The 72,089-nt window shown below is 43.7% G+C and overlaps 1 long non-coding RNA gene across 1 annotated transcript; it reads right to left on the reverse strand.

Annotated features, from left to right (window-relative positions):
• Positions 1 to 14,217: 14,217 nt before the first annotated feature.
• LOC138783112 (uncharacterized) lies at positions 14,218 to 50,623 on the reverse strand. Its single transcript, XR_011361634.1, has 3 exons — positions 50,562 to 50,623; positions 48,927 to 49,101; positions 14,218 to 14,278 (listed from the first exon to the last, which is right to left on the reverse strand). It is a non-coding gene; the product is annotated as an uncharacterized lncRNA (long non-coding RNA).
• Between the last annotated feature and the right edge of the window lie 21,466 nt (positions 50,624 to 72,089).

Raw genomic sequence — 72,089 nt, forward strand, 5'->3', positions numbered from 1 at the left:
TAACCCCCTCACTGCCACCAATGATTAACCCCCTCACTGCCACCAATGATAATCCCCCTCACTGCCACCAATGAAAATCCCCCTCACTGCCACCAATGATAACCCCCTCACTGCCACCAACGATTAACCCCCCCCCCCACTGCCACCAATGATAACCCCCTCACTGCCACCAATGATAATCCCCCTCACTGCCACCAATGATAACCCCCTCACTGCCACCAACGATTAACCCCCCCCCCACTGCCACCAATGATAATCCCCCTCACTGCCACCAATGATAACCCCCTCACTGCCACCAATGAAAATCCCCCTCACTGCCACCAATGATAACCCCCCCACTGCCACCAACGATTCATCCCCTCACTGCCACCAATGATTAACCCCCTCACTGCCACCAATGATAACCCCCCACTGCCACCAACGATTAACCCCCTCACTGCCACCAATGATTAACCCCCTCACTGCCACCAATGATAACCCCCCACTGCCACCAATGATTAACCCCCTCACTGCCACCAATGATTAACCCCCTAACTGCCACCAATGATAACCCCCACTGCCACCAACGATTAACCCCCTCACTGCCACCAATGATAACCCCTCACTGCCACCAATGATTAACCCCCTTACTGCCACCAATGATTAACCCCCTCACTGCCACCAATGATTAACCCCCTCACTGCCACCAATGATAATCCCCCTCACTGCCACCAATGATAATCCCCCTCACTGCCACCAATGATAACCCCCCTCACTGCCACCAACGATTAACCCCCCCCACTGCCACCAATGATTAACCCCCTCACTGCCACCAATGATAATCCCCCTCACTGCCACCAATGATAATCCCCCTCACTGCCACCAATGATAATCCCCCTCACTGCCACCAATGATAATCCCCCTCACTGCCACCAATGATAACCCCCTCACTGCCACCAATGAAAATCCCCCTCACTGCCACCAATCATAACCCCCTCACTGCCACCAATCATAACCCCCCCACACCTCACTGCCAACAATAATTGCATTAGCACCTCACTGCTAGCAGTGTTTAACCGCCTCACTTCCAACATTGATTATCCCATGTTATGGTGCGTTTACACAGAGAGATTTATCTGCCAGATTTTTTAAGCCAAAGCCAGGAATGGATCTGAGAAAAGAAGTCTCATCCCTTCATTTATGACCTGTTCTCTGTTTATAGTCAGTTCCTTCTTTTGGGTTCAAAAATCTGTAAGATAAATCTCTTTGTGTAAACGCACCATAACTTCCAACACTCAGTACAGTGGGGGGGTTATCATTGGTGGCAGTGAGGGGGTTAATCGTTGGTGGCAGTGGGGGGTTATCATTGGTGGCAGTGAGGGGGTTAATCATTGGTGGCAGTGAGGGGGTTAATCGTTGGTGGCAGTGGGGGGTTATCATTGGTGGCAGTGAGGGGGTTATCATTGGTGGCGGTGAGGGGGATTATCATTGGTGGCAGTGAGGGGGTTATCATTGGTGGCAGTGGGGGGGTTAATTGTTGGTGGCAGTGAGGGGGGTTATCATTGGTGGCAGTGAGGGGGATTTTCATTGGTGGCAGTGAGGGGGATTATCATTGGTGGCAGTGAGGGGGTTAATCATTGGTGGCAGTGAGGGGGTTAATCATTGGTGGCAGTGGGGGGTTATCATTGGTGGCAGTGAGGGGGTTAATCATTGGTGGCAGTGGGGGGTTATCATTGGTGGCAGTGAGGGGGTTATCATTGGTGGCAGTGAGGGGGTTAGGAGGTCTTGAAACACTATGGGGGAGATTTATCAAACATGGTGTAAAGTGAAACTGGCTCAGTTGCCCCTAGCAACCAATCAGATTCCACCTTTCATTCCTCACAGACTCTTTGGAAAATGAAAGGTGGAATCTGATTGGTTGCTAGGGGCAACTGAGCCAGTTTCACGTTACACCATGTTTGATAAATCTCCCCCATTATGTCCTAATGAGATCAGTAACGTCGGGTGAGATTTATGTTCTGTGTATAGCCAGATTAAAGCAAAGCAAATCACTCTATACTTAGCTTTAGTACATTTATGGCATTCTTGTATTGCCAATCCTAAGTCTTTCCAGTCTTTCTTTTTCACCAGCTACAGAATCCAAGCCCACCACCAAGATGACCACCCCCATCACTTTGCACTATATACTCCTCCTATCATCTCTGTACTTTGCACTATTCAGCTTTTTTTTTCTAATCTAACCAGTCTCCCTGTCCCAGCCGCTGAAAAACACCCCCATAGCCTGATGCTGCCCCCACCACGCTTCACCATAGTGATGGGAAGGTGATGGGTTTTCTGGTTTTCTACAGACGTGATGCTTAGAATTGTCAAAAAGTTCAATACTAGCTTTATCAGACGACAATATATTGTTTCTTTTTTGGCAAACTCCAGGCCGGCTTTACTGAGCAGAGGCTTCTGTGATAAAGCCCAGATCGGTGGAGACTGCAGTTTCTCCCATCTGCACATAGGGTCTTTAGAGCCCAGTCGGAGTGATCATTGGGTTCTTGGTCACCTTACTTACCAAGTCCTTTCTCCTATGATTACTTAGTTTCCTGGAACGGCCAAGAGTCCTGGTTCTTCCAAACTTCTACCATTTGAGAGTTATGGAGGTCACTGTAGTCTTAAAAACTCTCGGTGCTGCAGAGATTGTTTGTCCCCTTCTCCTGATCTCTGCCTCCATACCGTCCTGTCTCTGAGGTCTACATACAGTTCTCTCCACCTCATGGCTTCGTTCGTACTCTGATATTCACTGGTGACCCTCATATAGACAGGGCGGTGTCTTTCCTATAAACTGAATTTACTACAGGTCAGTCAATCTACAATTCCAGTCAATCTTTGTGCGGGATATTGAGTACAGAATGATGTTAGAAATACATTTTTTAACTAGCAAAAGGCTTCAACGTAACAAAATATGAATAAGTGAAAAAATGTCGATTTTGTAAATGCACTGCATAAACCATGACTGAAGGAGCGGCACAAATGTGCACTAAGACTGGGTTCACACCCCGTAAAATGAGAACAAAAAACCCACTACAATACAGGTATCAGCTTTCTTTTTATTTATCAAACTGGTGTAAAGTACAATTGTCTCAGTTGCCCCTAGCAACCAATCAGATTCCACTTTTCAATTCTTACAGGTTCTTTGAAAAATGAAAAGTGGAATCTGATTGGTTGCTAGGGGCAACTATGACAATTCTACTTTACTCCAGTTTGATAAATCTCCCCCATTGTCTTTTTGGACGGAGGTCATTTTGGCGCCAAAACACAAAATGCTTTGTCACGGCTGCAGCAGTATCCTGTGCTCCGGGCCGTAACCCACTCCCGCCACAGTCACTGTCAGGTGGATGCTGGAGCCCACATGCAGGAGCCTGATGCTGCAATCTCTTCGCCCACCAGGCGCCTTATCTTTTCCTGGTCCTGTCAACTGCCTGGTGCACGCATCCCCGCCTCCTAGGGCGTGCACCTAAAGGGCCAGTGCACCTTTAATTGGTTGTGCCCTACCCTAGTTCCAGCTGTGAGCCCTGCTGAGGTCCTGTCTGCCTTCCTGCCTACGTTTCTCCAGCTGCACCTCATCCACCTCCGCTAGAAAGCCAAACCAGGGGAAATGACCTGGGGGTTGCCTGCCACAGCAAATCTGACCCGCCTTGTGGCGTGCTCTGGTGAAAACCAACCACCCCTTAGACTATGCTCCCTGGTACGGCTTATGCCATCACTGACGGCAGCTCAGCAGATCCACGACTCCTGCCGACACACACTTTTGTGCAAATTATGGCCATAATTTGCATAGACCAGCTTCATTTTGCACCATAGTGATAGCTGTCCCAAAAAATTGGACAAAAAAAAGACGCTGTGTGAACATTGCCATAATGGGATCTTATTAAGGTTATGTAAAAATGGCCATCAGGACACACATTGTATAAAAAAAAAAAAAAAAAAAACAGCCAGAGGCCATATTCACACAATGATTTTCAACAGCCGTTATTTGATACTCAAAATAACAGGTTAACAGTGGCCGTTATTCTATGCATTGTGCAAACCGATGACTTTGCTTCTATAGACTTCAATGAAAATCTTTGAAGACTGAAAATAATGGCCGGATTTTACTAAAAAAGTCTGAGTGTGAACATGGCCCAAATTAAATTTTTAATAGGCTATGTTCACACTGTGTATGAGTCCGTCCGTAGTGCGAACCGCAAATATACGCACGTAGTTTTAAAGGTTGATGCGTTCGCTTGAAAGTATACGATATACGCCCGCACTGTGCACACTACGTATGAGCTTACGGCCGGATCGTATACGGCGCCGTGAAAAATGAACAAGACCATTGTTTGAGGACCGAAATGTTGGCCGTGGATTTCCTCGTGGTCCTGTACGAAGTACTTATTTCAGCCAAACTGAACTTGATTTTTCGATCCAAAAGGTTCTGTGTGGTTTATGAGGCTGGGCGAAGATTTCCAAGTAAATGACCTGCTTCAGATCGCTTCGAAACAAGCTAGGGAAGCATAACTGTACTACGGGCGTATGTTCGCTGTTCGTACGCATCCGGCCGCATGTCGATTTTTCCCACGCCCGTAGTTTCAGCCGCACATGTACGGCGGCGTACAATCTACGGACGGACTCATACGCAGTGTGAACATAGCCATAAAATGTATGCAATGACAAATGCTTTTCCCATAGACATTAATAGAACACATTTTATACTTATTTTATTTTTTTGTTTTATTTTACAGTGTGTACACATAGCCTATAGGTACTACTTGCATGGAAGTTTACATATGCAGTGCACCCATATACATTGACTGTATGTGTGATTTAACAAATGTAGCCACTGTCTAAGTACCTACATTCCCATGAAGTATACATAGGTTTAGTACATTTTAAACAACAGTGATATACGAGTCCAGCAAAGGGTTAGATACAGCAGGCAACTTTGCCAGCTCGTTCCTGGACCTCAGTCTGATGTACACCACGGACAGAACACTATTGTGAATTGTGAAGTTACCCTAAAAAATTATATACATTGTACAAACATAAGTTTCTAGACAGATTAACTTATATACAGTATACTGATGGACATAAGGATAAACTGATCTGTCATATGACACCTAACCAATAAATAATGCTATAATAACTGCGGAAATCAATGCTCGAGTTTGAATGGGAACAAACACAAGGGTTTGTATGTTCTTTATGTTCTGCATGGTTGTCTTTCCTGTACTCAGACTTTTTTTTTCACAAAACCCTATATATTCATCTGCTATAGTGTATAATGGGGAAATTAAACAGTGACTCCTATTAAGGATAGGGACTAATAATATTGGTACGGTCTGTGGTTGGTTCTGTGTAACTAATGGGTGATAGAGAGAAAAAGAGAGATAGTCAATTAGATATAAGGACAGATAGAATATAGATAGAGATGAGCGAACCTGGAGCATGCTCGAGACGATCCGAACCCGAACTTTGGGCATTTGGTTAGCGGTGGCTGCTGAACTTTGATAAAGCCCTAAGGCTATGTGGAAAACATGGATATAGTCATTGGCTGTATCCATGTTTCCCAGACAACCTTAGAGCTTTATCCAAGTTCAGCAGCCGCCACTAATCAAATGCCGAACGTTCGGGTTCGGATCAACTCGAACCCGAACCCGGTTCACTCATCTCTAAATATAGATAGTTAGATATGAGAGAGAGAGAGAGAGAGAGAGAGAGAGAGAGAGAGACTGAAATAAAATAAATACAGTACATTATTTATATACAGTGGATGGATACATAGACAATAATATAGAAAAAATAAATAGATAAAACAATATAGATATTTATAAAATAGATCAATAGACAATAAAATAGGCAATGAGATAAATAGATACAATTAGATAGATAGATAGATAGATAGATAGATAGATAGATAGATAGATATCATATAGGCTATGCTCCCTGGATCATGGCATGGAAATGTGTCCGTCTCTCAATATTGACAGCCGCAAATAATTATCCCGATCATTATTTGCAGCTGTCAATAATATGACAAAACAGCCGCCTTTTCCCACTACGATCCCATAGTGGAACCATCACCTTAGAGCGATATGCGTTCTCATGTACTGTAAATGTAAGAGCACCAAATAATTTAGCAGTCATCCCAATTTCTTACAAATTTACCAGCATATTAGGAAACAAACACATGATGGACATTTAAAAAATAACTTTAGTAAAATAATTGTATATTACACAGTCTAAAAAAGAATTACGTATGGACTATAGAGACTATAAGAGTGGCCAGCGAGAAGCATGGAAGCGCTTCCCATACTCCCTGGCACTGAACGGGTTAAACATCCCTGTACCAATCTGCAATGTTCCTATAGAGTCTGGATGCAGAAAAATGATCCGCGTTCTTGTAAATTAACACAGTGAATGAACCACAACAGCCATGGGTTTAATAAACTATTTAGTCAATTAGTGAGTGTGGCAAAGCCTGTAATTAATTTTCATAGGAATCAATGTATCCGAGGGAAGCTTGTTAGACAAAAGGGAGAAGCAGAATTGTGTTCCTTGGTTTGTGTTCATTTTTCAGACAGAATCGGAGGCCAATCCACCCTAATCAACTTTGCATAAGCCTGGCTCAACTTCCAGTGCTGTCTCTCATCAGTGCAAATGTCAGTCACCGGACACTGCGTTGCCCAAAGCCCTCTGTCCTCATTTCTCCATGGCGGGATGCATGTTGTTCTTTCATGATAATTTGCTCTCGCCTGCCTTCCCAGCTTGCCTGGCCATGACAGGTCTGCCCCGTTTATGGCATACACCATATGGTCAGGCCCAACTCCTCCCATGAATTTTTTCTACAGTTCCATCTCACTGACCCTCAATGCTACATTTCTATCACTGAAGGCATTTTCTCATCTAGCCCTGAACTATCCATTTTGACTGGCTTATCCATGTGGACTCATTGGGTATTAATGTCCTATTTCCACTCACTGATGTGACCTTGATGATTATTTGGAGCTGATGTCGCTGTATTTCAGATAAACCCCAGTAATAGTCCTGGAACATGCAAATCAGAGGAAAAGAAGACACGGTTTATTTAACCCTGTGACTGCTGGACTGCAGGAAGTGAACGGAGCTGATTTAGGATTATTATTATGAATTATTTGCCCGATTTCTTAGATTTTTGCATTTTTTTTAAATTCAGTCATCAGATTAAATATAAGACCGTGAAACAAATGTAATTGTCCCTACCAGTATATGATAAGAATAAATAATAAATGAATAGATAAATAAATTTTTTGGGGTTTACAACATTGATGGCAATCAGCTGTTTGGGCTAGCCATTCCACCAGCACCTATACACATAGGTACTGGTGCACTGGAAGGGATGCTGACTGTTGATCAATCAATTATGGAGATTAATGTAAGAAACCCACAAAACATATTTAGGTATATGGACCCCATACAAGTGTTCCCTTACTTAACACCCTACCATATAAGCCAAGGTGGCTTATCACATCCTTAGCACATCCATGTCTTACATGTCTGACCATTCTGCAGCTACAGAGGAGATACTTCTCTTACGTGTCCTGTTAGAGAATCCTTGTTTTGTTTGCAGAATTTCTTTGATCCAATCACATTGGAGGTTTAAAAGTCAGGACTAACACCAAAACCTTAAAGGGGAACTATCAGCGGACGAATCGAACCTGCTGATATGCCCCTACTGCACAGGAGACACAGAGGAGGAAGGTATGTGTCTTACCTCCCTCTTCAGCACCATTCCAGTTCAGTTAGTTTTTTCCTCCAAGGTCTGGTGAATCAGAGCACTGTCCGCCCCCCTTAGCACCAATTCCCCCCCCCCACAGGGCCACCCCTTTCTAATGAATGGAGTTGGCAGGCCAGATCAGCACTATGGGAGCGGGCAGTGCTCATAATGGGTACCCCAGTGCTCCTAACTGTTTCACCGGAACATGGAGCAAAAGACTAACTCCACCGGCACAACGCTAAGGAGGAAGGTAAGACAAATACCTTCCTCCTCAGCGTCTCCTGTGCAGTAGGGACATATCAGCAGGTTGGATTCATCTAGGGGACTGAGATAACAGCATTCATAATTTCAATGTATTGATTAGCTGGAAATTGTATCTATGGAATAGTTGTAAGGCAACTGTCAGTGTGGAACATAGAATACATGGTCACTCATGTACACTTACTTCCTATCCTGATTCTTCAAAATCTAACCTTAATGTCAGGACAGGGGAGGCAGGGACAAGACGCTACAGTGGGCCCTGATACTGAACCCACCCACTGTCCGTACCTACTTCCCTCAATCGGCCCTAGGCAGCCGCGGACAACCACAAAGACGTGCCCTATACTGAATAAGTGCAACACAGAACAAGACAGACAGACAAACACAATAAAGGGAAGTCAACAAGCCAAGTCAGAACCAAACAGGCAACGCAGTACAAAATAAGGAAACAATCGGATAGTCAAAGGTCAGGAGGGAGGTCAGGTAACAAGTCGAGCAAGCAGAGGAATTAGGAACGGGGATCGCAGGAATAGACAGGGGGAGCTGGGATCAGGGTATGAACATTAATAGCCAGCAAAGAAGGACTGGTTTCGCTTTCTTTTATGAGGATCAAGAGCCCGGTCCGGATCCCCATTGGAACGGCGCTCTGATCCTCAAGGTTCCGGACAAGCAAAGGAATATGTCAATCAAAAGACTTGCTGAGCTGCAGCAATCAAGTCTAGCAGAGCTCAGTGTAACTCCTGCATTGCCGGAAGCTGAGAAGTAAGCGGGTGTGTCACACAAAAGTAAAAACAGGCTCAGTTTACACCAGGCTACTGCACATTCCTGACACTTAAACATTTAAGCCCCCCCTAGAGGGGTGTTCCTCCTTTTTCCATCTGCATCACATGTGGCAACATAAAAGCCTGCTACTAATGTTTTAACTTTGCCATGATTAAGAGGGAGAACCTCGCAACGCGTCGGCGTTTTTAGCCCACCATTCACTTTTTGTTTGTTGTTTTTATGTTTTGATGCGCTAAATAAAGAAATATTTATACTTCAGAAGCTGTGGACACTGAACTTTTTTAGGATGCCTTACGGGTTGCAGCCTGCAATATGCTCTTCCACGTGCTAGGAGATATCACTTGCCAACTGAGTCAACCATTACAGCAATCATAGGTGAGCGGACCCTTCTTTTTGTTTGTTTCATCTTAAACATTTAAACCTGCTTCACCCATTTCTTGCCAGAGCATTTTCCTGTATTGGCTATTCTGTGTATCCTGACTAATGATAAGCAAACTTTTTGGAAGCATTTGGCTGTTTTAGTGCAGTTCAAAATATTCACTCATCAACACTTACCTGCGCTTCCTCGGTGTCCTTCTTTTCCAGTGACTGGAGTCTCCTGCAGCCGCCAAAATCCTATTCAGCCAATCACTAACTGAGATGGGACAGTGCCGGAGCTGGTGATTGGCTGGGCTATCACTCTTGTCTCGAGAGTGGTGGCCTGCTCAGCCAATCACTGACTGACTGAGATGGCACAGAACCGCGGCTAGTGATTGGCTGAGCAGACTATCTCTCTTGAGACTGTCCCATCAAAGTCAGTAATTGACTGAACTGGCTGGAGACACTGGAGACGCAGAGGAGGACACCAGGGAGGCAAGGACAGGCGTAGCCCAAAGCCAAATCAGTTCGGAAGCACAGCAGTCCACATCTGCTGCCCGTTACATTTACACCATAGAACATCATACCAACAGTCAAGAGTGGTGGTAATGTGATGGTAAGGAGATATGCTTCCCCGTTGAGGCCTTGGAAACATGCCCTAATTGTCAGAACGGTGAATTTAATTCTGTGATAGAAAATCCTGAGCCATTGTTCAGACGTAAAAGTTATGAAGCAAAAAGGATATTACTGATTGATGGCCTGTGCACAAGGAATAAGTGTATAATCATGGGGAGTCCAACTGCTGGGACACTCTTCGATCTTGAAAATCAGGTCCAGAGTCTTGCATCACAATGAAGCAGTGGTTGTACATGCTCATTGCTGCTCCATTAATTGTTAATGGAAGCAGCTGTAGATAGCTGAGTATATTCTGACTGCAGAGACACCACCAGTTTACTTCCTTGCTGTTGTATATCCAGGTGCCATCTGGTCTGCAGGTACGTAACACATATGTACCATCCACATACTATGAAAGAAAATGTCATTAAACCTTCCAAGGCCACGTTTTTCTCAATAGTCCAGTTCTGATGCACACATGACCATTGTATGTACTTAAGATGAAGAACACGGGTCAGCAAGGGTAATCTGACCAATTTACAACTACATAGCCCCATATGCAGCAAGATGCACTGCCCAGTTAGTGTTCACAAACCACTTGATGGTGCAGGGAGGCCATACCTCACCAGTTGTGAGGGTAGATTTGCTTGAAACTATGTCAAAGGGGTTTCTTGTCTATAAAACCTAATTTCAAGTAATAATTGAGCATGACTTGGTAAATAAAGTTATTGTATTACCTTTCTGTGATATTTCATGCTTTCCTTCTGCTTCTGATGCAAACCATTTGTCTTCCTTCACCCACTTCCAGTGTAAAGTACATCCTGTAATTTCCTGTATTCTTCCTGTTCCTGCTACACATTATAGTTGGGAGTTCAACCATCTTGGCTCCCTATCACTATGTGGGAGGCTCCTCTATGTATAGTCCAGATAGTATAGTGAGAAAATGTGGTTGGCTGAATTCTCAGATAGAGGTATACAGGAGGAACAGGAAGTCTGTCACAAGATGGACACTACACAAGAAGGGGGGCAATGAGGACCGCATGAAAGACCACAGACAGGAGGTAAAATAACTTTATCAATAGAATTAAAATTTTTGGATGATTGAAAATAGGATTAAAATAATTGTGTTAGGAATGTGACTTTGCGCCCCTCGGTCCGTGCCGAGGCTGAGGCTGCGCTGAATTTCTGTCTGTGTTTGCACTGAATGAATTGTGTCTGAACTGTGTTTTACTTTTCAGCCACACCTGCCTTGCATGTCAGACTTCTGGCAGTGCAAGGCTTACTGCACTGCACTGTCTGTTCAGCTGAACTTGGTGCTGGGATCAGGGCTGATCCAATCAGCTGCTGGACCTAGTCTCTTATCCTGGATAAAAGGCAGCCAGCTCCTCATTTCCCTGCTGGCTATTAGAGTAATCTAGTCCCAGCTCCCCTTATCCCTGTCCTGCGTGCCCTGTCCTATCTACCCGCTGTTGTTACTCTGTTACCTGACCTCCTGCCTGTTACTGACTATCCGCTATCTTCCTGATTTTGTACTTCGCTGCCCGTGTTTTGCTGACTTGGCTCGTATGACTCCGCTCTATTGTGTTTGTTCGTCTGTCTGCTTTTTGTGTTTCACTTACATCAGTATAGGGACCGTCACCGTGGTTGTCCATGACCGCTTAGGGACGTTTGCGGCAAGTAGAGAGGGTCAGAGGGTGGGTCTAGCTTCAGGGCTCACTGTCTCATACTGTTTCTGCCTACCGAGTCTGACAAATTGGTGTCAAAAATTGTCTTCTAAGAGGCAATTAACAGCCGAATTGTGTAGTTATCTAGAGATGAGATAGTGAATAAATAACTTCCAATGTGTGGGATTGCATGGCCCTATAACATTGCTAGCCGAGCGTCTCCCTGTGTAACCATGACTGTCAAACTGCAGCCCTCCAGATGAGAATTGTACTTTTGCAACATCTAAAGGACCACAAGTTTGACACCCTTGATGCAAGTAAAAGAGAACGCCAAGTAAACAAGCGCCAATCTACTAGATCGCCACTCATTTTCAGCGGCTGCATTGGGCATGGCTCTGTCCATCTAAAAAGACCCTTAACCCAATAAAGGACCACCGCATAGTACAGGATTTGCTGTTTTGAAGGCATCACATCTTCTTCAAGAACTGACTGGTCACCTGCTACCTATAGTATCCCACCGCTTGACCCATTGTTATGTGATAATCAGTCTGTGGTTTTAATGTCATAGCTAATGGGAATGGTGTCTTTAGGAATTCCTATTTCCCGACTAACCCACAGGGAACACAAAGGGTCCATCTATATTCTATTAAACACAATATTTACATATATTCCTAATTATGTATTTCACAGCCAGAAAATAACTGTTTAACTAGATATTAGCGTCCCTCGCAATTATGATTTTTAAGTGCCATTTTACCTTTAAAAGCCATAGCCGAGTCCCGGCAACAAATAGTAGCTTGTTGAATAAACTTTCTAGTAATCACAAGCTGCTGTATTTTACTTCCCATTCTCGACTAAATTACATCCTTACACTTCACTCAGGGAGGCGTCTCCATTAGAGCAATTGGTCAGTATCCAACCAGCTCAAATTACAGAATTTTGTGCACTAAAAATCAACAGGACATTATCACCGGGGGTATTCAAAACAGGGCTTATTGTAAGGGAAAAAGCGAAAGACGGAGAAAGCGAGAGAGAAACAGAAGGAAGTCCTATTCTACAGCCCGAAGGGTGGCAAATGTATTTTCTGAATAACTCTAAAGTTACGGAAAATGCAAAAATGTTTCAGGTTCGGAAGCATGTTTTTTCAGTGGAATAAGATACGGGGAGATAGAAAAATACAAGTTCTAATTAAACATTAATAACAATAATCTTTATTCCTCAGTGCTTAACAACCGGGAATGTAAGAGGTAAGTAAAATAAGAGTAAGAGTAGGAGTATGTAAAATGGAACAGTCACCAGCCAGTATCTTAAGGCCCTATTACACAAAGCGGTTATCGGCCGTATTTGGCTGATTATGGGCCATTTCCGCCGATAATCGATTTGTGTAATAAAAGGCAATGATCAGCCGTCATGAATCTTTTTAGCTGATCATTGTCTTTCACTTTCCTTCAACATGTCGAAAGATATACAATGTGGAGTGCAATGTTCTGCTGCCATCTCCCCGTGCAATAGGAGCGTAACGCCATCTCCTATGGTCTTCCTGGACGATATAAAGATCATCCGGAGAGACCTTCCTGCAGCTCCTTGCCTCCTCTCTTCATGTAGCTTTTAGAGTTATATAAACAGCATAGCTTGCAGGAACCCAAACGTCTGGTGTCGGTTTCAACTGCAAACAGAAGTTTCAATATTGTTACTGTGACATATACTCTTTAATGTGTTCATAACAAGAAGTGGTGGTAATCCAGTGGCAGACTCATCTAGTGACAGTAGAGAAAGAAGAAACACATTTCCACTGATGCCCAATCCACAATCTACCCACTCCACGACATCCAGTATTTTGCACAGTGCCCTTTGATGGGTGATTCTCAATTAAACCACACAGTCCGTGTTAACACGCTCCAATAAGATAGAAATAAGACTGCGGCACTCACTCTTTGGCCTTTCAAGCCCAATCATGCCCTGAGTCATGAGCATGTTGCACTTTTATTTCTTTCTTTTATTGGAGCTCCTCTGGTGGCAGCTCATCCTCCGTGGAACAAATGGATTGTGTAGTTGAAATCCAACATTTTATCCGTTTCTGCTCCAATATTATCCATCAGGAGGTCTCCATATACATTTGTTGGTCGGTAACGCTAAAATTGTCAGGTTTGACTGATGCATGTCCAATGTGTATTGCAAGCTGTAGTGTGAAGAATACACACTGAAGAGAAATAATGTATATGGAAAAATATAATGCAATCATTATCATATGCAGGATCAGATCTTGCACTGGATCTCTAGATGCTACAGGAGGGGTCTCTGAATTAACGTCAATCTAACATCTAGTCAGTCATCTTAGTCAGTGTTGAACAATGTGCAATAGAAAGAAGAGATGAGATGGCACTCACCAGCGTTAAGTAGATTTTGCTTAACTTTATTCTTCATATTCCATAAAAACTTCCAGTGTGACGCCAACACCCTTCTTATCAACGTGACAGCTGTTTTGTGCGTAACCCACACTTCTCCAGACCAGCCAGTGTTGAGCAAGCATGCTTGGTTGAGCATAGTGCTTGATCAAGCATCAAGCCGCCGGCCTTTCAGTGCTACTCCGCACCCTGCCGCTCCACCCTGGGTGGCAGGTAAAAGCTGGATCCAATCCTGTGAAACTGAGAAAAGTTTTCCAGGATTGGATCCAGCTTTTCCCAGCATCCTGGGAGGAGTGGCAGGGAGCGGAGCAGCACTAAAAGGCCAGCGGCTTGATGAGCAGAGCGCAGATCAAACAAATCACTTTTCTTCTCTCTCATCTCTAGCTGTATCCATGTTTTTCAGGACTCCCTAGGGCGGCATCCAACTTCTGCATCTGCAGGGAATCAAATACAGAGCATTCAGGTTGGGAGAACGTTGCCGAACCCGAACAGTTTTACAGATGCGCTCAACACTAGTCATCAAAAGTAATGTAATAGTTACGTCTCTTTATTTTTCAGAGATAAGAGCAGAATTTTATCTCTTGGAAGTAAACAGTAAAGGTAGTGATCAATGGAGGTCTTAAAAACCATTTAGAACTCATGCAGAAAGTATTCAATACTGTTAGAGCTTTCCATTAGATAAAGAATAACCTTTATTTCCCGAAACCATAATCCTACTTTAATTGTGGTGCAGGCAGGGCCGGCGTTAGGGGGGGGGCAAACAGGGCACTTGCCTTGGGCCCCCATCCCCCGGGGGCCCCCTACGGCAGTTACATAATGTGTCAGGGGCAGGAGCCCACTGGGAGTGTCCTGCAGCGTCTGTGAATGATCCCTGGCTACAGATATCAGGGGTCACACGGAGGCTACAGGACGCTCTGCTCCGGTGTGCTGCTACCCCCTCCCCCTCCTTCCAGCTTCACTACACCATGTGACCTCCCCTGTGTCACATGGTGTGATATTACAGCAGTCGGGACATGGAGGAGAGGGCTGCAGGCTGCAGTGTGAGGATCCCAGCCTGCTGCTGCTGCATGGACATGTGTGGATGCACCACTACTCCCAGCATGCTGCTAGTGGTAGTAAGTATACTGTGTATGTAGTGTGTAATGTGTATGGATGTAGGTGTATGAGGGATGAATGTAGTGTGTGTTACATGTCATGTGTGTAGTGTATGGGCTGGATGGGTTGGATCTGTATAATGTGTTTTCATGGTTGTGTGTGTGATGGTGTGTGTGTGTGTGTATGTATATATATATATGTGTGTGTGTGTGTGTGTGTGTGTATATATATATATATATATATATATATGTGTGTGTGTGTGTGTGTGTGTGTCTGTGTGTGTATGTATCAGCACTGCTGACTCCCCTGCCCAGCAGAAGTGTAGCAGTGAATGTACTGTATATAGGAGCTGCAGCCATTCTCCGGCCTCATCAGTCCTATGTAATTGCTGCCGGTGACCACTGAGGCCGCTGATTGACTGCAGCTCCTATGTATAGTGTAACTGAGGCCGGTGATTGGCTGTAGCTCCTATGTATAGTGTATGATGATGTCACTAAGGTAATACTGTGTATTTTACTGAGAAAAAAATAAGGTGGTATTCAGTCCTTAGGTGGTGGTCACTGTATGGGGGTAATATTAGTCTGTATATAGTGTCATTAATGCCATAAAGTTACCACCACATAATACTATATACACTATACAGACCAATATTACTGTCATAGACTGACCACCACATAATATTGGTCAGTATATAGTACATATATAGAGTCATTATGTGGTGGTCACTCTATAGCAGTAATATTGGTCTGTATATAGTGTATATAGAGTCATTATGTGGCGGTCAGTCTATGGCAGTAATATTGGTCTGTTTATAGAGTGTATAGTGCCATTATGTGGCGGTTATGGTGTGGTGCTATTATTGATCTGTATATAGTGTCATTATGCGGTGGTCAGTCTATGGTGCTAATATTGGTCTGTATATAGTGTGTATATAGTCATTATGTGGCGGTCACTGTATGGGGGTAATATTAGTCTGTATATAGAGTCATTATGTGGCGGTCACTGTATGGGGGTAATATTAGTCTGTATATAGAGTCATTAATGCCATAGAGTGACCACCACATAATGACTCTATATACACACTATACAGACCAATATTACCGCCATAGAGTGACCACCACATAATGACTCTATATACACACTGTACAGACCAATATTACTGCCATAGAGTGACCACCACATAATATTGGTCTGTATATAGTGTATATAGAGTCATTATGTGGCGGTCACTCTATGGCGGTAATATTGGTCTGTATATAGAGTGTATAGTGTCATTATGTGGCGGTTATGGTGTGGTGCTAATATTGGTCTGTATATAGTGTATATAGTGTCATTATGCGGTGGTCTCTCTATGGCGGTAATCTTGGCCTATACATAGTGTGTTTTCTTCAGTAACAGTATGGAGGTAATATTTGGTCCTGATATAGTTTTTTAAAAACATTTTTAAAACAAAGCATATGAATAGTTTTTGTGTTTACAACACTAGCTGCAGTCCTGGCATGTATCGGCAGTCCCGGCATGTACAGTAGCAGCAGTCCTGGCATGTACAATAGCGGCAGTCCTGGCATGTACAATAGCAGCAGTCCCGCCATGTAGAGTAGCGGCAGTCCCAGCATGTATCGGCAGTCCTGGCATGTATAGTAGCTGCAGTCCTGGCATGTAGCGGCAGTCCTGGCATGTACAATAGCAGCAGTCCCGCCATGTACAGTAGCGGCAGTCCCGGCATGTATCGGCAGTCCTGGCATGTACAGTAGCGGCAGTCCTGGCATGTATAGTAGCTGCAGTCCCGGCATGTAGCGGCAGTCCTGGCATGTACAATAGCAGCAGTCCCGCCATGTACAGTAGCGGCAGTCCCGGCATGTAGCGGCAGTCTTGGCATGTACAGTAGCGGCAGTCCTGGCATGTAGCGGCAGTCCTGGCATGTAGTGGCAGTCCCGGCATGTAGCGGCAGTCCTGGCATGTACAGTAGCTGCAATCCCGGCATGTACAGTAGCTGCAGTCCCGGCATGTAGCGGCAGTCCCGGCATGTAGCGTCAGTCCTGGCATGTAACCTTCTGAACTGACTCAATGTGAGTAAGGGCCATAATACACGGAGCGACAATTCTCCAAATCGGGACGATATCGCTCTGTGTAATAAAGACTACAGTCATCAACTGATCATTGTCTTTTGGCAGGTGTAAAAATCATTGGCTGCTGATTGTGCGTATGACATAATAAAGCTGTTACTTACCTTATCACGTCCCCCGGTGTCCTCAGGCTTTGTCTGTTTGTTACGGCCAGTGACTGGCTGAATGGCCGATCACTTCAGAGAGGGGACCAGAAGTGAATGCTGCAGCTGCGGTGACTGGGAGATCCCAGAGACACGGCCTGAGGACACGGGGGAACGTGATCAGGTAGTATATATCTTTATTGTTCACAATATACAGCAAGGGCTGCACAGACATCACTAATGATATATATATATATATATATATATACAGCCTTTGCTGCACAATAATTGAGCCATGTAGTAGGCTCTGTAAGCGAGCTCCATTCTACTAGATTGGCGCTCACTTCTCCGGAATATCAGGCCGTGTAACACGGCCCTTAAAGTGGCCGTACACTTCCAATAACTGCTGGCTGAACAGTCCTTCAGAAGACAATTATCTCTCCCATCTGGCCCCATTCTCCCCATACACAGGAATGTTCTGCACAGATGAGTGTTCCTGTGTAGGCCCTATTCCACCAACAGATCTGACGACAGATTATCTGCCAAAGATTTGAAGCCAAACCCAGGAACAGACTATAAACAGGGAACAGGTCATAAAGGAAAGACTGAGATTTCTCCTCTTTTCAAATCCTTTCCTGGGTTTGGCTTCAAATCTTTGGCAGATAATCTGTCGTCAGATCTGTTGGATCTGGTGGAATAGGGCCTTAAGAGGGATAAGCTATAGCCAGACAGATCTGATGGCGGCTTATCTCTCTGAGAACAAAGAGGTTGGATGTTGATTTTCCATCACGCCCAACCCCTTATGTCCACTGATGTCATCTGTCAGACTGTCCACAGAGCCCTATACACCTTACACTGATGGCCGAACCCACCACGAGCAGCAGGTACCACCAACAAAAGTGTAAAATGTATGGGGACCTTAAATTGTTGCTACAATATTTCAGCATATGGGGCCCCACCTTCAACTTTGCCCAGGGCCACATTTAGTCTAAAACCGGCCCTGGGTGCAGGTAATACCAATCCCTAATCCATTAGCTAGTTTACCTTCCCCCTCTAAGGGACTTGTGCACTAAATTCTCAAACAAGCCGATGTAAATGGCCTAAGCTAACCCTGCCCGTCAGCCCATTACCATATCTTGGTGTTTCATACGGGCAACAGAGAGAAACAACAGTCGAACGGATAACCAGGCTCTTCAAGGGTTAAGCAAAAAAATGCCCACAAAAACATTTGTTGTTTTTTTTCCACATGACAATTAGCGTAAACCTGCTGGAGCTTGTATGATTTGTTTCTTTCCCAAATGCTTGTTGATAAATTGCTCATAGCAATTAACACACCCAATGTTAATTACACGCTTGCCATCAATTTATTTACAGTTCAATTAATTGGTGAAGTTATTAGGGTAGTATTTAGGAGTAATTTGGGGTCCCACATCTCTCGCTATTTCCATTGCTAATAACATTGATTTTACTATAACACTTTAGACATTGCACGCTGTATACAAACACAGTGTCTTAATAGACACAAAGGCGCCACCTTAGGATGGCAGGTCCACCGGAACAGATTGGATAACTGCTGTTTACTTAGAGACGTACAATCCCACCCACCGAGATTATGTAGAATAATAATTAAATGCACACATTAAAAGCAGGCATAAATGTATCTCGGCGTATGCATCTCTGCACCGTAAATATGGGGAAACACACCTGTGTTCCATTGAACTGCTAATTGTAATAAATCTTTTATAGCACAACTCGCCTGGCTAGTGAAGATTAATGATACTGTACGGCCATTATGCTAGCACTGTACGTATCTGGGCTGAAGATACTGCAGTATATGGATTAACATGGAGCGGGGTGCTGTGTTACAGCTCAATCGTGAAGGTACAAACATTTTTCTATTGACATTGTAGGGGGTATACGTGACGGGATCACAGATATATCCATTTATAGACTTAGATAGCATCAGTTGGTACAGTAACTTGAAGGGTATGGTCACACAGGATAATAAATTGACAAGTAAAATTGAAAAAAATACTCGTCAAAGCAGATTTTCAATGTGATAAAAGATGACTCCACGCGGGATCCTTATCAAGATCTCATGTTAGTTCTTGAACTGGAGTTAAAGTCAAAATTAGAAATGTATGCTTAAAATAAATTTAAAAAAGTAAATTAATTAAGTATGCAGATATTAAAGATTTTATACTGTAATCAATAGGGCTCAGATTCTATACAGATTTCACTAAGATATTAAATAATAATAATATTTATCTGTATAGCGCCAACAGATTCCGCAGCACTTTTTTTTATGCATACAGTACAGAGGTTACATAATACACAGTTAAATAATTAGAATAAATTAAAATAAAAATACAAAGTGTATACGAGACCTGCTCGTTGGAACTTACAGACTACAACTGGGGTCAGCACCAGGCACAAGTGCTTTATTTGTCTATGGTTTGGCCATTGTACATAGTCCGAAAGAACAGGATGAGCCAGTCACACGCCAATGTCTGAAAACAGGTAAAACGTTTAAAGTGCAGAGATGTAGAGTGAGGGGACAACAGAAGGGGAAAAAGTTTAGAGAATGTTATAAGCAAGCCTGAAGAGATGAGTCTTCGGGGCATGCTTGAAACTGTGAGTGTTGGGTATGAGGTCTTTGGGTAGGGAGTTCCAGAGAACTGGGGCAGCACGAGAGAAGTCTTGGAAGCGGGAGTGTGAGGTTCTGATTAACTAAGATGTTTGGGTTAGATCATTAGAACGTAGAGCACGGGAAGGATGGTAGGTGGAGATGAGGTAGGAGATTATGGAGGGGCAGAGTTGTGGAGGGCTTTATGGGTAAGAGTGAGGAGTTTGAAGTAAATTCTGGACTTATTGGGTAACCAGGGCAGTGACTGGCTCAAGGAGACTTACGGTGTCACTGTCGTTAAATTTTTTTTTCTTTCGCAGAAATCAATAGTCCAGGCGATTTTAAGAAACTTTGTAATTGTGTTTATTAGGCAAATCTGCCATTATCTGCATTCAAAAAGACTTTTCCCAGGCCACCCCCACCACCACCCCCACCCCTCCTCTTTCTAATCCACTGCTCAGAATCAGGAAATCTCGACTGTTTTACATTAGTCGGATCCTGTCTGTGCTATGGAGAAGGGAGGGGGGAGGAGGGAGATTAGTCAGCAGCAGAGAGCAGAGAACAAAGGATTACACCACAGGGGACCACTGAAAGCCCCTATTCAGAGGTCAGAGAGGTCAGTGCTGATGTCAAAGGAGAGAGCCTGGTGATGTAGATGTAAATTAACTCTTTGTTGTCCTGTTATGGTGCCTCATCTCTTCCCTCTCCATAAAGAACAATGAAGACGGGGGGGGCTTCAAACTGCTTTTTCAAGATAAAAATGCATTTTTCAGCTAATAAACCCAACTATAAAGTTTCTTAAAATCACCTGTACTATTGATTTCTGCAAAAACAATTTTAATGACAGTGACACTTTAAAGGGGTAGTGCGGTGCTATATATTTATTCACTAAATAACACACATTACAAAGTTATACAACTTTGTAATGTGTGTTATTTAAGTAAATGGCCCCCTTCCCTGTGTTCCCCCCACCCCCGGAAGTGTGATGCATTATACTCACCGAATTACTGTCGACCACGGCCGCCATCTTGGGACAATGACGTAATCTTCGGGAAGCCGGCCGGACCTCTCCAGCCTTCCCTCATGCCGGCCGACCTCTGGCGGGTCATCAGCTGCTCAGCCACGATTGGCTGAGCATAGTTATACTCAGCCAATTGCGGCTGAGCAGCTGATGACGCGCTGGAGATGGGCCGGCATGAGGAACGGCTGGAGCGGTCCGGCCGGCCTCCTGAAGATTACGTCATTTTGCCAAGATGGCGGCAAGGGTTGACAGTAATTCGGTGAGTATAATGCACCACACTTCCGGGGGTGGGGGGAAAACGGGGAAGGGGGCCATTCACTTAAATAACACACATTACAAAGTTGTATAACTTTGTAATGTGTGTTATTTAGTGAATAAATGTCGAGCACCGCACTACCCCTTTAAGTGTAATGGCTGGAGAGGAAGATGAGCCTGGTTGCTGCATTCAGGATAGACTGGAGAGGAGAGAGCTTAGAGAAAGGAAGACCGATTAGTAGGGAGTTACAATAGATCAGGGCGACTGTCAGAGTCTGAGCAGTGTCAATGATGAGAAATGGTTGCATCTTGGAGATGTAGATGACAGGAGTGTGTAAAAGTTTGGATATATCAGCCAATAATCATTTTCATTGGCTGTTCGTTGTCTTTATTACACGGAGCAATAGTTTGCTAATTCGGCAGATTATTTCTCCGTGTAATAGGGCCCTTAGACCCTTAGATACCATATATGCTCAAAATATATGAACAACACAGAGGATCAGTGTATGTAATCATATAAATCACATCAGTTTACATCTGGAAACCATGCTTCAAACAAGCGATCTGGGCCGTTTCCATATCACATTATATTGGCAAGTGAAACAAGTTTTTACTTCCTACATCTTGAGGCACAAACATGGGATTACCTCTTTAATCTGGATTACAAGATTATAAGGAATCTCCTACTGTGACAGACCTCTTTAAATTAGACATCTAGCTGATCCTATTATCACACAGTATTGATCCAGAGAAAGGCAGAGACATCCCTCGCTGTCCTCATGTGGAAGGGAAAACATTCTTGTAGCAGGTTCCGGTCATAACTGGAGCTCACAGAACCCGATAGCACCATGACATAGTACACTGCTTTATTATAGCTATCTGAACTATATGTAGGGAACAATACATTTAGTATATCTAACCCTTAGTAAGTCTAAAAATGATATGAACAGCAGCATAGTTTAGCCATGGGAAAGAGGATGAGGGGGATTCCAGAGACACTATGGAACTTGAGTTGGAGATTCCTGGGCTGAAGACTTTAGTTAAAGGGGATCTCCGGCGAAATAGTTTTTTCTTTTTAAATCAACTGGCACTAAAAAGTTATAGATATTTAAATTACTTCTATTTAAAAATATCAAGTCTTACAGTTCTTATCAGCTGCGGTATGTCCTGCATTTATTTATTTTTTTTTTATCATGATTATATTTTAAAAAATAAAAATTTGAAAACTAATTTGGACCTGATTGAGAATTACTTGCACTTTAAGGCTATGTTCACACTACGTATATGTCCGGCCGTAGTTCGTACGCGGCCGGACATGTGCGGCTGAAGCTACGGCCGTGGTAAAAATAGACATGCGGCCGGATTGCGAATATGCGGGTGAACCGCGAACATACGCCCGTAGTACAGTTATGCTTCCTAGCTTGTTTTGAAGCGGTCTGAAACAGGTCATTTACTTGGAAATCTTCGCCCAGGCCAAAAAACCACACAGAACATTTTTAATCTAAAAATCAAGTTCAATTTGGCTGAAATAAGTACTCCGTACGGGACCGCATTGAAATTGAAAAGCCGTGAGTTGAAACAGTTCCGGCCGCAAACAATGGTCTTGTTCATTTTTCATGGCGCCGTATACGATCTGGCTGTAAGCTCATACGTAGTGTGCATTGTGCGGCCAGAAATCATATACTTCCAAGCGTACGCATCAACCTCAAAACTACGGGCGTATATTTGCGGTTCGCACTACGGACGGAAATAAACGTAGTGTGAACATAGCCTTAAAAGAGATACAATAATAAGGAAAAAAAAACACATATATATATATATATATATATATATATATATATATATATTTGATTTCTATCAGGGGAATTGAACCAAAGAAAACAAACTGGTGTTGGTCTATAGATTTACCCCCGAAACCACAGCTCTAACACTGGTTGCTAGATTCAACTATTTCTGATTGCAGATCCGTCCTCTGTTGGCAGATACTGACTGACAGCTGAGTGAGCAAGAGGCCGGGCAGCATTGATTATTCATGAAGGAAAGGGAAGAGGAAGGATTGGTGAGGTGTGCTAGAGTGCGGCACAAACACTGAGCCACAACTCCTCTTTGATTTTTTTATTACAGTAGGAGACCCAAGATTGTGCATAATCCACACCACGGACATATTACCAAAAGTCACCATGCTCACTAGGGGACCGCCAACTACAGCACACTGTAAGCACCTTAGGTAGGGCCCAGGAGCTAACAGATTCCCTTTAACCAACAATAACAGGTTATCAAACAAAGCAGCACATGGGAAATAAGTCTATATCCCTCATATGATATATTTTAAAACATACTTGTAAATTTGGATAATGTTTCAATTACCATAATGCATCACTATAGACCTAGTTATGTTTCTTTCACTACCCCTTTAAGAAGAGAATACTCCTTAATTTGCAGCATAAGGGTATGTTCCCACAACTTATTTTTTCCTATTTATACGGCCGTTGTTGCAATTTGCAACAATGGCCTTATAAATACGAAAAATACGTTGGCCGGGTGTCTATGGGATCCTGGCCAGAGCGTATACACTTAGTACATACTCCGGCCGTGACCCCTAGTGGCGCCGCAAACAACTAACATGTCAGTTTTCTGCGGCCGCTATTCTTTGAAGGAAACCATGTCAGTGCACACTATGGAGCAGTGCACACTACAGGTCACTTGCTTTATAGTGTGCTATGGGGAGTTCTGATCAGAACTCTGCGGCAGGAAAGATCATTCGGCCAGTACTGCAGTACCGGCCGGGATGATCTTTGCAAAGACTGGCCGGTCTCTTACGCCATGTGAACATGGCCTAATATTGTGTGGACAGCTTGGTGCACATTTTGCCAATTCTTCTCCTTATTATTATTGCTATAGCAATATATATATATTCTAGAGCCACAAACAATTACATACCTTGTAAATATCTATTTTTTTTTTTGCATCTTTGATCTGTGTGTAGGAACTCTCCCTAACTTTTCAAATCATGGCAGATCTAGGCTGGGGCTTGCATAAGGGGACAGGACTGTGGAGGTAATCTCTTCATATCTGTAACCACTCTCTCCCTGGACAGAGTGCTGCATTTATGTGCCCACATATATGCTACTTATTCCTTCATGCTCCCTGCAGTCTCTGTCAGCCCTTGTGCTTCCCATCCTCTCCATTCCTGCTATAATGTGCCTGCACTTACACTCAGCTATACACACTGCTGTGGATGTGGAACCAGTTGTCTGCATTTCAATGATTTCTTATGGGAAAATTTGCTTTGGTTTAAGAGTGGATTTGGATTACAAGCACGGTCCCGGAATGAATTATGATCGTAATCCTAGTCACCACTGTATATATATATATATATATATATATATATATATATATATATATATATATAGCATTGAGAAAGGTCTCGTGATGAGACAGAAACGTTGCATGTGAATTTTGCTTATTTAAAATAAACACTTTATTTCACTTTTTTCACCGAAGGACGTGCTGCAGAACCCCTTCGTTTATATATAGTGGAGAGACGTGGATTCTGTCTCTGACTGCGGGAACCCCACAACATTTATTATACTGAGTGCACTCCATTGCGGTAATATATATATATATATATATATATATATATATATATATATATGCCCTGTACTTGTACTTGTATGGGAAAAAAACTCCCACTCTTTTATGAAAACTCGACAAATGTGCAGCGTTCAAGTAACATAAGGCTTCTACAAAGAGCTAAGTGACATCATGGCCCAATCGCAGGCTGTGGATAGGTTAGGCAGCTTTAAATGTAGTTTGTCTGTCCAAAGGGGGCTAATGACTCACAACAGCTGTTGAGCTTCTCTACAAACAAGGGGGCATCATCGTTTTTACAATTGACTCGTGTATGTGAAATATGTTTACATCTCTGAGGGGTTTGCTGGAAAAGATTCAAGACCTTAGATTTTCCCAGAAAGCTAAATCATTGTATACTACATTATGTGCATCATCTGTTCACGAGTAATGTACCCAGAATGCCGCTACATCATTTATAATCCGCAACAGGACACAGGGAGAGGTGTATTACTAACTATTACTGCGAGATGGATCAGTTACACCTAAGAAATAATGCATTAGGTGGCACACATCTACTTCTGGTGCTGCTGCTTGTCCTCTGTGAGATCCATACAAACACATTCCTCTACAAAATTAAAGGGGTACTCCGGAGAAATAAAATTGTTTTTAAATCAACTGGTGTCAAAAAGTTATACAGATTTGTGAATTACGTCTGTGTAAAAATCTCAAGTCTTCCAGGACTTGTCAGCTGCTGTACGTCCTGCAGGAAGTGGTGTACTATTTGCAGTCTGATACGGCGCTCCTTGCTGCCACCACTGTCAGTTACAGGAGATCTCCCTAGAAAAACTCTACTGCTGTGGACAGTTGCTGACATGGACAGAGGTGGCAGCAGAGAGCACTGTGCCAGACTGGAAAGAATACGCCACTTCCTGCAAAAATAGAGAAAAAGAAGTGGCTGCACCTCACACCTGTGGCTGACACTAATGCATCTTGGCTACATTTAAAAACCAATGTCAGAATGTTGGTATATAATTTGATCAAACCATATTGCCTCATGTACCGCGTGCAGGTCTTCTGGCCCACAAGATTCCCTACACTCAAACAACACTGTGCTGGTCAGCGACCAGCAAACCCCACCAAGCAATCGCCAACAGGAGAAGGGAGGCCACAGAATTGCCCTGCAACCCCACTGTCACAGGACCAAACCCCATGAGCCCCCCACACACCCCGCAGGCCCTGCCGGCGGAGAAGGAGGCTGCCTAGCAACACAAGTGTGAACTCACCAATGCACCAGCAGGTAAAATGGGAGGAAAAGGAGGTACTTACCATATGTGCATGTGATACATGAGGCAATATGGTTTGATCAAATTATATACTAACTTCTGACGTTGGTTTTTAATATAGCTGAACAAGTTTTAGTATCAACCATGGGTGCGATGTGCAGCCATTTCTGTCCTCAAGGCTTGTGCATTTTTGTTATTCTGTCCCCTTTATTTGTGGTTTTAAATCTTCTCCCAGTAAGACCCATATGTGGCCAGTTAGCAGGAAGTGATGTGCATGGTAAGTACCTCCTCTTTCCCAGTGTAGCTGGGAGCACATGGAGTGGGCTTTTAGATCTGTTCACACTAGGTGTTGGCTGCCGGCCATGGGGGCCTGGTTCTGTGACAGTGGGTGTGATGTGCAGCCCTTTCTGTGTTCTCCAGGCTTGTGATAAATACCGTAAGACTTGAGATTTTTAAATAAAAGTAATTTACAAGTTTGTATAACTTTCTAAAACCCGATGATTTGAAAACAATTTTTTCTATTCAGAGTAGCCGTTTATTTTCTTTTTATTAAGAATTTGACTTGACTTAATTTGACTGCTAATAAATTACAAGAATTTTTTTTAATTGTAGCTGTCACACAACTTCCCATAAATTAACAGTGAATATAAGAAATTCTATAATATATCTTAACAGAGAAAAATGCTTAGTTTCCGATTACAAGGCTGCTTTCCTCCCCCCTCCCGGCAGAATGAAGACAGGGTTTCAGTTCACTGAGATCAAGTCACACTGCCTCTAGGTACCTATAAAGAAGAGAGGGTGGATGAGTGAGGAGAAGAGGGAGCATAGGGAGAAACAAAGACTGAGACTCTATAGGCTTCTGTCGACGTTATATAATGGCCAGAAATAGTGCTGCTCCTCATTTACATACACAGGACACATATCCTGAAAAGTCACCTGAAATAACAGGTATGATTTAAATTAAAACTTTGCATGTTGAATCAAACCCATGAAACAGCATGTGTCTGAAACCATGCCACCCTGCATTCTCCAATGGCTGGAAAGTATTGCCGAAAGTCCAGGCAACATAGCGCAGCCATTGCAGAACACAAAGGCATTATGTCAAAGGAAAAAAAAGGTATACGCTGCTGCCAGACCACTGTTATGCCAGCATGCCTGATCCATACGTCCAGTGTTTAGAAATCTGCCATGTGGGCTAGCTACTAGGCCTCCATATAAAATAGCTTAAAGGGATTATTCAAGAGGAGCAAAGGTGTAACCTTTCTTTTCTCCCTGGTGCTTTCCTTCCACCGGTAATTTCAGAAGTATAACTTCCAAGATGAAAAAGTGGACTCTGTACTGTGATCATCACAAAAGCGCACTGATATGCATTGACCAGGGGCGTAGCTAAAGGCTGATGGGCCCTGGTGCAAAATGTTAGCTTGGGGCCCCCCCATCTCACCCGATCAGGCAAAGTCCTATCTAACGTTATATCCAATTACTCTAATGTGCCACCATGTTCTAATGCCCTGTCACTGCCTCCACCTCATGTACTGCACTACTGCCCCCTATAATTAATGGACTGTACTGTGTCATTTTCTAATCATTGTATTCCAATCTTTGACTCTCCAGCTGAAAAACTACAACTCTCATCATAAACTGCCAGTTGGAAACAATGGGGGTTGTAGTGCTGCAACCTAAGGAGCCACATGCTGCCAAACTACAACTCCCATAATAAACTGTCAGCAGGGCACGATGAAGTTTGAACTTCTGAAACCTGGAGAAGTCACCTGATATCTCCTGCAGTCCTATGTAACACCACAGATAACAGTGATATCCCTCTGAGTACATATAATGCAGTAGTCACCTGCAGTCCTATGTAACAGCACAGATAACACAGTGATATCTCTGAGTATAGATCATGTAGTAGATGTCACCTGCAGTCCTATGTAACACCACAGATAACACAGTGATATCCCTCTGAGTACAGTTAATGTAGTAGTCACCTGCAGTCCTATGTAACAGCACAGATAACACAGTGATATCTCTGAGTACAGATAATGTAGATGTCACCTGCAGTCCTATGTAACAGCACAGATAACACAGTGATATCAATCTGAGTACAGATAATGTAGATGTCACCTGCAGTCCTATGTAACACCACAGATAACACAGTGATATCTCTGAGTACAGATAATGTAGTAGCTGTCACCTCGGGGCGCCCCTACTAAATGATGTTCTACAAAATAAGAAAAGTGTCATACAGGGACTCACAGGTGACGTCTTCTTTGATCTGAGGCGTCACTTTCCCTTTTCCTCTCCATCCGGCCCAGACCTCCATGATGATTTCTTCCAGATACGTTTCATCTTTTCAGAACCTGCAAGACAAACAATTTAGGCTCCCCACATTTCTAGCAGCTTCCTTTCCTTTCTCCCTCCTGTAGGCTCCCATAGTAACTGCGCTGTGTGGGATGCCCCCTGTATGTAGGATCCCCTGCTGTGCCCCCTGTATGTAGGATCCCCTGCTGTGCCCCCTGTATGTAGGATCCCCTGCTGTGCCCCCTGTATGTAGGATCCCCTGCTGTGCCCCTGTATGTAGGATTCCCTGCTGTGCCCCCATGAGCTAATAATGCCCCCAGAGATGCCCCCATGAGCTAATAATGCCCCCAGAGGTGCCCCCATGAACTAATGGGGCCCCCATGAACTAATAATTCCCCCAGAGGTGGCCCCCATGAACTAATAATGCCCCCAGAGATGCCCCCATGAGCTAATAATGCCCCCGGAGGTGCCCCCATGAACTTATAATGCCCCAGAGGTGCCCCCATATACTAATAATGCCCCCAGAGGTGCCCCCATGAGCTAATAATGCCCCCAGAGGTGCCCCATATGCTAATAATGCCCCCAAAGGTGCCCCCATATACTAATAATGCCCCCAGAGGTACCCCCATATACTAATAATGCCCCCATGAACTAATAATACCCCCAGAGGTGCCCCCCCATGAACTAATAATGCCCCCAGAGGTGCCCCCATGAACTAATAATGCCCCCAGAGGTGCCCCCATGAACTAACAATGCCCCCAAAGGTGCCCCCATGAACTAATAATGCCCCCAGAGGTGCCCCCATGAACTAATAATGCCCCCAGAGGTGCCCCCATATACTAATAATGCCCCCAGAGGTGCCCCCATATACTAATAATGCCCCCAGAGGTGCCCCCATGAACTAATAATGCCCCCAGAGGTGCCCCCTTACACTAATAATGCCCCCAGAGGTTCCTCCATGAACTAATAATGCCCCCAGAGATGCCCCCATGAGCTAATAATGCCCCCAGAGGTGCCCCCATGAACTTATAATGCCCCCAGAGGTGCCCCCATATACTAATAATGCCCCCAGAGGTGCCCCCATGAGCTAATAATGCCCCCAGAGGTGCCTCCATATGCTAATAATGCCCCCAGAGGTGCCCCCATATACTAATAATGCCCCCAGAGGTGCCCCCATGAGCTAATAATGCCCCCAGAGGTGCCCCCATATGCTAATAATGCCCCCAGAGGTGCCCCCATATACTAATAATGCCCCCAGAGGTGCCCCCATATACTAATAATGCCCCCAGAAGTGCCCCCATGAACTAATAATTCCCCCAGAGGTGCCCCCCATGAACTAATAATGCCCCCAGAGGTGCCCCCATGAACTAATAATGCCCCCAGAGGTGCCCCCATGAACTAATAATGCCCCCAGAGGTGCCCCCATATACTAGTAATGCCCCCAGAGGTGCCCCCATATACTAATAATGCCCCCAGAGGTGCCCCCTTGAACTAATAATGCCCCCAGAGGTGCCCCCATGAACTAATAATGCCCCCAGAGGTGCCCCCATATACTAGTAATGCCCCCAGAGGTGCCCCCTTGAACTAATAATGCCCCCAGAGGTGCCCCCATGAACTAATAATGCCCCCAGAGGTTCCCCCATGAGCTAATAATGCCCCCAGAGGTGCCCCCATATACTAATAATGCCCCCAGAGGTGCCCCCATATACTAATAATGCCCCCAGAGGTGCCCTCATGAACTAATAATGCCCCCAGAGGTGCCCCCATATACTAATAATGCCCCCAGAGGTGCCCCCATACACTAATAATGCCCCCAGAGGTGCCCCCATAACAAATAATGCCCCCAGAGATGCACCCATATACTAATAATTCCCCCAGAGGTGCCCCCCATGAACTAATAATGCCCCCAGAGGTGCCCCTAAAAAAAACAAACCATCCTACTCACCTAATCTGCGCTGTGGCTGCAGGCAGCAGCTCTCCTCCTCTTCTGGCTCCATCTTGCGAGCCGCGGGGACGGGACCTCCGGCTGGAGTGATGACATCACATGATCACGCCTGCCGGAGAGGTCACGGCCCGGCCTCCCATAGGCTGCTGGTATGAAGTGCCGGCAGCCTATGGAAGGGAATACAGGAGGAGGACGCTGACAGCTCCTGCTCCTGTATTCTGATCCTTTAATGTTCCGCCCGCTCACTGTGCGGGCGGAATATCAAAGCAATTTCTGCATCCCGAGAAGCTGCGCGGCCGCAGCTTCTCGGGATGTTTTGAGACAAGTGGCAAGGGGGGCCGTGCGGGCCCCCCTAGCGTAGGGGCCCGGTCGCCATGGCGACCGCTGCGACCCCTATAGCTACGCCATTGGCATTGACCAATAGCCACACTTTATTGCAGATATAGTCAACAGCGCAATCCCCCTATCCACCACTGCCATCCTAATGGTGCCCATTCCCGAGCCTTCCTGCTTTTATTTCGACAGACAGGAAACAAAGGACAGCCAATTTTCAGCAGGATACATAATAAATAGAGAGGACCTTATTGTTACACTATACATATTGCGGGCAATAGAGGAACCATTGGATGTTTATTTATGTTGTATTATGTTTTCTTTTATTTCATCACTGATTGGTCAGTTGTTTGCTGACCCTGTTAAATTTTCTTGTAAAATTAAAAAAAATGTCAATAAACTATTTGTTATAATAAATAGAGAGAGACGATCGCAACCAGAGCATACTCGAGTCCGATCGTTCGGCATTTGAATACCAGGGGCTGAAGAAGTTGAATGCAGGCCTAGGGAGTCCGGGAAAACATGGATAAAATCTATGACCTTTGGCTGTATCTAGGTTTTCAGGCAGCCTTATGTTTGCATCCAACTTCTTCAGCCACTGGTAATCAGATGCCGAATGATTGGACTCAAGTATGCTCCAGTTGCGCTCATCTCTAGTAATATAGAAAAAGTTCAGAGCAAAACTCAGGTGGTGCTCGAAAAAACTGAATAAAATCCCAGTTAAACACTTCAATAGAAAATCTCGGCACTCACCAATATCATAATCTTCAACGCTTATTCGGTATCCATAGCCATACAAGTGTGAACGTACAGCTGTATGTTCACACTTGTATGGTAATGGATACCGAATAAACAATGAAGATTATGATATTGGTGAGTGCCGATATTTTCTATTGAACATCTCTAGTAATAAACAGATGTAATGGAGGACGAATAGTTTGGACGAATTGTGGAAAAGTTGAACAAGAAATATTGGACACCTAAACACTTACCAAGGGGATGTGATATATGAAAAGATTATCTCCGAATGAGGAATCCTCAGCCGCTGGATGCAAGGATCTCCCCAGTCTCCTCCTAGGATTCGGTACATTATAAGACCAGCGGTGAGTGTACGTTTTACAACATAATGGCGAAAACAAGAGTAATAAAAGTCTACTTAGCGCTGTCAAAACGAATCTATTAATAGGAAAGTTTTCGCGGTGTTTTCTCTATCTCATATCTATGGGGAAACAGGTTCTCTATTTAGAGAAAATGGAGCTGTTATTCTTAAGCAGCGAGATGCCTATTGTGTGGGTAATTACAAGGAGGCCTATGTTGACCTGGCAATGAGGTACTGTATCTGAATACCTGAAGTGAAGGAGAAAAACAGAAATGAAAGCAAAGGCACCATCTGTTAGGCAGTAATGATTGTGCTATTTGAAGGCAGAAAGGTTTGTCTGGAGCAGCTGGTTTCCCTCCAAGTGACCTTTTAGCATTTCTGCTTTTGCCGTCTGACAGATGTGTCAACTCAATAATTTCAAAGGCCCCTGAATAAATAACCAATTGTGAGCAAGGATGACCCAAAGCGATGACAAAATGGGTGCACGCAGCACATTATACAACATAATATCTACCGATGGAGCAGGGAACATTACGGAAGGGAAATGCATTTTACTCTTTAGTTTTGACTAAATGGCTTTTTTTTTCTTTCTCCTACGTACGGATCTGTTGTTTTCTCGGAGAAAAGGAAATGTGAAGTGATCAAAATGGTATTGTGATGCATTTGCCCTTGGAAAACTTTTATTAGCTGGTTGCAGGACTCAGGTGGCGCGTTCCGTCTCAAAATGGATTCCTGTTCAGTCAGTCGGCTCACAGCTGCGAAGAAAGACTCAAGGCCAGAGCTAATTGGCTTTGTGAATGATTGCGGCACCGCGGATATGTGACGGCAATCAGACCCGTTCTGATCGAGTTTAAAGTCCTCCAAATAGTTTTCAAATGCGGTGCAGGTGTTAGTTGAGATTTTTAACTCGCACTTGAAGAGATCTCGGTTTAAAGGCAAACACGCATCTTAGAAGGCATTGCTCGGCATCATTATAACCGCCATGTTTACCGTCTCCGAGGTACCAGCCGCGTACACATCAATTAGCGATTAAACAGCCACTCCAGTGAATGGATGACTTTTCTCTATAGTCACAGTTTCCGTTATGTTTGGAATTAGGAATAATAAATATTGACAATAATTATGACATAACAATTACGAATTTATCTTGCTCGAGAGCGCCTTCAAGTCGTAATGATGATTCCCTCCAAGGCGACCATTGTAACCTGATAATATTGGAACCTGAGCCAATTCTGCTAATTGGTTTCAAAGCCTCAAAATGTCACGAGGAAGAAGGAAGCCCGTAAATAAAAGTGAGACGAAGCTAGCAGTTTGGATGTTGGAAATTCTTCAGGGTTTATATTGTACACCTCATGTGTATTACCAGAAAATTATAGTATTCTCAGCTGGCATCTAAAGAGCCCCCGTCCTGGCACAGCTGAACATGTAGACAAAGTACATAAGAGCACAGAACATGTAGCACAGGTGGATAGCAGTACAGTACATGTAGCACAGGTGGATAGCAGTACAGTACATGTAGCACAGGTGGATAGCAGTACAGTACATGTAGCACAGGTGGATAGCAGTACAGTACATGTAGCACAGGTGGATAGCAGTTTAGTACATGTAGCACAGGTGGATAGCAGTACAGTACATGTAGCACAGGTGAATAGCAGTACAGTACATGTAGCACAGGTGGATAGCAGTTTAGTACATGTAGCACAGGTGGATAGCAGTACAGAACATGTAGCACAGCTGGATAGCAGTACAGTACACGTAGCACAGGTGGATAGCAGTACAGTACATGTAGCACAGGTGGAGAGCAGTACAGTACATGTAGCACAGGTGGAGAGCAATACAGTACATGTAGCACAGGTAGAGAACAGTACAATACATGTAGCACAGGTGGATAGCAGTACAGTACATGTAGCACAGGTGGAGAGCAATACAGTACATGTTTGCACAGGTGGAGAGCAGTACAGTACATGTGGCACAGGTGGATAGCAGTACAGTACATGTAGCACAGGTGGATAGCAGTTTAGTACATGTAGCACAGGTGGATAGCAGTACAGTACATCTAGCACAGCTGGATAGCAGTACAGAACATGTAGCACAGGTGGAGAGCAATACAGAACATGTGGCACAGGTGGATAACAGTACAGTACATGTGGCACAGGTGGATAGCAGTACAGTACATGTGGCACAGGTGGATAGCAGTACAGTACATGTAGCACAGGTGGATAGCAGTACAGTATAGGTACCACAGGTGGAGAGCAATACAGTACATGTTTGCACAGGTGGATAGCAGTACAGTACATGTAGCACAGGTGGATAGCAGTACAGTAGATGTAGCACAGGTGGAGAACAATACAGTACATGTAGCACAGGTGGATAGCAGTACAGTAGATGTAGCACAGGTGGAGAACAATACAGTACATGTAGCACAGGTGGATAGCAGTACAGTAGATGTAGCCCAGGTGGATAGCAGTACAGTACATGTAGCACAGGTGGAGAGCAGTACAGTACATGTACCACAGGTGGAGAGCAGTACAGTACATGTAGCACAGGTGGAGAGCAGTACAGTACAGGTACCACAGGTGGAGAGCAGTACAGTACATGTAGCACAGCTGGACAGCAGTACAGTACATGTACCACAGGTGGAGAGCAGTACAGTACAGGTACCACAGGTGGAGAGCAGTACAGTACATGTAGCACAGGTGGATAGAAGTACAGGACATTGCGCACAAGTGGAAAGCAGTATATTACATGTAGTACAGGTGGGCACAGCCATAGCTTGTGTACAGTTTTAGGCTATGTTCACAGGTTGTAAAACAATGTCCGTTGTTTGACACAGCAGTTGTTTTGAGTGTCAAACAACAGCAGCTGTATTCTGTGTTCCTCTGGCCAATAATGCATTATCGGTTATAGGAACATTATTTTCCATCCATAGAAGTCTGCTGGTCGTATAAGTGTGAATGAAAATCAATTAACCATTGATGTTCATTCACACTATGACCAGCAGGATGGCCGCACAGTGTGAGAACAGTCTATTTTCTTCAGCCAATATTTATAAACTGCGGGCGTAAAAATTAAACACGTTAACTATTTCGTACAGCCATAGTGAACCCACTATGTGCACAACCACGGGCGTTGTTCTATTAAAATCAATAGAAATCAATTAATTCAGAAACATATGGTCATTTTTGTTTAATGACCACTACGGCTCCAGGACATCTTCAGCCTTTTTTGCCATTTTTCATTTACTATTTGCGCAAATATTGATACGAAATATTGATACGAAATATTGATACGAAATACGTCCCTGTTTTTTACGTAGTGTGAACATAGCCTTAATAGTTTAAAAAAATGGATGATTTTTACAGGTTTTGGGCTTCTTTCTGGGCCAAAAAATGGCAAAAAATACTGTGTGTGAATATGTCAGCATTATGTCTTATGCTGAATGTTATAGTAATCTAAAATCTTAGGGAGGCATTTATTAAGTCCGGCGTTTTTTACGCCGGACGTAAAAATGCCCCCGCAGCTCCGGCGCTACGGAGATTTATGTAGAGGCGGACTGCCTCTACATAAATCCCGTGCGCGCCGTTGCGCACCGCCGAAAACCTACGCCAGCTGAGGACTGGAGTAGGTTTTCGGCGTACATTTTGGCGGAATGGATGATAAATCGCGCGGACTTTGAGTCCGCGCCCTCCGTTCCGCCCACTCTCCGCCCCTATTCCGCCCCCCTGGCGTACTCGGCGGAAAGTGCCGATTTGCGAATATTTTATTCGTAAATCCGCCATTTTTGCTTAAAAAAAGACGCAAATCGGCACTTTCCGCCGAAAATCATCCATTCGCCAGATGATACATGTGGCCCTAAGTGTTATAATACTTAGGGCCGTATTACACAGCACGATCTAGAGGAGGAAGCAAGCACCAACCTGACAGGTCAGTGCTCGCTTCTTCCTTGTTATGCGTTCACTGTTTTCTTCCGGTGATCGCTGGATGTCTATTAACCTCTTAAGGACATATGACGTACCCCTACGTCATATGTCCTCACTTGCACTTCAAAGCGGGGCCGCGCGGCGGCCCCGCTTTGAAGTGCCGCGATCCCGGGTGCCGCGAGTAGCCCGGGACCGCTGTTATTAGCGGGCACGGTCTGATCGCCGTGCCCGCTAATTAGCTAATCGGAGGCAGATGTCAAAGTTGACAGCTGCCTCCGATTACCGGAGGCAACGTTTCCCTGGGGTCTAGTGGGGGAGATCGCTCCTCCGGGACCTTGTCCCGGAGGAGCGATCTCCGTTACTGATGCCGGCCGGGGACGCGTCCAAGATGGCGCCGTCCTCGGCTCGGCACTCGCTCGTTTTCGGCTGCAGCAGCCGAAAGCAAACGAGTGCCGATCTCATGGATCTCTGCAGCATATCTATGCTGCAGAGATCTCAATGAGAGATCACAGTGTATATACTAGAAGTCCCCCAGGGGGGCTTCTAGTATAAGTGTAAAAAAAAAAAATAAAGTGTTGTTAATAGCAAAAAGCCCCCTCCCCTAATAAAAGTCTGAATCACCCCCCTTTTCCCAGGTTTTAAATAAAAGTAAACAAATAAATAAATAAATAAACATGTTTGCTATCGCCGCGTGCGTAATCGCCCAAACTATTAATTAATCACATTCCTGATCTCGTACGGTAAACGGCGTCAGCGCAGAAAAATCCCAAAGTGCAAAATTGTGCATTTTTGGTCGCATCAAATCCAGAAAAAATTTAATAAAAAGCGATCAAAAAGACGTATATGGGCAATCAAGGTACCGATAGAAAGATCACATCATGGCGCAAAAAATGACATCTCGCACAGCCCCATAGACCAAAGGATAAAAGCGCTATAAGCCTGGGAATGGAGCGATTTTAAGGAACCTATATTGGTTAACAAAGGTTTGAATTTTTTACAGGCCATCAGATACAATATAAGTTATACATGTTACATATCGTTTTAATCGTAACAACTTGAGGAACATGCATAACAAGTCAGTTTTACCCCAGGGCGAATGGCGTAAAAACACATTTCCCCCAAATAAAAGAAATGCGTTTTTTTTTTTCAATTTCACCACACTTTGAATTTTTTTCTGGTTTCGCAGTGTACTTTATGCAAAAATTCAGCCTGTCATTGCAAAGTACAATTAGTGACGCAAAAAATAAGGGGTCATGTGGGTTTCTAGGTGGAAAAATGCAAGTGCTATGACCTTTTAAACACAAGGAGGAAAAACGTAAAAACGAAAATGGGCCACGTCCTTAAAGGGTTAAACCAATTATTTTCAAGGCTTCTCCTTGAAAAAAGGATAAACATCACAGGGTCCTTTTAGAACATGGAGGTAGAGATTGATATGGAAAAGAAGTAAGTTCCCTTCACTGATGGTATCCTGGAAAGGGAAACTTAATGGCCTTGAAATGGAGATTTTAGCTCTTTTATGGGGTTAAGTCCTTTTTTCTGTCTGTTTATTGTTTATTGTTAACACTGTTTATTGTTTATTGTTAACACTAAAAAAATATTAATAACATTTAAAAAATACAATAGGAGAGATTTAATGGAGTTTTCTAGGCAAAACAGATTGATGACCTACACACAGCATGGTCATCAATCACTGATCGGACACCCGTCATTCCCACTGATCAGCACCTGCACTACACAGTAAACGTGGTTGGAAGCAATTGTGTCCGCTCACGGTGTAGTGGCCGGAAGTCATTTTCCCCATGTTGTGATGATGTCATGACTTGGGAGAATAGGCCTGTTCTGGCTGATGGACTGATGGACATTCTTCCATTATGCCAACCCTTAACATGATCAGAAAACTTAAAGAATCATGTTAAGGCTGTTGTAAGATTTAAAAAAAAAAAACTTACCTACCCCACTCCCCAACTTCCTTCCATCATTGCTGTCAAGGTGTCGGGCACCGATTCCCAATGCTTTCCTCTGTCATTGACGACATTAGGACCTGCCTACTCTGCCAATCGCTGGTTGCAGTGTAGTCCCACCTCAGCCAACAATTGCCTGACCAGCCTTACAGAAAAATTAAGACACTGACAGCAGTTACAAGAATAGATGAAGGTTCCCTATTAGAGATGAGCGAACCTCGAGCATGCTTGAGTCCATCCGAACCCAAAATTTTGGCATTTGATTAGCGGTGGCTGCTGAAGTTGAATAAAGCCATAAGGCTATGTGGAAAACATGGATATAGTCATTGGCTGTATCCATGTTTCCAAACAAGGTTAGAGCTTTATCCAAGTTCAGCAGCCCCAGCTAATCAAATGCCGATCGTTCGGGTTCGGATGGACTCGAACCCGAACCCAGTTCGTTCATCTCTAGTACCTATCAATATCAAAAAAGTAAAAAAAACACAGGACTATCGAAAACATACACAAATCACTGACAACTAAGCTACCTGTGTTTTTATGCAAAATCTTTGTACGAAATTTCAATGAATTGCAAATAAAAAACTAGGCATATATATGAGGCCTAATAATATTAGGTACTCCTATCCAACACCAATAGAACTGAGGCCGGTAAGTATATTTTGAGTGGGCTAGGTAAAGTGCCTTCTTCCCACAAGAACCCCCCTCTTCTTACCATGCCTTTCGAAGGCTAACCATGGTGAATCATCTTTGTCATTTGATTGTTAAGTGAAAGGGCTAAAATCTTAAACAAGTAGGGCGAGATGAAAAAATAACCGGTAAAATTGCACGGACACAAATAATGTTCCACTATTAATATTGTGTTTCAACGAGTTCCTCCCGGCAAATCTGTCTAGGTTCATCAAGGATCATCTGGTCAAATTATATCAATGTATAGGGTGGCAGCTGACATACCTCCGCTCCTATGGTTCCCACACACTTTAGTCTTCCAAACCCGCCACTTGCAGCAGATTCAGCCATCTGTCTAAGGTGTACTGGACTTTCCTGACCCTCCACAGACAGATAGCGTCAGTCCAACCCCTTTGTTTTGGGACAGATAAGCCTGAGCTAGAGCGTTCTCGTTCCGGCTTACCCTTCCCAAAAGAGAATACAGGAACTCTTTACCGCTCCAAACATTCCTGTGTATGGGGAACATGGGGGCTGGACGGGAGAGATAACTGATGGTCGAAGCATCGCTTGGCCGTCAGTTATTGGAGATGTATAGCCAACTTTAGGTGGACTAGATGGACTGGTAATTACAATAAGAACACATGATCCCACATCCTAATACAGAACAAGTGAAAGGTTAGTCAGTCATGGTCAGTCATGTCAAACTCTGTCCCGCAGGCCAGATCTGTCCCGCAGCGCCATTATTTTTGGCCCGCCAGGGAAATCAATTGATTTCCTAGGGCTGGCCCACCAATAGGTCATTGCAACAGATTATATTATGGACCGCCCCCTTATGCCAGGTCCCCTGTTAGAGGACAAGTCCAGTGTAGTCTGAGGAGTGTTACAGAGCAAACGTATATGGGAACGGCCACTCTTTTCTTGAAAGCGCACTATGCACTTCTAAGTACTCTCAGAGAGGACAAGTCAGGGATCATCCCAGCCCATGCTGTGAACAAGTCTAAAGGTGCAGGACAGTATCTTGAAGAAAGAGGAACTGATCCGGATAGAGCAAAGTTGCTAGAAGCCTACGTACTCTATCTTGCAGCACGGGTGTAATCAGAAAACTCTGACCACTCTGCTCAACCCAGGCAACAAGGTCTGCTGCTTGTGCGCTTCACTGAATATTAAGGTTGGCCCGTGACTTTGTTTTTAATTTTGGCCCACTGTCTATTTGAGTGTGACACCCCTGATATAGATGGTTCTCCCAAACAGGCACACTGTGGTGGGTCCATGATAGGGCAATTTTCAATTTCACAAGAGCCTGAACCCGAACTTTTTTAAAAACTAAAAAAAATTACCCACTTTAACTCTTTCCTTCTTTCTTCCTGACATTCTTCTCAGCATTAAAGCTTACACTGATATTATCCCCTTCTCTGTTGTTTTATTTCTTTAGCCAAACTTCTAAGTTAGAAGAACGGCGCTAAAACATTCACTTAAAATAATTTCCGTCTGCATCTATGGTACTCCGGCAGAACTATTAGTTTAGCTAACATTAAACGGCGGTACATTGATGGTTCCCAGCGGTGGTCTTTTCAAATGGCTCCTATTTTTGGCCTGTGCCCAAGAATGATTTAATGATTCTAGACCATAAGTTCCAAATGGTCAATCACCTAATGGCACGAATAATAGATGCCTATGAGATCAGTAGATTAGCTAGAACAAGGGCTTACAATGGAAAGTGCAGTTTTTTTATAAAGTTCTTTATTATGCCAAAATCGTCCATTCTTCCCAGAACATATTTGTTTGTATTTTATGTAATTAATGACCTGTTTTCTGAAAGGATGCTTAATTCCTGCCCTGGCGATGAATATGGTCGTTTTTCACTTAATAATAGCAGAATGGCTTTTGTGCCGCGCTAACCTGGCATTATAGCGAGTATGTTTATATGTTACAGACAAAGCACGTAGGACACACGCAGGTTCCAGTATTTAAAGTGACTCTCCACTCCTTAGATTTAAAAAAAAAAAAAAAAAAAAAAAGAAAAAAAAACAAAACCATTTTATATTATACTGTTATCATTAGAATGCTATTGTTCTCGTGTCTACACGGGGCTGGCAGCGGTGAATGTTCACCTTATAATGCCAGATCATTTTACATTTTTAGCATTTTTATTTATTTAGCTATCTACTGATCTATCTATAGTTTATATCTTATTTATATGTTAATGTCCTGCAAAAACAAACAGTTAAAGGGGTACTCTAGAGAAAAAAATAATCATATCAACTGGTGTCAGAAAGTTATGCAGATTTTTAGATTATTTCGATAAAAAAAAATAGATTTGTCAGTACTTAACAGCTGCTGCATGTCCTGCGCAAACTGGTTATTCTGACACGGTGCTCTCTGCTGCCACCTCTGTCCATGTGAGGAACTGTCCTGGATAGTAGCAAATCCAAAAAAAACTCATCTACTCCGGACAGTTCCTGACCCGGACAGAGGTGGCAGCAGAGAGCACAATGTAAGACTGGAAAGAAGACACCACTTCCTGCAGAGTTCAAGAGGGATTAGCGGTGTTATGGACTAATGGCACTTATGGCTTATAGGCTGTTACTTGTGTCCAATTGGAGACACGGCCATTGATACATGTTATATGAGGGGGTGTATACATATACCTCACCAGGAATTGAAGGTTGTCACCTAAATGATTGTTATAAATGCTGTGTGTCCGCACACTGGAGTCTGGTGTTCTTGTTGATTTGATGTTTTGATGGGTTTTAAACCAATAAAGTTATGTATGTTTAATGATAACTAGCCTCATTTACATTTTTGAGTGTATAATCTTGTGGCAGAGGCGGAGATGTTACTTGAGGGATAACTGGATATAATTGAATACTTTGTATGGATTATTTATAATATATATTTCCAGGTGGAATTAAGGTTTAATAACTGTCCTGGGCAGCAGCAAATCCCCATAGAAAAACTCTTCTATATTTCTGCTTTTGGTGTGAAGATGTTTTGGAGAACCATTATAACTATGTGCAAATTTTCAAATAATCGGGTTTTCCTACTGGAAACTCACACTGTAGACCAGGGGTGGGAAACCTTCTCCGTGTCAAGGGCCATTCAGGCATTAATAAAATCATTTGAGGGCCGCACTCAATGTTATACTGTGCGTGGCAGCGGGGTAGCGTGGGTGCACATCGTAGTCATGGTTAACCCCCAATAATGCCCCTGCTAGTCATAGTTAGCACCCAGTGATGCCCCTGGTAGTTATAGTTAACCCCCAGTGATGTCCCTGGTAGGTATATAGTTAAATCCTGTGATGCCCCTGGTAGGTATATAGTTAACCCTCAGTGATGTCCCTGCTAGTCATAGTTAACCCCCAGTGATGCCCCTGGTAGTTATAGTTAACCCCCTGTGATGCCCCTGGTAATTATAGTTAACCCCCAGTGATGCCTCTGCTAGTCATAGTTAACCCCCAGTGATGCCCCTGGTAGTTATAGTTAACCCCCTGTGATGCCCCTGGTAATTATAGTTAACCCCCAGTGATGCCTCTGCTAGTCATAGTTAACCCTCTGTGATGCCCCGGGTAGTTATAGTTAACCCCCAGTGATGCCCCTGCTAGTCATAGTTAACCCCCTGTGATGCCCCTGGTAGTTATAGTTAACCCCCAGTGATTCCCCTGCTAGTCATAGTTAACCCCTTGTGATGCCCCTGGTAGTTATAGTTACCCCCCAGTGATGCCCTGGTAGTCTAGCTACCCCCCCCCCCCCCAGTCATGTCCTTGGTAGTGTACTTAGCCCCCAGTATCTGTCCCAAATAAAAAAATAAACATCCCACTCCCCTTTCCTCCACTCCCACTCTGCCCAGGTCCTCTTCTCTCCCCTCTAGCCTGTGCCCATGTTCTCCTGCTGGCGGCGCGATGAAACAACGTCATCGTGCGCGGCCCACAGGAGACGAAAGATGTGCGCCGCTCTGGTGGGGAAGGGGACGGCACAGACAGCATCCTTCTGTGTCTGGCAGCTGTCACAGAGACAAGAGGATGCTGTGTATGCCGGCTCCTGCCCCACCGGAGCGGCGTACATCACAAGAGAGCAGTGAGCCGCATCAGGAGGTCTCAGGGGCTGGATGCGGCCCGTGGGCCGGCGGTTCCCCACCGCTCCTGTAGACCCTGGTCAATGTTCAGACTCCTCATTTACACTGTTGTATTATTATCTGACTTCTAATTCAATATTTATATGATGCTGGATATTTATGTGATGCTGAAGTTCAATAAAAACTGTTTAAAGAGAAAAACGCTTCTGCTCTGCACAGTTCCCGACACAGACAGAGGTGGCAGCAGAGAGCACCATGTAAGATTGGATAGAATACACCACTTCCTGCAGGGCATCCAGCAGCTGATAATTACTGGAGGCATGAGTTTTTAAATAGAAGTAATTAAAAATCTGCTTAACTTTCTGGTGTCTTTCTTCATCAGTCCCACAGAGAGTGAAGAGACCAGCGGTGCAATGCTCAACCGAAGCTCCAGTCACACAGGGGAGGAAAGGAACTCCCAATCTTCTGATTACTCGGGTAGCTGCATTTAGATCCTAATTAGTCACTTATTACTATACTATGCCATCTAATAGCTGAAGTTAGCTGTAGTGCACGTCAATGCAAGGGATTTCCCATTCGTTGTGCGTAACGCAGATCATCATCCACTATACACTGTTTTTAAAATCCTGTTCTTTACAATCATCCCTAAAAGCCGTGTATAGCCCTGATTGGCTGTGAATGTCACAATTACCTCCTCCAACTAGTAACATAGTTCATAAGGCTAAAAAAGTTCTCCTGCCCACATTGATGCCACAAAAACCACGGACTATAAAATGGACCATGAGGCTAATAAAAGTCTATAGAATCTGGACAGCAATTAGTGAGCTAAGGTCCTATTTTTATAATGTCCTACGTTTTTGTGGTCAGGGTTCCGGGAGAGTGCATGGACTGTGTCATTCACAGTGATGTTTATAGTTCCATAGAATATAAAGAAACCTATACAATTGCGTGGGGCCATACAGTATACAGACAAAAGTTTGGACACACCTTTTTATTTTTCTTGCTTGTTTTTTACTTTCTAGATCAGGGGTCCTCAACTGGCGGACCGCGGTCCGAACCCGGACCGCGGAGGCCAGCTGTCCGGACCCCTGGTCAGACCTCCTAACCGCCCCGGATCCGGTCCGTCCCGCTCCCCACCGCACTGCCTCCCGCCCCATAGGCGTACTGTCCTTAGATGTCAGTACGCCTGTGGGGCTGGGGGCAGTGCCGGTCCAGCCCCCGGCTGATACGCGCTCTCTGGGGATGTCCCGGGGATTCCCCAGCAGAGCGCGCACCACAGACCTCAGTGTACGCTGCCGGCCTGTCCTTCCCGGAAGTGCAGGCCGGCGGCGTACGCTGAGGTCACTGATGCGCGCTCTGCTGGGGAATCCCCGGGACATCCCCAGAGAGCGCGTATCAGCCGGGGGCCGGACCGACGGGAAGAGACTAAGACAGCCGCAGCGGGGAACGAGGTGCTAGGTGAGTTGTTTTTGTTATTTTTTTTTCTGTCTGGGGGGCATCTACAAGGGGAGAGCGCACAGGTGGACTATATACTACAGGGGGGACCTCACAGGGGGCTATATACTACTGAGGGGGCTATATACTACTGGGGGGAGCACACAGGGGGCTATATACTACAGGGGGGACCTCACAGGGGGCTATATACTACTGAGGGGGCTATATACTACTGGGGGGAGCGCACAGGGGGTTATATACTACAGGGGGGACCTCACAGGGGCTATATACTACAGGGGGAGAGCACATGGGGCGCTATATACTACTGGGGGGAGCTCACAGGGGGCTATATACTACAGGGGGACAGCGCACGGGGGGGCTATATACTACAGGGGGAGCTCACAGGGGGCTATATACTACAGGGGGGAGCTCACAGGGGGGGCTATATACTACTTGGGGGGAGCTCACAGGGGGCTATATACTACAGGGGGAGAGCACAGGGGGGCTATATACTACTGGGGGGAGCTCACAGGGGGCTATATACTACTGAGGGGGCTATATACTACTGGGGGGAGCGCACAGGGGGTTATATACTACAGGGGGGACCTCACAGGGGCTATATACTACAGGGGGAAAGCACAAGGGGGGCTATATACTACTGGGGGGAGAGCACAGGGGCGCTATATACTACTGGGGGGAGCTCACAGGGGGCTATATACTACAGGGGGACAGCGCACGGGGGGGGCTATATACTACAGGGGGAGCTCACAGGGGGCTATATACTACAGGGGGGAGCTCACAGGGGGGGCTATATACTACTTGGGGGGAGCTCAAGAGGGCTATATACTACTGGGGGGAGCTCACAGGGGGCTATATACTACAGGGGGAGAGCACAGGGGGGCTATATACTACTGGGGGGAGCTCACAGGGGGCTGTATACTACTGGGGGGCAGCGCACAGGGGGCTATATACTACAGGGGGAGAGCGCACAGGGGGGCTATATACTACTGGGGGAGCAACAGGGGGCTAAATACTACTGAAGGAGAGCGCACAGGGGGGGCTATACACTACTGGTGGAGCAACAGGGGGGCTATATACTACCAGGGCAGTCACCCCCTTTGTACCTAATGTCAAAGGCCTGGTGAGAGAGAAAAAAATGCAAGTTTTCCCGCTAATAAGCAGCAATTCTGTATATAAATAGTTGAACGTTTGTGACAAAGTAACAAAACACGTTTCCTACTGATGTTCAGCTCGGACCTTCACCTGACAATAGACCCCGGTAAGTGGACCTTCACTTAAAGTTGTTGAGTACCCCTGTTCTAGATTGTAGATTTTTTTTTTTTTTAGGATATAAAAACTATTAAGGAACGGATGTGAATTTAAGTACTGAATGAAAAATTATTAAACTAGAATTTGTTTTATATCTTTTGCAGAAATCAATGGGGGACATTTACAAAGGAGTCTAATTGGTGCAACTAATGGGGATTGGTGTTTAATTAGTGCCAGGAAGCGGAGTCTAAGGGCCCTATTCCACAGGAGCGATATATTTTTGCTCCGTGGAATAGAGAGAACGATCAGCCGATGATCGTGTCTTCGGCTGATCGTTCATTTAAGTTCAGACCTAAAATGGCCGTTCACCACCAGCGCATTGAATAGCGATGCGCGACGGCGACCGACGATTTCAGCAGAACCATAAATTACCTGTCCGGGCTGCAGGTCTTCTTCTCCGCCGCGGTCAGTGATTGGCTGAGCAGTCTGTAAGTTCAGACAGCCCTGTTCCGAAGCCGATGCTGCCACGCAGGACCGGGAGAAGAAGACCTACACCCCGGACAGGTAATGTATGAAACAAGGGCTGCAAGGACATCGGTAACGATGTCCTTGCAGCCCTTGTTTCACGATCATCGGGGCCGTGGAATAGGCCCAGTAAACGAGTGCCAATCTAGCAGATCGGCGCTCGTTCACATCGTTGCTCGGCCCGTGGAATAGGGCCCTAAGGGGCCGCTGGTTTTATACCAGTGCCCACCGCAAGGTGGGATGGACTTTCTGAGGCAAGCGACCCTCAGGTTGCTATTCCTGGCTGGACTTCTAGCGGTGGCAGGCGGGGTGCAGCTGGAGACACGTGAGCAGGTAGGCTGGATTGCAGAAGGACTTATAGCTGGAACCGGGACAGCAGACACGGACGGCCGGTACCATGGGCAAGAACCACAGGAAAGGTGGGACCACATGCAAAAGGTAGTCCAGTACAAGACCCCTTTTATATGCGCAATGCTGCAACCTGCATCTAATTAAGGGCGAGCTGGCCCTTTAAATTTCAGAGCTGATGGGCATAGGAGAAAGGGAAGCACGCCAACAAGAAGAAAAGCAAGCAGGAGCAGTGGGAGGTAAGGTGCCCTGCAGAGCCGAAGAGGAAACGGCGACAGCAGAGGAGGCTGCGGAGCCCAGGGAGCAGGTAGCCGTGACAATTAGGAAGTCACATTGGCTTTATAAACAAGTCTAAGTAAAAGATAACAAAAAAAAATCCCAAGTAAAATCACCCTGTACTGACCAGATGTACTGTAGGCCTGCACCAGTTTGCGTGACTTTTTGAAAAGTCGCAAATGATAAATTGGGCGCTTATTTGTGAATAATTCACCCATCGAATACTGGTTTATAAATTAAACTTAGACCCAAAATGGGTGAAAAATACAATTATTCACCTAAAAATAGGTGCAAAGCCCTTGATAAATTTCCCCCAATGTGTTTTGGCTTGTGTGTTTTAACCAGCTTTCTATTCTTCGAAATGTGTTTTTTTATACAATAAAAACCATTGGATCAGTTGAAAACTATGTTGTCTATGACACTGGTTCACACAGATACGATTTCTTACGTGGAGATATGTTGTGGTCACCCGCACTTGCCTACAGGAGGAAGGTTCTGAGCCTACCTTTTGGTCCAAGTGACTTCCTACCATATTGTCCACGTCACAGAAGTTCCTGGTGGTGTACTCTGCTATTAAAGGGGTTATCCAGGTAACAAAAACAATATTCTAAACAATTCCCCTTCCCAATACCACCCTATGTCTAATATACATGTATACACCCTTTCCCTGTTTTTTTCTCATTCTTATCAACCCTTGTTGTCTAAAATCCTCTACTCTGGGTCCACTCTGACCACACTCATCTCCCTCTTCCCCCCTCCCTTTGTGGTCTGAGGACATGTGATCTCCTCTCTGGGGTCGGGTTAGCTGTCTATTGACTTGGTAACTCAACCCCCAGGAGACATAATCTGCATCATCTCCATGCACCTGTGCTGCTTCCATAGACTAACGTGTCCCTGAGCCTAGGTTTCTGTAATAGGAAAAGGTATAGTTCAATTTCTGCTTGGTGTCAGTGAATGCAGGCACATGTAACTGTCTTTGTGTCTCAGTTCTGTATATTGTAAGTGTTATAAATGTTCTTAGAGTCTGGATGGAACTAGAATGTTTTCATTTACAGTAAGCAAGCAGAGATCTAAACCAACACCACACACCCCACACCCTGGTAAACAGATGCCTGTTATGCAGGAAATAGCCACACCATGCGTGCGTCAGCTCTGCTACATCACCCGCTAGTATGGAATACATATTGGGGTGATAAAATGCAAAATCAATAAAAAAAACAGCCCTGTGTTTACTTTGCAATAATAATGACAGCAGTGGGCAGGAAAGAAAGCTAAGGGGGCGAGTACACAAATGGACCAATCAGGGAGATGCATGATGGGAAATGTAATTTCCTATCTTGGTTACAGATCGGCTTGTAACTCAGGAATGGCAGCATCTAGAAAGACAGGAGCTAGCATTTCATTTTTTCGCTCCTAGGTGGATGACCCCTTTAACAAAGCAAAATAGGCTACTCTGGAAAATATTAAATATAACAAATATTACAGCTTGTTTAACAACTTTAAATTTAATTTAAATTGAACTACTTAAAGGGCAGCTCCGGCGAAAAAATGCTTCTTTTAAATCAACTGGTCTTAGAAATTTACCTCCAGTGAAGAATCTCAAGTCTTCCAGTAATTATCAGCTGCTGCATGTCCTACATATCTATGTCTATGACATACAGAAGCTGACAATTACTGGAAGACTTGAGATTCTTTAATAAAAGTAAATTACAAATTTCTGGCACTTTTTGAAACCAGTTAATTTGAAGGAAAAAAAATTGCTTGAGTTGCCCTTTAATTTCATATATGTTTTTTCATAGTCTTTATGTCTTTAATTTGAATCTACATTGTAGAAAAATAGAAACCAAACCTGGAATGGAAAGGAGTGTCCAAACTTTTGACTTGTTCACGGCCGTGCTATGATTAGGATTTGTATAATTGTTTGATTTTTTTTAATCTTTATATCACATCAATAGGCACTTTTTAGCATGTCGAATAAAAGTAATGGTTTCTCTTAAACTTGATCTTTATCTTGAGAACTGAAGAAAACCAGTTGAACCAAATGATTGAATTGTACCTGTTTCAAGGGGTACTCAGCATGCAAACCTTTTTATAAATTGCTGGGACTGCTCAGAATATAATAAACAACATATACTCACCTAACACGCTCCCTCAGTTGTCTCCCTGTCACATCTTTGGGTCCCCACCTGAACACTGCAGCTGATACTTTGAAGACGATAACTTTCTGCCAATCACTGGCCATGACATTGTCCCACATCAGTCAGTAACTGGCTTAGTGGGCTGTCAATGCTGTCCAGGGTCTTCCAACTCTTATTTTAAAGAAGTTATAATCACCTGTCCCGATTTCCATGCTAAACCGCGCCCCGCTCCTGGACCCCACCGGCTGTCCTCTGAGCTGCCCTCCGGCTAGATCATGACTAGGCTGACGGATGCCCCGCTCAGCCAGTCCGTGATTGGCGGAGCAGACTAAATCCCACCCATCTGTAATGTCAAACCTGGGCTGTGTTGTACCCGGGCACTGGGAGCTGTAAGCATATTGGGGGAGATTTATTAAACATGGTGTAAAATGAAACTGGCTCAGTTGCCCCTAGCAACCAATCAGATTCCACTTTTCATTCCTCACAGACTTTTTGGAAAATGAAAGATGGAATCTGATTGGTTGCTAGGGGCAACTGAGCCAGTTTCACTTTACACCATGTTTGATAAATGTCCCCCATTGTCTTTTTTATTTTCCCCCCACCCCCTGCCCATCATGATTTATAACCTGCTGTTATGTTTCCATAAAGGCAGGGATAGTCAGAATGAAGGCAACTTTCCTAACTTCATTCTCATTGCCATCTTTGTTCATTCAATATTTAGTAAATAATAAAATTACCTTCATTCTCTATGTCCTCGGCCCTATGGGCTAAAAGCCATTGGTCAAACCAAGAAATCTCAGCAGCAAGACAAGATGTTCAACAGCAGCACAGTCCATTATACAAGTCAGGGGTCAAATCCAAGAATCAGCAGTCAAGGATTGGGCAGAAGTGTAGTCAGACAGGTCCAAAAGTCTGCAATGGTAAATGAAAAAGTTACATAAACTAACCAGCACTTAGTATACACATATAAGCAGATAATAATCAATGAGGGAGGATTTTTTTTAATTGCTTGTACATGTTTGTACATTAAGTTTTGTTTTTGTTTTTTATTTACAAAGCATCGCCCCCCCCCCCCCCGCCCCCCAGCTGTTGCAAACCTACAATTCCTATCATGCCTGGACAGCCAAAGCTTTAGATTTAGCTTTGGCTGTCCAGGCATGATGGAAATTGTAGGTTTGCAACAGCTGTAGGCCCAAAGGTTCCTCATCCCTACTTTATGACATGCTTCTCCTCCATTTATAATCTGTTCTTGGCCTTGGCTTTAATAATTGCAATACAACCCTGACTGTGTGAACATGAGCAACAGCTGCTTCAGCAGCCCTGCAGTACAGAACATAAGAGCATGACGGAGATAGGTGTCTCAGAAGACCTGGTCACTATTGTTGCACATGCAGGACATTATCGGTATGGTCGGCCCCAATATGACCTTTTTAGTCTATCCTATAAGGAGGCCACTTTTGTATTAGAGCCCGGACCCTCCCACAAAATCCTTTGATCCTCTCTCCCGTTTCCGCACCTGTATAAACCCAACCATAAAATAATATTCCGCCAAACTAATAAATGTTAAACATGCATCTAAAAAAATATATATTTTCAAGAGCTTACAGTCTAGTAGAATTGTAGGATGAAGATATAACAGGATTTTCAAGTGAGTTCTTGTAGTAATAATAGTGTATGTTGTGTATGTAATCACGGGGAGTAAATAATGATGGGGAATAATTGGGTCTAGCAGTCCTTATCCGCCCGCAATTTGTGTGTTTTTATGTAATTATCACCTCACAAGTGAGCAAAACCAGCAGTATCACCCAGTAGATACAAAGCGCAAGGGATCAAAAGCCAAACCACAACCAGCCCCTTAAGTATTTCATCATGACAAACAGGTTCTACTCTCAGTAATAGCTGTGCCAGCAGGAGTAGAGTTTTATAAAGACTCTTGACTTTTTAAATTGCTATACCATGGAGTTGGGAGAATAAAGTAATTTTTGATTTATACTGAAGTTAAGGAGATTCATTACTCCCTAAATCTTTATTTAACGCTCTCATACTGCCTTGGTGCCTACTGTGTAAAAGGTACTTAGAAAAAGCCTGTACATTTGGGCAGCTGGGCTAGTTGATTTGACGGCACCTTGCACTGCTATTTTCACAAATTCTCCGGTACTTAAAAGGTTTTACTCTGGTTAACCTTTTGTCGAGAAACCGTAAAAAACTGACTTGAGGTAAATGGATAGACAACTTGTAACAACTCCGCAGCAGCCAATTCTGCGGCTGAACTCTTAACTTCAATCGGTACAATTTTATGTTATTATAGTTTAATGAAAGCGTTGCCGCTATATTATTAGATATGGACGCACAGGTAAATTTTATATACTTACAGGAAACTGCAGCGTCCAACTGCGCCTGCCTCGCTTGCTGAAAGTTTCACGCCACGATAAAGCTGAAAATAAGAGCAAAAGAAAGAAAAAAAAAACGGATTTTAAAAGTCACTTTAAAAAAAACAAGCCAACAGAAATAAATTGCATGCATAAGTGTATGTTTCTGTGGCAGAGCATATAGCTACTTATATACATGCTATGTATGTGTGTTGGTTGGGCCGACATTACTTCTAAAACTTGGGGGGGTTAACACCTAACCCTGGGGTCCTATGACAAACCATGGAACCCATTCTATCATGACTGCAAAGTCACAGCTAGGTACACTATCAAGTTTGCTGCCTTAGTGCTATGGGGGGGGGGATTTATCAAGACTGGCGTACCTTACCTTAAGCATGACATAAGTTCTTGGCACCTCCTCATTGACACACAGTATCCTGGGCATAGTTCCTACTTACCACCCCTAGCATGGGAATAAAGTCTGTCAGAACCATGAATAATAAATGAGTTGATTTATGACCCTTTTCCATCCCTCCTTGGTATTTCATCTCTTTGTATTCCACCATAAGTTAAAGGCGCTACTCCACAGGCCGACTGGAAACGAGCGCTATCAGCGGAGCGGTGGGGGGGCTGCCCGGGTGATTGCTAGATCGTCCGGGCAGCCCATAGCCTACTCCACGGAGCTGCGACAGCAGATCGCTGCTATATGAGTCGTTTGTTTTTCAACATGTTGAAAAACAAACAACTGCAATGATCAGCCAACATGAACGATGCCTTCTATTCCACTTTAAACCAACCAACCCTTTAAACCAAAACTGTCCAGACCCTTAAGGGTCAAATCTCAAGATCCTAATTTAAATCTGGTAGATACTGTCTGTTAGATAGCTGTTAAGACAAAGAGACACATTGTACCTGAGCCCCAAGCAGGGTCAGAGATGGGAGGGGGGGACTAGGAGGTATTAAAGCTTGCAGCAATTTTAATCAATTTAACACTTTGCACAAGGAGAATAAAATAATTTTTGAAGGCAATAATAAATATATGGAAGGTACCACTGTCTCCTTGTACTAACATCTATCATCTATCAGTGTCAGCAGTTTGGAATGTGAATTACAGCTGATAAACTTCCTAGCGGAATATCATTGGAGTTCTAATATATTATTGTCTAGCCACTACACTTTTATCTATAGCCAAACAGCCTATTAATAAAGAGTTGTATATATTAATTAATAACTTTTAATTCTTATTTTACTTACAAATACTTTGCTTTACTTATCTGAAGAATTATGAAGAGCATAGCTCATGTCGCCCGGGAATTCCTGCTGATTCAGTGTCTGCAGAAAACATGTTGTGCCAGAATGTATAGTAGTTCTGCAGAGTGAATTACAACTTTCAATGTATGCAATATTGAATAAAATAAAATAAAAAGGTTGAAAGACTTATGGGGATCTCCAGATGGAAATAAATGAATAGTAAATTAATGTACAAAATTCATCATGTATCGTGCAACAGTGTGATTTCCCTGCAATTGCTGCTATCGGGGAAATACATATCCATCCATGTAGTACTCACCTATCTCCAGCGGCTCCATAGAGAATGAATGGAGCTGCGGGTCACGCACGGAACCGCAGCTCCATTCAAAAGCAATCATTCGATGCACCACTCTAGAGTTCCTCAGGGGGCACAGCGGTCAGACCCTCCACATTCTCATACTTGTCCCTTATCCTGTGGATAGAGGACAAGTAATATTATATTAGAGAACCCCTTTAATATTTAGTAGGTAGAACATAGTGGAAGAGTACACTAAGAGTGGTGACTTCGTCCAAAGTGAATACCGTATATAAACTACAATGTTATAGTATACTTATAGGCATGCAATAAATTGATGATGATACTAATAATATTTCACACCAAATCTCTGCGGCATAAAAAGTTCACCCTATGCATGTGCAATGTGTTGAATCCGGGACTTTCTGGCTGCAGAACAGTTAAGGAAAAATATTGTAATGTTAGTCCCTGCAAAGGAAATGCATATTAATATGCTTTTACATCTGTCTCGTATTAATATTCATGCCTGAATCCACATCCCTACACAAAGCCAATTTTCTGACCATCTGTGTGATGGCTGGTGGATGCAATGAATAAATTTTATTTGTGAGGGGAGCGATAAATCACGGATCTTCTGTATTTCTGCTCACAATCTTTAACTTAGGTGCTAAATTTTTTTTTTAATAACCTCTCAAAATTATTAACCCTCTTCCCGAAATTCTAAATGTGTCTATTCTTACTATCTGATCATTGGCTTATGTACAGGCTTTACGATGGTGATGGCCGTATGGGTGAGGAAGGCTTCAAGATGAAAGATGTATTTACGTGTGATTCAGGTCAGGGAGGATGGCTGATGCCAGAAATGAACAGATGCAACCTTTACATGTCATGGATTCTAGCTGTAGATGGGGTTGCCAGCATTTCAGCAAGTTATGGACTTACTCCCTAGTAAGCAACAATAAGGTTTCTAGGGGTTAGACTGACATACAGTAAAATTTAGTAAAATTCCTTAAAGGCGTACAGTAAAATTGAGTAAAATTCCTTGAAGGCGGGAGCGAAGGAGAAGAGATGAGCAAATCTCGAGCTTGACCGAACTTTCTGCATTTTATTACTGGTGGCTCAAAAAGTTGGATGCAACCCCAAGGCTGCTTGGAAAACATGGATACAGTATATCTGGGTTCACATTACGTATATTTCAGTCAGTATTGTGGTCCTCATATTGCAACCAAAACCAGGAGTGGATTGAAAACACAGAAAGGATCTGTTCATACAGTGTTGAAATTGAGTGGATGGCCGCCATTTAATGGCAAATATTTGCTGTTATTTTAAAACAACGGCTGTTATATTGAATTAATGGTAGTTATTTACTGTTATATGGCGGCCATCCACTCAATTTCAACATTGTGTGGACAGAGCCTTTCTGTGTTTTTAATCCACTCCTGGTTTTGGTTGCAATATGAGGACCACAATACTGACTGAAATATAAGTAGTGTGAACCCAGCCTATGGCTGTATCCATGTTTTTCAGGACTCCATGGGCTGCATCCAACTGAAGAGCGTTCAGGTTCGGACAAACCTGAGCATGCTTGAGATTCACTCAACTCTGAGACCACCATTGATCATAAGAGAAGGAATCCTGTCCTGCCAAATTGTTAAAAAAAATAGGGGTCCCCTGGTTGAATGGACGAACAGTGTACAATGCTTGAATCTACTCCATTCAAATATATAAGCTGACAAATCACTGTACTCAACTATCTCCGTCAGGCCCATACAGTTAAAAGGGGAGGCAGCACTAATGTCTAACCTTGAATCCATTCAATCAAGGGTAAAAGAAAAACAAGGGACATCGCTCCATGGCGCGGATCAGTTGGACTAAAAGGGGTGAAGGGATAGAATATGGTAACCCTCACCTGATAGAGTTGTGCTGAACAGGAGGCACAACTCTCGGAATAGCAAGAACCTGCGAACTGCGAACCGCAGCCACTCCCGAACTCCACCAAGGGAATAGTGAGGAAAAAAACACCAAACTCCAACAACGGGGATCCAGGCGCAGGTCCGACTAATGGTGACCAGACGAATAATGTAAAACTATAACAGTTTATTTAAAAGATTCAACGCGTTTCGGAACCATAGTGGTTCCTTTTTCAAGAGTCATATGACTTTTTCAGTACGGTATGGTACGGTTCTGAAACGCGTAGGATATTTTAAATAAACTTTTATAGTTTTACATTATTCGTCTGGTCACCATTAGTCGGACCTGCGCCTGGATCCCCGTTGTTGGAGTTTGGTGGCATTTTCCTTATTCAATCAAGGGGGCACAGATACATCATTCTCACAATCAAGGTGACTTGCAGGTAAGTGAGGAGTGTTGGTGGTGGGAATATCCCCTTAAACATGACATCTGATACTGAACATCCCAATCCGACATCCTATAAAATTATTTAAATGAATTAGGCTACTCAGACTTTGTGTGAGACTTTTAGTGGCATGGCTTTATTGCCGTCACTACTTGGCAAGATGGCCCAATTCTGTAAAGTCCTGCCTAGGTGACACTGTCCTGCCATTAAGCCCCACCTAGGTGACATTGTGTCACCATGAAGCCCTGCCTAGTTGACACTGTCCTGCCATTAAGCCCCACCTAGGTGACACTGTTCACCAATGATATTAAGTAAATTTAAAGCATAAAGAAGACAAAGACAAATATATATCAAATGTGCAGCATCTAAGCTTGTGGATGATGCAGAGAAGCAATAAAGAGGGTGACAATATCACTTTAATTGTGTTTTTTTCACTGTAGCACCATAGTTACTATGTATTTCTACTTTGAATAACACCATTGAAGTAAGGTCACAGATGTATGACTCATTTTTTCTCTTAGATTCCTAATATTATAAAGCTTAGTCTCAATTTCAAGTATACTTACAAAAAAGTTATAGTGACCCAAGCATATGCCAATAGGGCACTATGAATAAAAGAAGTTTATGGACACATGGGCCCAAATATATCAAAGGGTGCCTGTGGGCATTTTACACCAATTTCTATTTGACACCCTTTGATGAATATGGACCATAGTGTATATGTGATGTATAGCCAGAACACACAGGAGGAGATTTATCAACCATGGTGTAAAGTGAAACTGGCTCAGTTGCCCCTAGCAACCAATCAGATTCCACTTTTTATTTTCCAAAGAGTCTGTGAGGAATGAAAAGTGGAATCTGATTGGTTGCTAGGGGCAACTAAGCCAGGTTCACTTTATACCATGTTTGATAAATCTCCCCCATTGTCTACAAGGAGCCTTATCTGTATGTCTACAATTAGAACTAAAGGGGAGATTTATCAAACTGGTGAATGTAGAATTGTCTCAGTTGCTCCTTGCAACCAATCAGATTCCACCTTTCATTACTCACAGACTCTTTGAAAAATGAAATGTGGAATCTGATTGGTTGCTAGGGACAACTAAGACAATTCTACTTTACACCAGTTTGATAAATCTCCCCCTATATTTCTATTTAAACATAAAACTTTTTAATTTAAGTGAACTGTTTCCTTACACTGAAAAAACTATTGGGTGGCAACTTTTATTTAAAAAAAATAAATAAATAAATCCAACATAGCTTAACACAAGATTGAGCTTCCACAGGGAGGGAGAAAAAGTCTATTAATTCAGGAAAGCACTACAGAGAGATCAACCAGAATAATGGCCAGAGATATCATTGACAAGAAGCCAGAATTAGCTGCATTGTGCGTAGGGATGTGTGCACTATAGATGCATCAGTAACATCCCGCTAATCCTCTACTTACTCCGTTGAGCCCTTTAGTGCTGCCTCCCAGCTACCTTTAAGCAACATAACCCATAGATACCATTAGCGATAATGCATCCATTTGCAGGGTTAAGAAAAGAATGCTGTTTTAAATCCTCCTAACACATAAATTATGTATTTTCTCTGGTCATTACCATAAGGTGTTATGCATCGCTATAATTCAAGGTCTGCCATGTATGAAGGGTTCTCGTTCCAGCTTCATTACTGAATACATACTATTCTTCTGTATAGCATTTACAGTATTTATGCATTTTAATATGTTTTATTCATAGGGCAGCACATAATTGCGTTTAATGGCATATGATCTGTTTAATAGTAAGGAATGCTATATAAATGCTTAATTTGGCATTGTTAAAGGTTACAATGAAATCAATGCAATAAATTAAAGGCTGCGGTGCGGTGGGGGGGTTGGAGGCAGCACACGTCCTCTATAGCTTTGCCTTTCTAATGTCCATTAAGAGACTATTCGCCCTTTTACTCGTCAGTCTTTAATTAAATTAAGCAGATTTATCAGCGATGAAAGTTAATTGGTTCCTTGCAGCCAATGGGGAGGCGCCTTTATATTGAGTTTTGGTATACCCCAGTGCCCTCTACTCATTGTCATTCATGTGGAATATGTGGACCTTATATAGTCACCTGGATTCTTCTCCTCTTCCTGATTGTGTGCCTCACTGCATTCAGTATATAGGCTATGTTCACAAAACGTCAAAAATGCATGCACTTTTGTAATTAAAAATAACGTCCGTTATTGCCGCGATTTTACTGACTGGTAATGCATTGAAGTCGGACGTCCGACGTTATTACACGTCAAAATAATGTTCATGATTTTCGGACGTCTTTTGCAAAAAGCCGACGTTTCTTATTAGTTGTTCTCACACAGTTTTTCTTTGTCACCGATCTTTCTCCGTTTTTACTATTAAACTCAATGGAATTTTCAATTAAGCCTCAAAACAATGGACATCATTTTAAACGGAGCACAAAAGACGTTGTGTGAACATAGCTCTCTCTCTCTCTATCTCTCTCTCTATCTCTCTCTCTCTCTCTCTCTCTCTCTCTATATATATATATATATATATATATATATATATTAGAGATGAGTAATTTTACAGTAAAGTCAGGTTTGCAAAACCCCAAATGCTCTGTATTTGACTCCCGGTAGCTGGAGAAGATGGATGCGACCCCGAACATGTAAGCATGTTTGAGTTTGTCCAAACCTGGAAATCTCGGCATTTGATTACCGGTGGAAGAAAAAGTTGGATGCAGCTTGAGGCCATGTACACACTACGTAAAAGTACAGCCATTGTTGCCATCGGCAACAACGGCCGTAGTTTATGCGCCTGTGAACACTGCCCTATCTGCTATGGGATCCCGGCCGGAGCGTATACACATCGTATACGCTCCAGACGGGATCCCATGCAGACCCGCAAATAACTGACATGTCAGTTTTTTGCGGCCGCAATTCAGTGAATTGCAGCCGCACAAAGCTGTGTCAGTTCACACAATGAACGCTTGCTTCATTGTGTGCTGTGGAGTGTTCTGATGCGAGCGCGCGCTGATGCGCCCGCATCAGAACACTATGGCCATAAAGATCATCCAACCGGTACTGCAGTAACGGCCCGGGATAATCTGTGCAGAGACCGGCCCTTCCGTCTCTTACAGAGTGTGAACATAGCCTGAGACAGCCTGGAACATGGATATAGCCATAAGCTGTATACATATTTTCCAGAACTCCCTAGGACTGCATCCAACTTCTTCAGCCACTGGTTATCAAATGCAGAGACTTCAGGGGTTTGGACAAACTTAAACATGCTCACATGCGCTCATCTCTAGTAATACAACTAAGGAGAGGAACACAAAGAGGATAGTATCTTAGCAATGAATAGCGAATGAGAGCCAGAGAGTTTTCTCTATGTAAATTTTCCTTAATTTTTTTTTTATATTCCTGGTATATTTTAGTACCATTGCTGCACATAGGAAACAATTTACTATTTTTATATTTTATTAGACTTTTTTAAAACTAAAAAAAAGGGGTAAAGTTTACTACAAGCAATTTAATTTGAGTGTAAACTATCTTAAAAAGAGTTTTTTTGTTTTTTTTTTAAATAATCAATTGCATAGAACATCAATATTTTTGCTAATACATTTCTTTAAAGGGACTCTACCCACAATCTAATCCCCCTCCCCCCCCCCCCCAATCCCCTTGTACCATCAGATAGCTGCTTTTAATCCAAGATCTGTCCTGGGGTCCGTTCGGCAGGTGATGCAGTTATTGTCCTAAAAAACAACTTTTAAACTTTCAGCCCTGTGTCAAACTGGTGTGGCCTAGAGTGTCTATGCATTAGGCTGGCACGACCTCTCTGGTCCTTCTCCAAGTCCTCCTCAACATAGGAATGCTCCAAGCAGATTGTCTCCTATTCATCAGCTGTATGAATGCGATGCCCTGGCCCCTGGGGGCCACTTCCGCAGTGCTGGTGTTATGAGCGGGCAATGACCGGGGCAGCTGCAGGGGTTATACTTGTCACGGTATAGGCCTGAGGGCGGCACAGCTGTAGGGCCGGGCTGTGGAATCTGCGGGTGATGATGGGCATGCGATTCTTCGCTGCACTTAGTCAGGGCACCAGTTAGTGGACACCAATGCCAGGGTTCAGTAACAGCGGTTTTATTATAGATGAGGTAACTAGTAGCAACAGTTCTGTCCGGATGCAACCGGGTATATAGCAGGCTCTGACAAATAAGGCAGGAGTGGTGCTGCATAGGCTGTGAGAATACGTGCCGGATGATGGGAGTAGGAGTATGAGAGGAATAGCGTTGCTGGGTGGATTAGCTTGAGAATAATACTTGCTGTGAATCCTTGCAGCGAGGAGGAGAGATAACGGAATGACACCCAGATGAGAGAGAAGAATCCGGTCACTTGAGCAGGCAGATACAGCCGAAGACTTGAATACAGCAGCAGAATCAGTCACTCTTCTTATGGTGAAGAGGCTGCAGAGAAGAAGCCCAACTCCTCTGAGGCAGGAGAGGGACGACACACATCCTCCTTGCTTGGAAGCAGGGGGAAGACTAACTTGTTAGGAGGAAGTGGGAGGTCACATGGTTGCTCCTGGCCAGAGCTAGTCGGCCATTGGAGGAACCATGGTTACAGGTCACGTGATCAACAGCCTTGCATACCACTGTACACTGTAATAATACACAGGAATACATGACAATACACATGAGAATGCACAATACCAGAGAATACTAGGGGAAAACCAGCAGCAGTTGCAGTGCAAACACTTACCAGAACAGGCATTGACACAGCAAGAGAAATGGCCATAATAGGAGTAGTAGTCTGCATGTTCTGGGACACTGCATGAACACTGCACATGGGCTGGATCGTTAAGGCACCTGTGCAATGTTCACTGCAGAGGAATAGTAAAAATCCTGCCAATCCTGCAATCCTAATGATGAAGAGGGTGGGGAGGAGGGACGGAGCGGTGGTGCAAGGTTAGGGCACAGATACTATAGGCCACGGCCGTTTGGCACAGGGCTGCAAGTTTAAAAGTTGTTTTTTAGGAAAATAACTGCATCACCTGCCGAACGGACCCCAGGAGAGATCTTGAATTAAAAGCAGCTATCCGAAGGTACAAGTGGTTTGGGGAGGGCAGATTGTGGGTACAGAGTCACCTTAAAGCGTAACTGTCATTTCAGAGTCATTTTTCTGAAAACATTAAATATCAACAGTACAAGCGATTTTAAGAAACTTTGTAATAGGTTTTATAAACCAAAAGAGTTTCCTTCTGTACTGAAAAAGCAATCTCCCAGCCTCCCCACTCACATCAAATGAAGCAGGATTTCTGTGTCCATTATGTGGCTATGGAGAGGGGAGGGGCTGTTAGGAGTGACTGAGCACGGAGGATTTCTGCACAGCACAACACCCTGCAATCTTCTCTCAGTAAGTTCATAGATAAGCACTGACCTTTCTGACCCCTGAATCCTGCGTTTTAGGTGCCCAGAGAGTCTACAAACAGCTGACCTTCATGTCACCTCTTCCTGCTCCCTCATCTCCCCCAGCCCCTCCCCCCTTCATAGGCTTACAATGGAGAGAGCAGAGCCCGTCTTCACTGGCTTCTCTGTAATGAAGACTTGTTTGCCTGATAATGCACAGATAAGAAGTCAGGGGGGGGAGGCTGGGAGATTGCTTCTTGAGTACAGAAGGAGGCTTTTTTGGCTGATAAAACCTATTACAGAGTTTCTTAAAATCGCTTATACTACTGATTTCTGCAATAAAAAAAAACATGACAGTTACGCTTTAAGTCAGAAAACTGTATGATATAGGCTATGTTCCCACTTTGAGAACATATCAGGCAAAAGGGGACCTTTACTCCACTATATAGCGAGACGACCACCTTTGCCCGATATGTTCCCTAAGTGGGAACCTAGCCATATACTGTTATTAATGCATGGAGAATTAACATGACACATGCCCCGATATAAAAGATAAATAATATACATAATGCTATACATATCTTTGGCTTCTTATATAATAGTAAAGCCTCGGGGTCTTCAGATGAAATGGAACAGACATAATTCTACACGGTCACCAATCTAGTTAAATGTCAAACCATTTAAAGTATTGCTTGCAAATGTATATCTAAAGAATAGCGATATTGATGTTTTTACAGGAATACGTGGCTGACTCTGCTGATTGCTTTCTTTGTTTGTACATTGAATGTCAGATAGAAAAGTCATAAAACCTTCCGCATTGATACCCCGGTGCCTAATTCTCCACATTCTCATCACATTAATTCCCCTTGCAACCATCTCTGCTGTCAGCCATTAGTTGAGCACATCTGCCAAGTCTAATGACCATTGTAGTGTACATGTACCTGTCTACTCTGTGCTACAGACATCACCCTCAGGACACCAGGCCGCTCCCCTCCAGGGCCCGCTAAATTCTGAATTATTGACTATTTGCAGTTTGCTCCGCAGTGTGCGGAGGTGAAGTCATTACATGTGGGGTTATCATAAGGTGAGATTTCTCCGCTGGTGCTTTTTGTGTATAAAAATAATACTCAGGCCGAAGATAATGTTATCACTGCAGATTCTGCTTATAAAGACGCAATTCCTGCATACTGTATATTTCATGTGAGCAGCCTTTTTCAGGAGGACCACCGGCTCACTGAAAGGGACACACATTGAGAAGAAGAAGAAGCAACATAAGAGCACAATATGGGTAGTGGAGACTTTTACATATGTTGGAAATGCTGTAGATCTTCTGCATGGACTTGAGTGCTGGAAATTTGCAACATGAGGGTATGTTCACACTATGTGAGTTTCATATTAATCACGTGCGACGCATTTATCATTTTTCCAGTGGAAAAATTATACTGAAACCTACGCCAGCTCTGAGCCGGCGTAGGTTTTAAAATTTTCGATTGCGATGCGATTAGGATTTATGTAGAGGCAATGCGCCTCTACATAAATCCCCTGAGCTCCGGAGCTGCAAAGACGTTTGTAAGCCCAGCGTAAAAAAACCCAGACTTCATAAATGACCCCATAGTATACACTCCGGCCGGGATCGCTAGTGACCACGCAAAAAACTGACAGTTCATACAATGGAGTGTGCAGCTCTGGCCACGCACTCCATTGTGTGCATCGGTGAATTCGGATGCGGGCGCACACAGGTGTGCCCACATCCGAATTGAGCAGAAGTGAAGATTATCTGGCTGCTACTGCAGTATCGGCTGGGATGATCTTCACTAAACCAGCCGTTCTGTGACCCGGACGGATCACAGAACGGCCAGGGTTATACATAGTGTGAACATGGCCTAATGCTGTAGCAGTTGAATGAGATTTTAATGTGAAAGAGTACCTGTCACCAATCAGGGTGCAGCTGACACTGGCAGATTGGGTTACTGTGGATACATCCCACATTGGGCAAATTCCATACACAAGCCCTATTCTACTTAATAGAACCTGCCCAGCATGGCATACAGTATATTTATGGTAACCTGATTTTCCAGTGTCACATATATTGGGGGATAACAGCACATGTACCCTTTAAAGCAGGGGTAGGGAACCCTGGCTCTTTAGCTGTTGCAGAACTACAACTACCATCATGCCTGGACAGCCATTGAGGATGTATAAGTAATAACGTCTTCCCGCTTGGATGAGAACTTGCGCATGTGCAGTGACAGCTCCTTTACGCTGCTGGGCACTGTTCCAGCACATGCATGAGATCTCATCCGAGCAGAGAGATGGGGGGCCACATATACATCCTGAATATGCATGAGTAGGAGGGAACTTAGGAGGCAGCGAGTGGGTAGGATGGTGCACTGAGTGACCGGGGAATGCTCCAGTTCACCTAAAGCATTAACATAATTCCTTTGGAGTAAAATAATCAAAAATGGCGCCATGCAGGATGATAGGAATTACAGAGGAGGAATCAGAGGCTCTAACACTACTGATAAATAACGGCAGGTTAGTTTGGATGAAACTGCTGTTAGTTTCTCTTTAAGAGATTTGACAAAAAAATATATATCCATTATCTACAGTTTAGAGAGTAAGATTTATCAAACATGGTGTAAAGTGAAAGTGGATCTTCATGCTTTAGGGCTTCCTCAAGACATAAAAAAGGACTTTTAAGTCCAAAATGCAATGACTATCCAGTCCATTTATTGTCTACATATGGAATGGTAATGCAGAACAATAAAGTGTGAAGATTTTTACTCCTCCATTGTACTTGGCTATTTTCTGTTTTGCACGAGTATCTAAGGTGGTGTCCGTTACCTGTCCGTGCACTGTGGGAGTGAGCAGCAGGGGAGCTGAAACCTTTCTCATGGGTTTCAGGTAAACAAACATGGTAAAAAGCATAAATGTCTGACAGATTCCCTCTGCCATCTGTCACATAACATTGTAAACAGGGCCGTATTTACCACTAGGCACCCGTGGTCCGGTGCCTAGGGCAGCACCTTGCAGGGGGGCAGCACCAGGGTGCAGGGGGACAGAAAAAACTATTTTTTTTGTTTTTATTTTTGTAGTTTCCCTCCTCCCGTTCGGACTTGCCAGTAAATCTGGTGTCTTTTCCAGGGGGGTGGGGGGTATGGTGGTATTGGTCAGGTCTGGTATCGCCAATAGGTGCGTGAAGATGGGGCGTCTTCAGGTTTAGTGCCTAGGGCAGCAGCAGCTGGTAATACTGCCCTGACTGTAAAGTAAAAATGCCTTCACAAATAGAAGTGGGAGAGGAGAAATCTAAATCCCATCAGTATTTGGAGCTTTTTGCATTCACAACAGCATCAGTTTTTGAAGGAACTCGGCAGGAAGATTGGAGAACTAACCCCAGATCTTCTGTGGATGTCGCTACTTAGATCCATCTGTCCATTTATATAATTCCAAACAGACTCGATGATGAGATCAGGGCTCTGTGGGGGCCATATCATCATGTAGGCACTTTTCCCAGTCTAGGCCTGACCCAGCCCCCTAACATGGACCCCCTGTTGCCCTTCCCATCCCAGGCCCACCCCAGACCCCAAACGTGGACCCTCCCGGCGTCTTCCCAGCACAGACCCAGTCCCCTAAGGTGGACCTTCCTGGCGCCCTTCCCAAACCAGATCCACCCCAGACCCCTCATGTGGACCCTCCCGGAGCCCTTCCCAGCCCAGGCCCTTCCCAACCAAGGTCTGCCCCAACCCCCTAACACGGACTTGCCTGGCACCTCTTTAACCCCGGCTTGCCTCAGCCTCTAGTACCTTTTTATAGTAGTGAAATAATAAAACCGTTATAGGAGTCACAATAGGGTCATTTTAATTATAATTATTTGCAAAGAAAAAAAGTTTTACTGTATAAACATAGTAAAAAAATTAGAAAGCATAAAATCATGCATATCGTTGTGTTCGGACTGACGTATAGAATAAAGATATTGTGTCAGTTTTACCATAAAGTGCATTACGTAGACACAGGAGCCCCCCAAAAGTACCAAATTTCATTTCATAATGTTTTTGGGTTTCCTTCATAGATTTTATTGTAAATTGAAAGGTGCCATTACAAAGTACATTTGTTCCTGAAAACAACAAGCCCTTACATGGTCCTATAGGTAGAGAAAATGAAAAAAACTGACCTGGTTATTTAGGCCATTTTGAGCTTGGTCATGAAGAGGTTAAACATGTTTAACATAAACCAGACAGTGCAAGGTGGGCCTCTGTGCTCTCCAATGCCAAGGCTGAATTTTAGTTCCAGTTTGGCCCTGTTGGAAGCTGTAAGCATCATTTGTAAGTAGACTCTTTTTCTATACAGGTTTTGATGATCCCCATATCTATACTGTTACCATAAAAGATCTATGTAAGTTAGGGTACTATTAGGGTACTATTATGACCGATCAATACTGTAAACGAGCACCGATCTGCTAGATCAGCGCAGGTTTACTGGGCCTATTACACTGCCCGATAATCACTTAGCAAAGGTCCATGCAGCCTTTGCCCAAACAGTTTACAATACCTGCCCACGTTCGCGTTCCTCCTACACTCTACTTCCTCCCCAATCCAGCGCGCTGCAGCTTCAGAGCAGCCTGTCTGAGCTGACAGTCCGCTCAGCCAATCACTGGCTAGGACCACAGTGGCTAGTGATTGGCTGAGCAACCTGTCAGCTCAGACAGGCCGTTCTGAAGCTGCAGTGCGCAGAATCGGAGAGGAAGCAGAGCGGGAGAGGGATTGTGGGCAGGTAAAGTTCAACTGTTTGTTGAATCGTCAGCCGCGTAGTGATGCGTGCTCAGCAGCCAATGATTTTGGGTCAGGTCCTAAAAAAACAATGAGCTGATAATCGTGTCATTGGCTGATGGTTCTCTCTATTACACAAAGCGATAATCGACAGAATCGGGCCAATTTGGCTGATTATCGCTCTGTGTAATAGGACCCTTACTGAACACTCTTTGCAGCCATGAGGGACTAAACCGTAATGTATATTAGCAGAATTATTCGGATCTATGCTGTCAGCTGGAGAATAATGTGTATCGATGGTGTTATTGGGGAAAAGTTCTTGGAACTGAATGTATATTAAATCACTTGTCTAATCAAAGAAAACTTTTTCTGGCATTAGTTATAACAAGGATGGGGAACCTTCGGTCCTCCAGCTGTCGCAAAACTACAATTTCCATCATGCCTGGACAGCCAAAGCGAAGCTTTGGCTGTCCAGGCATGATGGAAATTGTAGTTTTGCAAAAGCTGGAGGGCCGAAGGTTCCCCATCCCCGAGTTATAAGAACATCTTACATGACACCATACTATAATACAATGCCCTGTGACTGCAGGTAGAAGGCCACACAACCTTGAGTAGCATTACGAACGGCCAAGTCCCATAGATTCTATTGGCTTATGATCAGTATTCAGCTCACATTAGACTAGGAGTAAACATATTATGAGTTTGATTGATGCAAATGCTCTTGCACTCTTCATTTATGAGCGGAATGAGTCAATCTCCTATACAGGAGAGACAGAGTCATTATTCCAGCATATTTCATTTTAGAGGTCTGAGAAATATGTCCAAGGTTTTTTTATGTACCATAAGGAAATAAAGAGAAGACATTGTGATTACCATAAAAGACATATTCATTAATGGATGAATATGCAAGTTTATTAGGAACCAGATGTTTCCTAATCGTGTTACTCTTACTCTGCAACTATGAAAAGACAAAGCTACGTAAACAAGTAGATTTCTTTTACATTTTTTGGATAAAAAAAAAAAAAGTCGGTGGTCGTTGTCAACTTTTTCATTGTTGGTGACACTTTGGTTCTTCCACTTAAAAATTGACCCTATAGCCCAGGGGTAGGCAACCTTGGTTCTCCAGCTGTTGCAAAACTACAACTCACTTTGGCTGTCCAGGCATGATGGGAGTTGTAGTTTTGCAACAGCTGGAGAGCCAAGGTTCCCTACATCTGCTAGAGACAGTTTAGGAGATTTATTAAACATGGTGTAAAGTGAAACTGGCTCAGTTGCCCCTAGCAACCAATCAGATTCCACCTTTCATTTTCAGAAAAGTGTGTGAGGAATGAAAGGTGGAATCTGATTGGTTGCTAGGGACAACTGAGCCAGTTTCACTTTACACCATGTTTGAGAAATCTCCCCCTTTAAGTCCATTAGTTATAGAGCAGGGCTTATTAAATAAAGAAGAATTTTAAGGGGTTATATAGGCTTAGAAAAGCATGGCCCCTTTCTTCCAGAAACAACACAGCTCTTCAGATTGGCTGTAGTATTGTTGCTTAGTTTCATTGAAATGGATGGCTGAATTGTAATACCTCACATGACCAGGGGTGGTGCTGCTTTTTTGCAAGAAAGTCGCTGTGTTTTTTTTCTAACTCTGAATAACCCCCTTGACTTCATTGTTTCCATTACTTTCATATTACCTGGGAGGGGATTATGGAGTGGCAAAACCCAGGACTCCTAGGACTCTCTTTATTGTTATACCTTTGGGTTTTAATACTAGGAAGAACTCATAGATTGTAAGCTCTTGTGAGCAGGGCCCTTACTCCACTGTCTGAAGAAACAGATATTATGGTGAATATTGTTAGTATTAGCCATAGAAAACTGCGGTCTCTAGTAAGGGTCAAGATTCTAACGCATTTCTGCTGTCTCAGCCACCTTCACGTTAGAAGCTTGACCCTTACCAGCCACCATACCCATGAAAGAAGTGACGCCACTTGAACTTTGTGGACTGCATGCAACACGCTGATTGTTGGTTGTAGTGGAGCTGACGCTTTGGAGCGCTCCCAACACACTTCTAACCTACTCCAGATCTGCTGAAGGGCCACAGGTTCCCCATCCCTGATTTAAATTCCAACAAAGGATCCTCAGCACCTCCTGAACATCTCAATAGGACGGTCTGACTATGGGACTCTCAGTCATCATAACAATTTGGTGCCCTATCCTTTTGGTTGAAAAAATTGGTGGACATGTGCGCTGCTTCTCCATTTAGCTATACATATATATATATATATATATATATATATATATATATATATACCAACAAAACACAACAATCACTGAACTCAGGGAGAACAGCGAAAAACTCCCCGTGTTTTGAGACTCGTAACTGAGACTCTACGGACCCCTTCTTTGCATATATATATATATATATATATATATATATATATATATATATATATGAACGTATTTTCCGCCGTATAAGGCGACTGGGTGTATAAGACCACCGCTGACTTTTAAACAGATTGTCAGGGGTTCGTCTTATACGCCAGAAATCGTTAACGCAGGGCTGTGGTCAGGCAGGGGTTAACTGCAGCTAAATAAAAAAAAAAAATAAATAAAACCTTTAACTTATCTAGGGCCCGTTCCCAGCCTCTGCTCGCCTCCCGTACCATTCCCGGCACAGGCAGTGTGACGTACACTACCTGAGATGGAGATCACCGAACCTCTCCCGGGCAGGCTCATCAGAGAGGCTCGGAGACGCTCGGCTGCCGGGAGAGCTTCGGGAGAATGAGAGAGGAGCCGGAAGTTCCCGAAGCCTCTCTCATTCTCCCAAAGCTCTCCCGGCAGCCGAGCCTCTCTGATGAGACGCTCGGATGCCCGGGAGAGGTTCGGTGATCTCCGTCCCCGATGCAGGTAGTGTACATCACAGTGCCTGCGTCGGGAACGGTACGGGTGGTGAGCAGAGGCAGGGAACAGGCCCTAGGTGAGTTAAAGGTTTTTTTTTTATTTTGTAGTGGTCACCCCATACGGTGGGGATGGGGCCATTTTTGAGCCCCCCACCGCATGGGGCGACCATACCCAGCATATAAGATGATTTTTCACGGTTAAAAAGTCGTCTTATACACCGGAAAATACGGTATATCTATATATTCTGTGACCTTTTAAGAGGTCATTCCACAGGGAGCTGAAATTGTCTTATTCTGGTGCTATCTACTAGTGTCACCTGTTGTAATTCTCTGCACATAATTTTACAGCAGCCTCCTCTTATTAACACGGACAGATCAGCTTAGTTTTACACCTAGTGGTGAGAATGAAAACTGCAAGATCTCAGGATTATCTTATAATATAGACAGTAAAGTGGAAAAAAGTTACATATTCCCTTTAAAGTAGACTATTGAGCAATAACTTGTTACCATGGTCTTTTTTGTTATTATGGGTTAATTCAGAAATAACCCCTGAGATGTTACTGGGAATGGCCTGTATATAAGAATCAATGAAACGTATATGTTCTCTAGAGATGGAGAGTGGGCACTTAGAATAATCGGTGGACCCAAAGAGCCCTAGTATGCAATTTTGTTAAAGATTTATAAATGGAAGAACATGCGTTCCCATTCACTTTAGTTCTTTATGTCGGGTTTCTATTGTTTTCTGAAGGTCAGAAGGCTGTAGCCTGCTGCGCCATTCTATCTAGTGAGAATTCAGGTCCCTATTCAGACCCATTGGTCGACCTAGCAAAGCTCTAAATGCAATCTTCTCCTGCCCTGTGCAGATCCATACACATCATTCCAACAATCCAGGTTGCAAGCATATTCCATTAACCCAGCTCCTTATGACGAGAGGACATACACTTACTAGACATTCAATAACACATAGCAATCATCTATAGATCTCTATGTATATGAGCTTCATGGTAGAGCATCATAGATGAAAGTGCCTGTTGGTAAGCCAGTGCTTAATGTATCTATGTGTATAATGTTGCATGCTCAATATCAATCATTTTATTTGATTGCTTGTATGCTATTCCTATAACCTCGGCACTCTTAGATCCTCTAATACTCCATAATGCTACGGGGTTTTACAGTGTAAAGCTCTGCTAAATGTATTCAGTGGTGGAATATATGCAGTTTGTGGAGAATATGAACCAGATTGATTATGAATAGGCACCTGATGTATTTGTGCTATCTTAAGCAATGCACAATGGCACATGAAAAGCAGACTAGTACGGCATTGTTTCATATGAAGTCTGCAGATCTTGATAAAAAAAAAATGAGATTTCAATTATACAAGGACAAGTTATCAAAAGCCAACAGAACCTTTTTCCTGAATAAAACGGCACAGCTGCTGCTTCTCTGTTACCAACGCCATTTACATGTTTATGTTATTCTCATGAATTTATACAATGTAAATATCTGTTTCAATGACAAACAATCTCGGTTTAAGGATGACTTGTTGGTAAATCGTGAATGGTTATGGGGGAGATGAATTTAACTGAATGTCAGAGATCTTTTTGGCTTCCTCTATGCAGGGTAGCAAGGGGGAAGGGTCCCATGGAGCTTGACATCCCCTTCCTGAGGTCCAGAAGAATTTGTGCTGAACCGCCAGCACCCGTGTAGTAGGGATGAATTAAGGCTATCTGCTTCCTGAGACGAAGAATAAAAAGGCCCCCTATACATTATACATTGACTGTATATTGGTAGATACCAGTGCTACACATTAGAAACATAGAAGATTGTCGGCAGAAAAAACCACTGGGTCCATCTACTCTGCCCTTTTAGTATTTCCATTCTTCCTATTTTAGGATAGATATATGTTTATCCCAGGCAGGTTTACATTCAGTTATTGTAGATTTACCAACCACATCTGCTGGAAGTTTGATTCAGCATCTACTACTCTTTCAGTAAAGTAATATTTTCTCACATTGCTTCTGATCTTTCCCCCTATAACCTCTCACTGTGTCCTCTTGTTCTTCGGTTCAGTTTTTTTAAAATTAAAAACACTTCCCTCCCAAACCTTATTTAGGCATATAACATATTTAGAAGTTTTGATCATGCTTCAGACCGTTCACCATTTTTGTAAACCAAAAAAAGCCGCAACATAGATCTCTCTTGATAAGCTCTGCCCATAATTTCACATGTTAGAGGGATGATCCAGCGCTACAAAAACATGGCCACTTTTTCCCCCTACTGTTGTCTCCAGTTTGGGTGGGGTTTTGAAACTCATTTCCATTGAAGTAAATGGAGCTTAATTGCAAACCGCACCTGATCTGGAGACAACAGTAGAGGGAAAAGTGGCCATGTTTTTGTAGCGCTGGATAACCCCTTTAAAGGAGAAGTCCGGCCATTTTTAGAATCTAGCAGTCGGCAGGGGCAGGGGGGAATTTGATCAGGAGTACGAACTTACCTCTGCTGATGTATATTTTGTCATAGTGCTTTTAATCTTTTTGCCCAACTAACCTTAGAATATGTCCCCTTGTTCTTGTTTTCAAATCCCTACAGACCATAAAAATGATGACATCGACTTATATCCAGTGACTCACAGGTGACGTCTTCTCTGATCACAGTCATTTACTTTTTTTTTCCATTAAACCAGGGCCAAGTAAGGTATCTATGCACAGACAGCTGTTTCTGGGTATTTGCCCCTCATCAGTGTGGAGTAGAATTCTAGCTAGTGGGGGCAAAGCTAAGTAAGTGCATTCATGAGAACGATGGTTGACCTCAGGAACATCTCCCTGAGTTTAACCATGATTCTCTTAAATGCACTTCCTTGGCTTTGCCCCCACTAGCCAGAATTCTGCTCCACACTGATGAGGGGCAAATACCCAGAAACAGCTGTCTGTGGATGGATACCTTGTTTGTGCACTTACCAAGTCCTGTCATTTTTGACTGTGGCTTGTTAAAAGGTGGTTTGCTTGACTGGAGAATCCCCTTGGCTTGGTTGTTTTTTTCCAGTAGAAGGTCTAGCTAGCTCACTGACATTGAGAAACATGTAATGGTGTCTCTGTAGTATTTTTGCATTTCTCTGCAGGTAGGATCTCCAGTAGGTGATATTGGCATCCCCCATCTGTAGTATTAAAAAAAAAAAAAAAAAAAAAGATGCTCACCTGACTCTGGCACAATCCTCTTGTGTCTTTTCTTCGCTTCTTCCCCATCCTGCGCTCAGTTATGTTATTATAGTGCCAAGTCACAGGAAAACAGAGCAGCTTCTAGTGACTGCAGGCATAAAGCTGCCTGTGGCCACAAGAGGCAAAGTGATCAGCAGGGGAGTTGAGCCAATTGCTCTTTGGTCTGTAAATAAGACCGTCACAAATAACTGTAAGCAATCATTAGGAGCGCTTACAGTTAAAGGGTAAGAGCATAAAGAGCTTTCTGGGCATAAGGAGCCGTCTGTGGGAGTAATCATAAGGAGCAGTTTATGAGAGGAGTCATATAGAGCATTCTGTGAGAGGAGTCATGAAGAGCAGTCTGTGAGAGGAGTCATGAGGAGCAGTCTTTGAGAAGGGACAAAAGAAACAGTCTGTTCGAGCTGGACAGAATAGTCTGTGTGAGGGTACTATGTGATAGAAGGGAGAGACATCTGGTAAAGGGGAAATAAGGAACAGTCTGCAAAGTAGGGGAGAACATGGAGAGCAGTCTGTGTGCAGAGGGCATCAAAAGCAGTGTATGAGAGACATGGGGGCATAGTGAAAAGCCTGTGACAGGATGGACAAGTCTCTGTACCATAGGGGCACATGGGAAGTATGAAATCAGCCTGTGTAATACAAGGAGTTTTATTTAATTTAACCATTGATAGTTAATCCTTACCCACACAATGGCTAATACTCCTTGCACAATGGCATCCTGACCAACCAACTTGAATGGAGTATTTTACTGTCCCCCTTGCTCAGGTAGTGGCCCTGAGCCACTGTACGAGAAAAGACTATATCATCGCTATTGCCACTTAAAGGGAACCTTTCACCAAGACAATGCTATCCAATCTATCGCCATCATGTTATAGAGCAGGAAGAACTGAGCAGACTGATATATATTTTTAAGGGAAAATATTCTGTACAACTTTTAACATGTTGATTGAAATCCCTGATCGTACTGTGGTAAGGAGTCCAGTGGGTGGTGTCACTCAGTGGACTGGACTCTTCAGCCTGGAAACATCAGAGATTTCAATCAATAAATTACAAGTTATACTGAATATTTTCCCATAAAGATATATATCAATCTGCTCAGCTCCTTCTGCTCTATAACATGGTGCCAATAGCTTAGGTAGTATTTTCATGGTGACAGGTTCCCTTTAAGTCTAATGTATAGCGTCTCAAGGTTTGTATAAGTCTCAAGATTTGTGAGGCCTCAGAGGCCAATCCCAACTGATCATAAAGTAGGGGCATACCTTGGGTGATATGCTATCTCCTTATGCTTTGGGAACTACTCCTTCAAGCAGCCATAAGTAGCAGTAAAAAGCCCAATAATAATAGCAACATAGGCAACACAGTCATATGTATAACT

The sequence above is a fragment of the Dendropsophus ebraccatus genome, chromosome 2 (assembly GCF_027789765.1).
Source record: "Dendropsophus ebraccatus isolate aDenEbr1 chromosome 2, aDenEbr1.pat, whole genome shotgun sequence".
Classification (NCBI taxonomy): Eukaryota; Metazoa; Chordata; class Amphibia; order Anura; family Hylidae; genus Dendropsophus; species Dendropsophus ebraccatus.